This window comes from Centroberyx gerrardi, chromosome 5 (genome assembly GCF_048128805.1).
Source record: "Centroberyx gerrardi isolate f3 chromosome 5, fCenGer3.hap1.cur.20231027, whole genome shotgun sequence".
NCBI lineage: Eukaryota > Metazoa > Chordata > Actinopteri > Beryciformes > Berycidae > Centroberyx > Centroberyx gerrardi.
In genome coordinates this window covers 21,761,101-21,833,189 of record NC_136001.1, presented here as the reverse complement: position 1 = coordinate 21,833,189, position 72,089 = coordinate 21,761,101, and the positions used below count along the sequence as shown (strand labels likewise).

General features: G+C 40.5%; 4 protein-coding genes across 4 annotated transcripts in view; 3 read left to right on the top strand and 1 right to left on the bottom strand.

The window, feature by feature from the left end:
- LOC139927344 (nuclear receptor subfamily 1 group D member 1-like) overlaps positions 1 to 9,297 on the top strand; it is a 12,848-nt gene extending 3,551 nt beyond the window's left edge. Inside the window, exons 2-8 of the mRNA XM_071919454.2 lie at positions 4,075 to 4,389; positions 4,497 to 4,585; positions 4,705 to 4,849; positions 6,436 to 7,025; positions 7,276 to 7,461; positions 7,579 to 7,789; positions 7,908 to 9,297. Of these exons, the coding sequence (XP_071775555.1) occupies positions 4,075 to 4,389; positions 4,497 to 4,585; positions 4,705 to 4,849; positions 6,436 to 7,025; positions 7,276 to 7,461; positions 7,579 to 7,789; positions 7,908 to 8,104 (1,733 nt within the window). The 3' untranslated portion in view covers positions 8,105 to 9,297. The remainder of the gene's footprint in view (positions 1 to 4,074; positions 4,390 to 4,496; positions 4,586 to 4,704; positions 4,850 to 6,435; positions 7,026 to 7,275; positions 7,462 to 7,578; positions 7,790 to 7,907) is intronic.
- A 4,464-nt stretch (positions 9,298 to 13,761) lies between these two features.
- faim2b (Fas apoptotic inhibitory molecule 2b) lies at positions 13,762 to 17,877 on the top strand. The gene is made up of 11 exons (XM_071919395.1): positions 13,762 to 13,840; positions 15,313 to 15,380; positions 15,543 to 15,607; positions 15,843 to 15,896; positions 15,993 to 16,043; positions 16,229 to 16,268; positions 16,395 to 16,432; positions 16,593 to 16,680; positions 16,805 to 16,900; positions 17,186 to 17,239; positions 17,435 to 17,877. The coding sequence occupies exons 1-11, from the start codon at positions 13,762 to 13,764 to the stop codon at positions 17,582 to 17,584; spliced, it is 783 nt and encodes a 260-aa protein (XP_071775496.1). The 3' UTR covers positions 17,585 to 17,877.
- A 1,776-nt stretch (positions 17,878 to 19,653) lies between these two features.
- Positions 19,654 to 49,032, bottom strand: LOC139927331 (RNA-binding motif, single-stranded-interacting protein 2-like). Its single transcript, XM_071919428.2, has 14 exons — positions 48,913 to 49,032; positions 36,248 to 36,414; positions 31,579 to 31,637; positions 31,318 to 31,409; positions 28,040 to 28,197; positions 27,800 to 27,879; positions 27,559 to 27,668; positions 27,288 to 27,331; positions 26,978 to 27,071; positions 26,597 to 26,647; positions 26,109 to 26,219; positions 25,825 to 25,905; positions 25,375 to 25,462; positions 19,654 to 23,964 (listed from the first exon to the last, which is right to left on the bottom strand). Exons 1-13 carry the CDS (start codon positions 48,982 to 48,984, stop codon positions 25,382 to 25,384), a joined length of 1,200 nt encoding a protein of 399 aa, XP_071775529.1. The 5' UTR covers positions 48,985 to 49,032; the 3' UTR covers positions 19,654 to 23,964; positions 25,375 to 25,381.
- A 19,619-nt stretch (positions 49,033 to 68,651) lies between these two features.
- The window catches only part of LOC139927315 (low-density lipoprotein receptor-related protein 1-like), a 91,771-nt gene continuing 88,333 nt past the window's right edge, over positions 68,652 to 72,089 (top strand). Inside the window, exon 1 of the mRNA XM_071919378.2 lies at positions 68,652 to 68,748. Coding sequence (XP_071775479.2) covers positions 68,652 to 68,748 — 97 coding nt within the window. The remainder of the gene's footprint in view (positions 68,749 to 72,089) is intronic.

Genomic DNA, 72,089 nt, shown 5'->3' with positions numbered 1-72,089 from the left:
CTTCCTTAACATTTTTGTAGTAGACATATATCACTATAAGGCACATTCTTTTGCACATATTTGGTGTCTTTGTTGAGTTATTAGTAGCCATGGACAAACCTGTTTTCCTGTTTACCACACTTCACAATTCAGGTGTTGTAGTAAGTGATTTGTGGCTTTTTACTCATTTACACATTTTATTGCCTTCAGGGATATTTTACCCCCTTTTTTATAGCAGTCAAATAAAAGTAAAATCTATTAATAAATGACTAATAAATGACTAAATCACTCTATTAAAATACAATACTTAGTACATTGCAACACAGTGCAATATTATGGCATTGTAGTCCAAGTACTTACTGTATGTCAGATAGAGAGCTCTGTTCCGAGAGTCTGCTAACATAAGCTATAGCTATCTAGTTCAGGACATCTATACAGATTGAACTGTACAGCTGCTAAGGAGAATCTGGGCTTATTACACCTTGAAGAGCTAAATAATAAGTATAATACAGTGTCTGCCAAAGCGGGCTTGACTCAAAGCTTCATTGGTATAGTGACTCTAATATATGTTATATGTAACTTTGCATGGCAAGGGAAGAGAAGTGGCACAACCGTCTATGACCACCCTAATGTAACCTGTGCTGTTGTGAGAGCTGACCTTGTGACCTAAATGGATGAGTATTATCTGGCTCTTTTAGTCTTTGTTGATGCAAGAACAAATCAGCCACACCCAATGTGTGTTTTCGTTCTGAGATTCCTTAATTATCATGTGGTATCATCTGGATGAGTCATAATTGGAGGGATAATACTTTTTTATTAAGACTTGAAACACTGAATGTAATTACATTAAATTACCCGAATGTGTTACAGGTGTCACTCATGCTAGCAAGAGCCATGAGACTACTTTTGAACAACAGAACTCCTTAAACACTGGTCCTAAATAAAAAGGTAGTATGTGGAACAAATAATGGTTCTATCTTCAAATGGCAATGAAGGAACATTTGTGAGTTCAAGTTCAAGTGTTGCCCACACAGAAGACAAACCATCCTCCTTAAAGTGTTTCATTAACAGCCTCATGACACGGGGCCAACTGTTTCACGTGGAGCGAGGCTACTGCCCATGCACAGTTGTAAATGCTCACATGAAAGAGGACAGACTAGGTGAAGCTAAAAAGGGGCGTCTCCCCCAAGACATGATAGGAGCATGAGTTTTATGCATCACTTGTCTGCCATGCATGCCCTGGGAGTGGGACACATGAGGCTAGGCGAGGGAGGGGCCTGCGAGTGTTTTGTTTATTCTGCAGCTCTTATGGCCCTATGTGTCTCCACAGGTCACATGTTGTAACCTGTGCCTGAGTGCACCAGGGATGAGCTTTTCCAAGAGCTCGGCCTGGCACCTGGTCAACTGACATTCCAGGAAACGGTTATGGAGAGACAGAGAGAGGATATGGAAGTTTTACGTCAGGGGGGTGGGAACGTGATGGTGAACATGGAGAAGGGGTGTGGAGTTTGTTTGACACTGCCATGCGATCCTGCCCTCCTCAGGCGGTGCACACGCCTACAGACCTTTAGCTCCCCACACACAAACACACACACACGTAATATTTATGTATGCATGTGTGTTTGTGCACTGGATTAGAGTCATACCTGTCAGAAAGTGCAACTGCCACCACACACAAGCCGTCAAGCCTTGCAGTCAGTGCTGACACGTGTAAACTGTGGAATTAAGGAGGCACTTAAAGCTAAACAGAAATGCAGCACGTGTTTTCTCAAGGAGAGAAAGCGTAGGAGCAGAGGGAGGCTTTCTCACAGATGATTCAAGGCCCTGGAGAGAAAATGTGCACAGAATGACTTTATAAATAATTCAAGGATATCGAGTCTGATAAGAGTTGTTTTACAGGTTGCACAATGAATAACATTTGATCTTTGCTATGATAAATAACAGCTACCTACGATAATCCTGATGACACAGATCTTAAGAGCAAGAGGCATGCAATTCCCACACAGGCTTTTTTATTGGCAAGATTTTAGGATATGGAAATTAGACACCAATTTATAGTGGTAAATAAAAAGGAGGGAAAGCTGTGACCTCAAACTGGGGATCATCAAAAGGGGGCCCAACAATATAAAGCAAAAAATATATTTATTTCCAGAAAAGCATTAATTTATGTGCTTCTTTTAAAGATCATATCTTCATATCACTATCCTCAGATGATACCACTTATACTGTGATATTATAGATTTACATTGTAAAGAATTGTCAGCTTAAAAAAAGTGGATACACTGGGTTTCGGTGGGTTTAGGCTACCCTCCACCACTCCAACCGAGTAAAACCCCAAGCAAGTAACTTTTAATGTGTCAAAAACGTGGTCAGTAACAACGTGACTGTTCACGTTACACGGCCCTCTCCCCGGTTTCCGGTGACTGCGTGGAATGCAACTGTATACTCACGGTAGCCGAGCCCTGCTTGGCTTTCTCTACCTCTTTACTCACGGCATTAAAGCCCTCTCTATTCCAAACGTGATCTCCCCCAGCGGTTGTTATTGTACTGCTGCTGTTGTCTACACGGGACTGCGCAAACAGCCTTGTGAGCCGGGCGGGAACTGTGTCAAGAGTCCATGTGAGCTCCCGGTCAGGTGGCTGGCGGATAGATGGGGCTGCGGGCCCGGAGCCAACAGTGGGGGAGGGAGGGGAGCAAGACTCAGTGCTGAAAGCGAGCAGGCAGCTGGCTGGCTCAGCCTACACGTGAGGGGCAGTCTCTCATCTCTCGCGGGGAGAGCGAGCGCAAGCTGCAAAACAAGGGGATTGGCCGGGTGTGTTGTGTTGAGGGGTAATGGGACATTTCCGTCTTCACATCCTAAACTAGAACGAAATTCTGTGGAACATTGTGTACAATGGGCGTGTCGTTTTCTTTTTTCTTTTTTTCTTTTCTTTTTTATAAGACTGTTTCAGTCCCTAACAAAAGTCACGACAATATTACTATAATAGACTACTCCTGTAGGTATTTATGGCCTGTCTGTGGTACTCGCTGTGAGTAGCCTATAGTGACTGTACTTTTATATCTGGTATCACTCTAATAAAGGATCCTATATTGCCATAATATTCCCATAGGGACATATAACCTATATAAAAAGGACATATATCCTTTTTAAAATTGTTTTAATTTTTTGATAGGATGTCTTTTTTTGTAAGGCATTATGACAGAGTTAGTTCCTGTGATAAACTAATTTAAACTAACAGCCATCACATTGCATAATCTGACCTCATTTTGCAGACTTGTAATAATGATCTTTTGTCAGCTAGAGGTTTTGGATGGCTAGGTGATGCAATATGCCCTCTGCATTATTGGCTAATGTTAATAGTTCCATGTTAGCATTAGTTAGATTAGCTTGCTGGCTAGTTAGCTAAAGCCAAAGGCAAACACCAAATGTTTATTTAGGCTAACTGAGCTGATCTTCTCAAGCTACAATACAGGGTGTAGAGACTAGGGCTAAAGACAAGACAGTTTCCTGTGTCACAGTAACCCAACTTGGAAACAAATCTACCTTATCGGACCATTTACTTGTACTTGTAATGTTACTAAACGGAACAACACCCACACTATGACTATATCTCTTTTCCTAGCCTGGTTGTTACACATTTAGCCTTTATTTGTGCACAGCAAATTCTCCAGTGGACCTCCAAGATGGCAAGGCATCGCTAACTGGCAAATGCAACACATTGGCAGCTTGTTTTCAAAGAGATGGCATGCCAAAGACTTTTTAGACACGAATGTCTAACAGACTAGAACCAGAAAGACTCTGTCCAGTTAGTCATGATTCTGATTTTGTCGAAGTCTGAAGTTCAGTAGAATATACTCAAAGACCTGTAATCTCGTTTTAACATGATAAGGGTTGTGCATGTGTGTGCATGTGTGTGTGTGTGTGTGTGTGTGCGTGTGTGCAGAAAAAGAAAATTCGGAAGGTCAGCCAAATAAACTCATTGTATCAAAGTAGAGCATTGCTCAACTCTCGTATTCCGACCTACATTGTGAATTTCAATACAGACCTAGATATAGATCACTGAACTGAACATTCGCTCCTCTTTGTCCCACCAGGTGGTGTTATCTTGTATGCCGGCTCATCTGGCAGTGCCAGCCCGAGTCCTGGCAGTCCCTCAAGTGGATACCAGACCCAGTCACCCTCCTCCCACTCCCAGCCCTCGTCCCCAGAGGGTATCTCCTTTCAGGAGATTGGGCCCCTGAAGCAGAGAGGAGAGCAAAGAGGAGGAACTCCCCCTTCACCCAAAATGGTCTTCCAGTTTCCTGAAGTCAACAATGCACCAGTTGCCCAAATTTCAACGGTGTCATCAGCCACCTACAGCCATCCCATAGTGGCCAAAAGACCTTGTGGTTTTACCGGCACATTCACCAGTAAGTACAGCTTTCACTGCACTCCTTCCTATTCTCCTCTGTATTTACTTGCCTGTAGTTTGTATTGTATACCTTTCTCTGACAATGGATGTGTGTTTCTTGTATAGAGACGGGAGGCATGGTGCTCCTGTGTAAGGTGTGTGGCGACATCGCATCTGGTTTCCATTATGGTGTGCACGCCTGTGAGGGCTGCAAGGTGAGACCTGCCAAAGACAATATTATATCATTCCTTTTACTACATACACGACTCGCACACGCACACACACACACACTCTTTCACACACTTCAAAGTATTTCTTCTTCTCCCTTCCCCAGGGTTTCTTCAGACGCAGTATTCAGCAGAATATCCATTACAAGATGTGTGTAAAGAATGAAAACTGTCTGATCATGCGCATGAACCGAAACCGCTGCCAGCACTGCCGCTTCAAGAAGTGTCTCTCCGTGGGAATGTCCAGAGATGGTGAGAGACAATGTCTTTGTCATAATATTTGATGAATGCCAACTAAAACTGCAGTAGCTTTTGACCAAAGGATTATTTCATGGTTGTAATTCTTCCAAGCCAAGAAACGTCTAGATAGCTTTTTGATAGGGCCAGAGGTTTATATTACTCCTTATCACTAGTAATCCATTATGTCTCTCCATGTTCTTGTCTCCTTACTCTCCCCATACCCTTTGTCTGCTGTTCCCCTTTGTCTTCCTCTCTCCTTGCCCTGGTATCTGATTTATGACAAGAGGAGCTTGAGAGTCCCAGTAGTCATCAGTCATGGAGAAACTATGACAAATATAGTTTATTTTGGGAAATTGGGGCATGAGGCTGTTGATTACCCCATGTGTTCAACTTGATGTTCTTTCACACCTATTATTTTTTCAACGCTGACATTTACAAACAGTCATTTGCTGTATAATGCAATTCTGTCCTGTTAATCATAAGAACCTAGTTGACAATGCAATTAGACACAAAATCAGTGCCGTTCGTCTGCTCCACTGCATTGTTTCCCTGCAGGACTCTTATCTCTGGGGATAGGACTAAACTGGGTGATAATAAATCATGTGCTTTTCTGGAGCAAACATTTTTAGATGACCCAAAAAAGACAAAATGCAGGAGTGAAAAATCACCTGCTAATTCATCAGATCACAACTTCTCAACATTTGAAAATGAAATTTCCCCACATTTGACATGTTTTAATTTTCTGAATATATTCACAAATAAAATAAAAATAAAAATGCAATGTGGATATGATTACAGGTTTTACCCGGACCCCGACAACCACAATGTCATAGATCCATAAAGGGCTCTTTTCCCTTCACACATTTTCTCATCCTTTCATTTTCATTTTATGTATATGACTTGATATCTCTATTCATGAATTGATATTTTGTTATCATTCCCTTTACTTTACCTTGACCCCTTTGTTTTGTATCCATCCACATCTTTTACCTCTTCCTCTTGTCTGTCTTCTCTTTTTGACCTTTTCACTACTCACTCACTCTGTCACTTGACTAATGACATCATGTTCAATGCTGCTGACCCAGTGACCTACTTCCGCAGAGAAGAGAGAGCGAGTGCTCAACAGAAAGACAGAGGAGAGCGAAAGGGAGAGAGATTGGGGGAGGTGGTGCGGCATACAGTGGCAGGGTGCTATAAATAGGGTTGTCAGAGGAGGTGCAGTGTTGAAAGGGGGAAGGGAGGATTGTAAAGATGTAGAAAAGGATGAAGGAGTCAAATGAGGAGAGGGCATTAGCGACCATGTTGTGATAGTTCCAGAACAGTCAGAGAGAGTAGAGAGGTCTTTGGATTAGTAATCCACATAGCAATTATATGGGCAGTCAGAGCGTCAGATGTAGAGGTCGTATTATACCGAGCCCTGGCAGATCACTTTCTTCCTCTGCTGTCCATCTGCAGCTTTTGAATGTGTAAATCATATCCAGTGCCTTACTATTTTTACTGCTCCATGTATTAATGAAAGTGTCACCAGTGCGGAATTGGAAGTGAAACTGATGCTTAATGTCAATGATTGCTAACAGAGCCTATTCTCTCTCTTCCAGCTGTGCGTTTTGGGCGTATTCCCAAACGGGAGAAACAGAGACTACTGGATGAGATGCAGAGCTACATGAACAGTCTCAACGAATCAGCTTCCATGGAAATTGAGGCTTCACCCCCCCCTGAGGCCCCCTGCAGTCCAGAGAACCAGTCAAATGAAGGAGTGGGCTCCATATCGCAGTCTTACTGCAACAACTTCGTCAGTGAAGAGAAACCACTCAAGATGGCTGCCAGCAACAACAACCATGGCCATTCGTCTTTCCAAAACAACGTAGTACAGGAATCTGCCTTCTCGCACTCTACGACCCAGTCACAGTCCCATTCTAGTCCCTCTCAAGGGGGGCAATCAAACCTGACATCTAGCTACCACGTACCCACACACTGCCCTGTTGCCTCCAACAACAACAACAACCCCACTAGCACCAACGTTGACAATGCCAAGTACACCTACTCCTCCAACCAATCAAGTCAATGCCCCATCACTGGCAGCCTATCATCTCAGTCCTACCCCAACAACCAGAACAGTTTTTCAGCCTGTGATTCCCAGAACCAAAGTCCCTGTCCTTGGAAGTTGAATGGAGGAGCCAAAGTCCTGGTGAGTCTATTTTGGGGATTTTTATGTGAATGTCTGTTGTTGTGCCAATTGTCAGTGCCAATACACAGTATGAATACATGTACAGGTCTATACTGAAGTGTTGTGGTCATGGAGGTAGTAGCTGAAACATCCTAAATCCTAAACTTACAGTCCCAATCCTTGGGGCTTAGGAACATGTACAACTATGACTTCAATATAAGAACTCCCTAAAGCCTCCTTTTCTCTCTTCCTTCTTCTCTCCGTCTCCCAGGCTTGTCCCCTGAATGCCTGTCCTGTGGCTCCAGCCAGTCGCTCCAGTCAAGAGGTGTGGGAGTCTTTCTCCCAGTGCTTCACCCCTGCCGTCAAAGAAGTGGTGGAGTTTGCCAAGAGCATCCCAGGGTTCCAGAGTCTTAGCCAGCATGATCAGGTCATGCTGCTCAAGTCCGGCACTTTCCAGGTACGTCCAGTCAAACGTAGAATTTGTGGGTCTAACTCAAGATGTGCTTTTTCTCTGTTTCTTCTCTGTTCCCCCGTGGACTTGTCCGATACTCACCTGGTCTGATTTTGTCCATAGGTCCTGATGGTGAGGTTCTGCTCACTGTTTGACCCCAAGGAGAGGACTGTGACCTTCCTCAACGGGCAGACGTACTCACTGGCATCACTAAGGGCTCTTGGCATGGGCTCCTTACTGGACGCCATGTTCGACTTCAGTGAGAAGCTAGGATCTTTGTGTCTGGAGCCAGATGAGATGGCCCTTTTCATGGCTGTTGTGCTGGTGTCTGCTGGTAAGACATGCACACATACACATACACATACACATACAAATACAAATACACACGCACATGCATATGTACACAATCCATCATGTCTAACCCCTATCTCTCCTCCCTCTCTCTTCCTCAGACCGCTCTGGTATAGTGGAGGTCGGAGCAGTGGAGCAATTGCAGGACAATCTGATAAAAGCTTTGCGCTCTCTCGTCACCCGTCGCCATCCTGACGACAGCGCCCTCTTCCCCAAGTTGCTGCTGCGTCTGCCTGACCTGCGCACCCTGAACAACCAGCACTCCGACAAGCTGTTGGCCTTCCGCATAGATCCATGAGTGACTACGAGGGCCAGCCTGGAGAGCCACAGCTTACTGAGGCGTCTGCTTTGGGCAACCTCCCTGCTCCTCACGCAAGCCCAGCCTGCCACAGTCACTGGCCTCTGCATGATGGGACAGTTGTTGTGGGATCTGTGCCAAGTCTGATGCCCTGATTGAGTGGACTGAGAAAAACAGCAGTGGAGGGCGCAGGCACAGCAGGGGGGTGGAGGCTCCTGAACTAGTTGGAACTTGTGAACAGTTCCCTCCAATTGCTTCCAGGGTTGCTGAAAACTGTTACAAAAAAAAAAGCAAAAGACTGTGTTCTCCCTTGTGTTCTATGAATCGACATCAAACCACTTTCAATACGAAGTCATCACCTCTCCCCCCAGTGATTGTCAGTGACAGTGACCGTTCTGAAGACCAAAAAAGAGAGAAAGCCTGTTGCTCCTCTCTCATTCCTCACCCAACTTTGTCCTTCTGTCCCAGCACACACAGTCACACAACTAACAAGAAGGAAGCACATTCTCTTGCCCAGAGAAAAGGGAATACACACTCATTCACCAACAATGATATCTTATTATACATTCATGCTAGAAAAATAAAAAGCACTTTCCATGCATTAAGAAACCTCTGAAATCAATATATAATATAGCAATAGAAATGTCTAACACAGTTAAGAGGACAGTTTGTGTATGCACTGTTGAAATGATCTAAGCTATTTTCAAAATATGTCATCGTGTTGGAAATCTTTATGAAATCACCCATTTGGGATTATTGAGAAATGTATACATTTTTAAGAACTGAGAGTAAGATGCATTGTATTTCTATGCATTAATCAGGGAGAAATTATTGGTCATTTTAGACCATGTTTGATGGGTTATGTATTAAGGTGTTCTGTTGTAAATTTTGTATATAACCTTTATGCTTGGTTCTGTTAGTTTGCAGATTCTTGGATGTGTAAATGAAGTTAGCATTGGATTACTGTATGAAGTCAACATCATTGACAACACATAGTAGAATGCTCTACTGACTGCGAAAAGAAAGCAGCATTTGAACCATTGCTCCAAGTATAAACTTTTTATTTGAAACTATATAATTGAAATAAATGTATTGTCAATTGATTGCATCACCTTGTAAATATTTTGTAAATGTTTTATGGCATACCATAGAGTACCATAGAGTATACCATTATTAAACAACATTATATACCATTTCTTGTGTTTTATCTTGTTTCATTTCCTTGCTTAAAGTGACTCTATCAGCATTGCAAAGGCATACCATGGAGCCATAGCCTAGCAACAGAAGCAATCAGCCAATCATGCTCCAGGTCTTTGAGAGCCATTAGACTTGATCACTAATAATAAAAAAATCACTTGATTTTGGAGTGTGTAGTAACAAGTACATGTAATTTTAAAGATAAAGTACTTCAAGAAATACTAAATGGTGCTCTTCAACACAAATCCACAGTGACGTTTTGCAGAGCAGAGACAACGAGACAAAGAGAGATTGTAAACTGAGACGGATTGTGTTTGGAGATACAGTATATGCGAATACGACTTGATGACAAGATAATTGTACTGTAGGTGAATGAACTGAGTGAGTGAGCCTGCTCTGGAGGTGGATAGTTAGGGCACAAAACAGCATGAGAAGAACATAGGGAGTGTTAACAAGCCCTAAGAGGTAATTATCAAAGGTGACTTGTGAAGGGCCGATACATTTATGATATTGAGATGATTAGGCATTAGTCTTTAAATCCATCCTAGAACATATCCACGTCTTTGGATCTGTATATTATTATGGCTCAACATTGCTATCTCTCAGACAGTAGTCACTTGAAAGCTTGGGAGAGACAGATTGTTTGTTTGGGAACATTTCTCATAAACAAAGACTGTCACCTTCAGACTTTTCCATGTAGTGAGACTAGGATTCAGCCGTATTTGTTTCAAGCCGGACTGAAAGAAGATACACTGTGATACAAGATACAACCTGAAAATATTGTTCATGTTTATCAATCATCTGTACATATCTGTGATTCATTTGTGGATAATTGATATAACTCAATAACTGTTGTTAGTGTTACTGCTAATATCAGACACACTTTTTCTAAGTAGAGCAGAGCAGCAGGCACGAAAATAATTTCTCCATCTTGAAATCGAAATAGAAATTGAATAAAAACATTCTAGAGGACTTTTAATATCAGGAACCACTTCTCTAACCCTGAGATATTGTTTTAATTCTGGAGTTGGACAACATCCGGTGGTTATGTCTGGCAGTAGATAATATAGTCTGTCCCGAAGCACTGGCATGTAGTTTCCCTTAATGAAACACCAAAGGAGCCAAAAGTCCAGATTTTCCCCTTGTACACCAATTATGATATCATAGCATCGTCCCAAAGCTGCCCTTTGCCCTTGACTTGTTTACAGAGTCAAACTTTATTCTTAAGGCTGGATAAGAAATGACCCGTTGATAGTGTCTATTCTAATAATCTACTCCGTAGTGCAGCATGGACGTTATGAAGAGTGAGTCATTTCTGTGGACGCTGTGAAGGTCTTCTCATACCACCTACTGGACAGGACGATAATAGCAGACCAGGCAGGAGCAGCTTTTGAGCATGACACTATTTTCTGATTTGACACAGGGAACAGCACGCTATGTTTAAAACAAATGGTCAAACTAAACGACAGTTCTGTTAAATTTAGCAAATCCTGCTCAATATCCATACAGCTGACTGGACAGCATAGATGAGTGTTATCAAAAAATGTCCTTTCCCTCATGGAAAAAAAGGGCAGGGGACATTTGCATTTTGTTGAAAGTGCGGGGGAATTATCCCCCGCGTCCCCCATGTCTGCTACTCCCCTGGGTGAAGAAGCACTCTAAATTATTTGAATAACAATATTACAATCCACGATGCCAAATTCCCTTGGGCCAGTGGTCTGGCACAGTTCTCCTGCCGCTGCAGTAGTGTTCTTTTCTTGTATCCTGGTACCATCTAGTGGTCACAAGGAGGTAGAGACAGATTATACTTCTTCAGTACAAAATTACACAAAAGTTATTTGAACATCTAACTTAGGCCTAGTATTGGAGGACGACACAAAGATATTATGTACTATTATTGAGATTTCTGACTGTACTATTATTGAGATTTTTACAGTGGAGCAAAATAGTCTTCTTTGGGGTCACATTGGCTCTTAAATGTCACGCGGTAAGACTTGCTGTTTATAGGTCAATCCATTTGTTCCATCCCAAACATCCTTTTGGCTTTCAATTTGTTGCCTTTTAAATGGTTATATGACTCAGTTTCAGAATTAGTTTATTCTTATGGCCTAGGACAATTCAACATAAACAACTCTCACAAAGATAGAAAACTGAAACCGTATGATGCCATGCTGATGTACAGCCTGCAGCTGTTCCACACACAATGAATGAATGAATGGGACACTGACTTTGTGGATCCAAACAATGTTTGCCAGAATGCAGGTTTAATATTCAGGTGAACTTCATATTATGGCAGTGTTATCAGATTCAAACCAGGATCCCTGATTAATGTAACAGACTTTTCAAATTCATTTTCAGTGGTTATTAATTACTGTGATGACATCACAGATTAAGGAAGGGGAAAACCAATAACTATTTCTGAGAAATAGGAGAAAAGCTGATGCTCATTAAAAAAAGACTGAAATGTGTTCAGTGGTTTCCTTTTGTGTTTCCTTACTTTTGGGACGAAATTTTCAGAAAATACACAAGAGTAACGGGTCTCTTGGGTCAAGGGTAAAGATTATTTTTGTAGCATGTTACAAAAAGATACCCAAGACCGTAATGGACATGATAAGAGATCAAATTTAAAAGTTTTCACATTTCTTTACTGCACCATATCATTTTAGTGGGGCTTTTTTTTATTGTGCGCTGCTTAAAACTATGTAACATTAAAAGGAATATGAGCAGAAGTAGATCAAAGGTGGGTGCTTGCTGGTAAATCTCATTATGACCGTAAAGATGACCTCTGGCCCATAATGTTCTTAACCTCCAGCTCATTAGTCTGTTGTGCCTGTTACTAAACCAGTCTCTTACACAAAAACATGATGTCATCATTACATCAGATCTGTTCTGTTACTAAAGTTGTTGTCAGTGAACATGCTGTTGTATATAAACAAATTCACATATATAGTCAGGGTTGTTGTTGGTTTTGCTGTATTGTCAAACTGCTGTATAAGAATGTGTGATGATTATCAAACATCCTTAAGAAGTCTATGGCCCCTCTTCCCACTCCCACTTCCTCCTTCTTCTAAAGTGGGGCACAATCGTTGTGCAATGCATATGTAATTCAGATATGTAAGTCCTCTGGATCCAGCGGGTAAGCACTAGGATGATTAACTGTCCTGGAACACTCTTGGACAGGCTTGTGCTAACACAGATACATAAACAACACCCCCGTTTAGAGACAGCAGTGGTACGGCCCTGCCTCATCTCAGTGCTTGGGCCTACCTGGACATTGCTAGAATGACCTCAATAGGCAGAGGATAGGGGTGGGGTGGGATCAGGGTTAGAGAGAGATTAACCACATGAAGCCCTATAAAGCTTTAGTGTAATCCGCACAGTGGAGACAAATTCAGCACAACCACTGTAAACAGCGCTTCACTGTAACTAACTGCTTTGGACTACACAAAACCCGTCAGAAAAAGAGAATCGGCAAAGGAAGAGGAGCTGGGAATTTTTAGATTTTGTGCTTAAGACATCTACCGACCACTGAGCCAGACAAACTTCTTACCAGTGACTTCAGAGTAATCTTAACTCCATCCAGCAGCAACACTAAGGAGCACAAAGGGCAAAAACATGACAAAGGGAAAGGTATGAGCCTAACTTTCCTACCTGATAACTACATTACAGCTGTACAATGAACTGAGCAATGATTGGCTTCTAGTTTTTTGTGATTTTTGCAGTTTGTCATGTGTTTGGTAGAAGCAGAGCAGCTGACAGAGTTTGACCATATTGTGCTCTGGGCACCATGTTGCTGTCTCTTCTCTGGAACTAGGTGTTACCTGTAGATTTGTAACAACATCCTCCATTGCATTGATATGGTTATATACCCAATGTTCTTGCTATGCTACTAAACCATGACTGTGAAACAGGATTGTGGAGCTAACATGGCTGCCTCTTAGGTTTGTGATGGCCCAGCTGTTTTATTTAATTACTCTCAGGACAGTCAGCCTCAAAATCAAACTTCATCAATCAAATGAATGAAATAAAAAGAAATAGTTTTATGTTTGTTGGTGCTTGTGGAAGAGCTCATTTAATGCTCATTGCTCTATTCTGTACATCAACCATAGTCTTCATTTGTGCTGGTTACCTAAAGATGGAGGCCCATCAATGGCATCCTAATCCTTTGAACTAATGAAACATGGAGGCTGATGTATGTTACACTAGCTGCACTGTTCTGAAAAAAGTGTCATACATACAGCTTTGACAATAGAGTCTAATGTGTCATAGAAATTGATTTATTTTGTGATGCTGTACAGCCAAATAAGGACAAGGATAAGGAAAGTTAACATAGGCCTACCAGATAAGGAAAGTTGACCTAGCTCTGGTTTATCTCTATGCCAGTGATAAGAATACTTTTATTACTGTGTAAAGTGACTCTAAAGAAAGCTACTTATTTCTACAACTTATTAACAATTGTCATGACATCGTGCTATCAGGTGAACACTGCAAGCAAGACTGACAATGAATACCCACCCAGCTACCAGGAGGCGACTGCAGGTAAAAAAAAATAATTCTTTGTGGTTTGACAAATCCGCGATAGATGTGCAGATACAAGCTGTCATGCCTGTTTTGTCTGTCTTCTATTTCTACCCACACTTCCAAACTATAAGCTTCTATGAGTCAGTGTACCAGGGGAAAAACATTAAAACTCAACACTCAATATAGGCAGATCGAAACAAACAACAAAGGCATAAATATAAAAAGTAAACCAAAAGTCATTTTTGCAATTTTGAGTGAAACATCTTAATATCATTACATTTTGAAGTTGTTTAAACTCAAACGTTGTGATTTAGCATCACATACTCGATTATGAGGTATCCCACCTTTAATTTGCTTTGACAGTGTTGTAATGGTAAGTGAAAAGGTGAGTAAGCTACAACCTCCAGTCATTGATCATCATAAGGCAAACAACCACCAATATGAAGAAAAATATATTATATTTTCAGAAAAGCATTAATTTGTGTGTTTTTCTTCATATAACTTACATTAGTGATACTACTTAGTATGATGTTTATGTCATAAAGGTTCATGTCAGCCTTAAAAGGAGGGTCAACTCTATTAAGCAAATACAAAGGTGTGTAGTTGGTTTACACTACATCTCTGCATATTACCGACTGTGAGCTAATGATTAATATCAAAAAGATTATTTGCACAAAATTATTTCTCTAATTCCATTATGCAAACATTATATGTTTTACCTCATCTTAAAAATTGCAAGTAACATGTAATTAACTAGTAATTAACATCATAGGCTGTGCCTTCTCTCCTACTGCCTCATTGAGGACTAGTATTTTCCATCATAGGTTTCTTGCTTATGTTGTAGTTTTTTTTTAGCTTCTGGTGAAGGTATTTATGTGTTATCTTCTGTATAGTATGCCATTTATGTTGGTATGTCACATTGTAAGTGAGTTTATATGTTTGTGTTTGTCACCCTTGTGGTGAAGAGTGCCTGGAGTGTTGTGGTTCCCTGCTAAAATTGTAATCTGCATCTGATCAAAGCTTACCTTGCACAGCAAAACATAAAGCAATAGCTGGAGTTCAAAAACAGGCAAAAATACAAATACACTCAATAACTTAACACAAAACATTCAAAGATTTTAGTGCTAAACCTGTGCAGTTCATTACTACATGTCAGTAAAATAAATAAATATTAAGTTGTGAAATACCTACTCTTTATGTAAAAAACAAAATAGTTACATTTGTGCATAGTACTATATTAAATATTGGATCAACGAATAGTTACTTGGGATTTGGGAAGTATGAAATTCAAAGTACTAAACAGTGTAAAGTCCTACTCAAAAATCTGAAGTTAGCACAAGTCAAACCTGACGCCCCACGTGGTCATAGAGACTTCAATATACAGTATCTGAGTAATGATGCAGCATCACTAGTAAGTAACCATGTACAATTTATCCTCAGTCTCTACAAAGACAAACCCTCAAATATCTCCTACCTGCCTCTGTCCTCAGGCATCGAGGAGATGCAGGCCCAGTTCGCCTGGGACGACATGGCCATCAGGCGGATCTTCATCAGGAAGGTACTGAACAGGATGTAGATGGAAACAGATTCGGTGAAACAAGTGACACCAGCAGGAGAAATATTATAACATTAATTTTTAGAGCAGTGAAATACATCTTGGGAAAACTCACCCAGATTGCATACATTTTAAAGTCAGACTGTGCTGTATGTCCCACTCCAGGTCTACGCCATCCTCATGACCCAGCTGTTTGTGACTGTGGCAATTGTTGCTCTCTTCACATTTTGGTAACTGCTCTTATACTAGTACTACTTTTTAATGTATTTATACCACTATTTATTAGTAAATTTCCAATAGTGAATAAGAACAGTTTTAGCGAGGTACTAAAAATAAAAGTGCTAATGGCAGTTTTTAACCACCAGTACAAATAGAAAAAATATTAAAATGTAGTTTTTTTTTCTTTTTTTTCTTTTTCTTTTCTTAATCCTATATGAAAGTAACATTCATTTACTGTCCTTCCAGTGGACCTGTGAGGTTTTTCATACAGACTCACCCTGGCTTGTATATGGCCTCTTAGTAAGTGAAACCACATCATAACTCATATTACGCCATCAGCTTCTTCACCGATGTTATTGTTAAGGTCATTTATTCTTCTTCTCCCCTTTCTGACAGTCTCATGTTCTTTGCCACCTACATTGCATTGTCCTGCTGTGGAGATCTGAGGTAATGTTTCCTTGCAATATAAATAATAAACCACAATACTCATAAATGCATAGTAAAAATGTTCCGTTGTCATTTTGTGGATTTAGATTGTGGCCATATTGGTGGGTAGGCATGCAGTAATTTCAGATAAATTACAGTGTTCAGGGTGAATTTCTAAACTCTGGATTTTCTTCCCCCCTAAACAGGAGGCAGTTTCCCTGGAACCTCATTCTGTTAACTCTCTTTGTGAGTATTTTCAACAAGAAAAACAGTGCATCTTAATAGAATACAATGCGTTTTTTTCTATACACGGCTCTCTTTTTCCTTGTTCACCTGGCCTAAGTGTGGTATTCTCTCTTCTCTGCCTCTCAGACTTTGAGCATGGCCTGCATGATGGGTTTTATATCAAGGTACATACATATTGTGATCTATGTGTGTGTGTGTGTGTGTGTGTGTGTGTGTGTAACATTTATTAACCATCCAAATCTTTCCAGAGTGATAGAGAGAGAGAGAGAGAGAGAGAGAGAGAGAGCATATGTTAATAGCTGTGTTTGCTCTCTCTTCCTCCAGCTTTTACAACACCACATCAGTGGTGCTGTGCCTGGGAATCACAGCTCTGGTGTGTCTGTCTGTCACTATCTTCAGCTTCCAGACCAAGGTGAGAAGAATGTGCTTTCAACGCTCACTCTTCTTTTCAGGCTACATCTCACAGCCCAACAACACATAACAACACAATCTTTCTTATGATGAAATGAATCCATTCTCCCTCTCGCCCGTTGCAGATTGACTTCACCTCCTGTCAGGGCGTCCTGTTTGTTTTGTGTATGGTCATGCTTCTCTGTGCCATCACTCTCTCCATCGTCGTCCCCTTCGGATATGTAAGTTCACCTCCTTCAGCTGTTTTGGCGCGATTGCAATCACGCCAAAACACCTTTCTAGAACAAGTCAAAAATAGCTGTGATCAACAGTGAGTTTAAAAATAGATTTCCAGTAATGCCTTTGGCCTTGTTCACCGTATTTGGCTGTGTGTGAAGCAGAAGAGATTAGCCTTCACTGCTGTCTTTCATCATCCTGGAGATAATCTAGCAAAGCCACTGTCTTTCCCAAATTAGTATCCTATCCTTCTTAACGGTGTCTGGTAATGCTTTTACCTCGCACCGCAGGTACCCTGGTTACACGCCATATATGCTGTGATGGGAGCCATCCTCTTCACTCTGGTGAGAACCCAATACGTCACCAAAACCTCAGTATCATCAGGTTGCAGTACCATATAATTTACTCTGTTCTCTCTCTCTGACTCTCTCTCTCTCTCTCTCTCTCTCTCTCTCTCTCTCTCTCTCTCTCCCTTTCTCTCTGTCTCTCTCTCTCTCTCTTTCTCCCTTTCTCTCTCGGTCTCTCTCTCTCTGCAACAGTTCCTGGCATTTGACACTCAGCTGCTGATAGGGAACAAGCGCTATACCATGAGTCCAGAGGAATATGTCTTTGCCACCCTCAACATCTACCTGGACATTATCTACCTATTCAGCTTCCTGCTACAGATCATGGGAGGTGGTCGGGAGTGAGGCCTCTGTCATCCACTCTTTTCTTCTGTGTCTGTCTCTCTGTTTAACTATTTGATAGCATTAACTCCACAAACTCAACAGGGTCAAAATATCCAGGATTCACGACCTGAATCAACTTATTTTTCCTATTAAAACAGTTTGTATCCGACCGACAGTCAGGATAAAGACTCACCTTCCTACACTATGGGTCTCACTTCTGAAAATAGTCTTTGACCTTATCCAATCCATCACAGCATCATAAAATCACTTCAAAGAATATTATGGAGATGAAAATGACATCTATGAGTTTACATTCACTTTTAATAGTAGAAAGGGTTTGGGTTAGTTTTCATCATGGATATATTGCAGAAAAAGGTAGACAGTCCTTAAAATGCTCATTTGGCAAACATCATTTTTTTCACAAATCTCAATTTTGACTTTTTTTTTGATTTTTGTTGTAAGTGCAAATGCGAGCACAAGAACCTTTTACAAATGAGGCCTCAAGTGAGTTGGGCATCTTTGTGTGAGCAAAGTGAAAGCAATCTGTTCGTTCTTTGCTATTGGTTATGTAATACCGTTCATACAAACAATAATCTTAAGCTTTTTTCTGCCTACTGGTTTTAACACTATGCCCTGATATAACCTTTACCTGCCTGATACTTCGCTGTAGTAGTTCACTGTACTTGAACCATTCCTGTAGTATTGTTGTGGGAGGAGGGGTGCACTGTGACCCCCCCATCCTACAGTATTATTTAAATGGTAATTAGGCTCATAAGTGGATAAAACTAAACGGCCAAAGACAGAGACGAGCCAAAAAGAAGGAAGATGACTCCTATCAGTTTCATCCAATATTTTCTGGAATGTGGATTCAGGAAATCTGCACTTTCAAGCTCAGCAGGGTTGAGTTTGTTATTATAGCTTACTAGTTGTCAAAGCTACAGTCAAAGCTATGTTTGCTAGAAACAGTATAGGCTATTTCATTTTTATATTTGTTTTTTATGCATATAATTACAGATGAGAAATAGGTTAAATAATATTTCTATTTTAATGTTTTATGTGTGTAGGATGTTTTCACACTAACAGCTCTATTTGAGCCTGTGGGTTGTGTTGGGAAACGCGTGTGCACCCTGAACCAGTGGGTTTCAACTGGTTTCAAGACCTTTGAAGCTAAGATACAGCACCAGTTACATCATGAATAGAGACTGTCTGTGGAGCAGCACATCTTTGGTTATCAGAAATCAGTTGCAAGTTCTATTGTGACTTTAATGTGGCCTTTGGGATATGACTGCATCACAGTGTCTGAATTACAATAAAATTGTTTCATTTTAAAATGCAGATAGAAATGTTAGAAATGTTTACGGGCAGGCCTATATACATGTATAATGAAATGAAAAGAAGCTTGGATAAAGCATTGATAGTAATGCGTTTTCTATGTGTTTTAAGTACATGCGATGCTCTCAACATGAAAATAAACTTGATTCATGAATAATAATGTGTGTGAATGGTGGTGTACGGCTTCGAGCCCAGAGAGGGACGAAAATATGAAACAGAATTTCTAAAAAAATCCAAGGTGAATCCCAGAGACGCTTTGAAGAATTACTTTAAAATACTAACTTATGGTGACCTTTGTGGGAAGTATCATAGATATTCAGCCATGACTTTACAGCTCTCTCCATATATCCTCATAGTTCAACTTTAAAACACTTTTGTACAAATGAGTCCCTTTTGGTTATGCTATTGATATTGAATGAACAATGAAATGACTGTAGTGAGCAGCAAGACTAGATACCAGTCATATTTTTTAAAAGGGCATCCAGTCTCAGTTATGAGGACACCTGCCTGCACTCAGGCCTGCAGGTGGGTCAGCCAGCTGGACGTGTCCCTCTAGGCCACAGTCACGGCCTTCACACTGACTTTAATACTGCTTGGCCCTCTTAGCTTAGACAACCTTTAGTAAATGTCTTCTCAATATGAAAGAGGCACCTAAAGCAAAAGGAGCATGGGGCAATTACCCCCATCTGCCCCTCATCCAGCTCCCCAGTCTCATAGTTAAGAGTAAGATCATTAAAAACACAGGTCACCCAATAATCAAAACAAGGCTTTTATTAAAAAAGAAAATTGACATATTCAAATTCAAAGAGAAAACCAAGAAAGAAGGAAAATCTTATCTCAATCAATAAAAAACACAAGTTACAGACAATTTAGCAACTCTGGCACAGGAAGACAAAAGTAGCCAAGTGGCTTTGCAAAATAACCAAATATCAAAACCTCTTTCCTCTAACAAAACTGTACAAAATGAGTTCTTGTATAAATAAGAAAACTGTTTACAAGCAGTAAGTGAGATGAGCCCATCGTATATCCAAAATGTCTAATGATTCACGCAAACTTGGTTCATACAAAGTTTCCTCTCAAGCAACCACATGAAATATTTTAATCATTCCTGTTCAAAATGTTACCATTAGAATGTATTTTCAATTTTGCTTTATTTAGTATGTAATATATAACTATTTAAACTGCCAATTAAACAAACAGTAAACTATTTATATCAGTGTCACTAAGGTATTGACAGTTAAACACATGAGGGGGCGGGGATACTCTGTATCAACCAAATTATAAGGAGACATTTTGAAGATTCAGAGGGGCCGGCATCTAACAAACTGTTTGGAAATCCTATTTTAGCAGCAAAACATTTTGAAGCTATGAAATAAGCCATCAAATTTACATGAGCTGGTCACCAAGGATGGACAACAAGAGCATTTTTTTAATTGGTGTGGACTAAAAATAAGTGCAAAGAGATTTTCTTTTTCAAATATTGTGTATATAGTACACACCATGGATCATAGAATTACAACATTGTATGTAACCTAACTTTCTATAGTTTTCATGATGCAAATTTATTTTAGAACATCATGATTTCCTGTAATATATCATTATTTCTACTGTCAAGTTTGTAAAACTAAAATAAATAAACACTGCAGTGTAACAAGTGGTCATTTCATAGTTCCAAAATCCTTTTTGTATTAAAAGTGATGGCTAATACATGGAATATCATTTTTATGAACAAATAAACAATATCCATGACATTTTCCTTCATGAAGTTGGTGCACTGAATCTGAAAACTTGCTAGCCGTTGTGTAATCTGGACAGATTATTAATCGTGAAGTATCAACAAAACACACAAGTGGAAACAAACAAAATGGTAAAAGTGTATTCTATCCTCAAGCAGAACAGAAGGGAAAAATAGACTGTATTTACAAAATGGGTGAAACTCTCATGTTTGACACCATCATAAAAATCAGGCAACATCCTCTGCATTCCTCTTAGTGCTAATGTAAATTTACAGATATACAACCATATTGGGTATCTGTTGGAGTCAATTAAAGTTCATGAGTGTGTTTACATGCACTCCAATATTCCACTATTATGCAGGATACTGAGTTACCGCATGTAAACATCGTATCCCAGTACAGATGCACAGTTCTTATCCTGATTATGACAAACCCAAACAGGATGCTTGGGATATAAAAAAGAAAATTATCTGGGATACTTTCTGCCTGTATTTATCTTCTGTGTATTATTGGTATTCAGGGTTTGCTTAAGCTCATTTTCCATGGTAATAATCTGAATATTTTATTTATTATGTATACAGGGATATTCACCACTAGGGTATGAGGATACAATTAAACAGATTATCCCAAATAAGACCGTAACAAACCTTAACATTCGTTATAATGCAGAATACTAAGTGCATGTAAACACACTCACTGATACATTCTACATGTTTCAGAACCTAAAAGAGAGATTTTATCCAGCTACACACAGTCAATGTGTGTCTATGGATGAGAGCAGTATTTATCTTTGACAGACAGCTTGGCTAACAGATGGATGGCTACATCGTCTTTGGTTGCACAGATGAACAATAGAAACAAAGCGAGTGTGAGATGTGAAGACAAAACAGAGGAGGAAACAGAATCATTAGACGGCGCCTGATATAAGCCTCCACAAAGAACTTATCAAACTGTGTTTTCACTGGATTAAAACTCGTTGAAGAGTGGGAAGAAAAACTCTTCGAAATCTTATGGCTACCTCGACCGACGCGATGACCGCTTGATGCCATTCAAACAAGCCTGCTGCCATTTCTGAGTGTCAGCTGAGTGTCAACCCTCTGAGACATCAGGCCGTTCATCCAGAGAAAAGTGTTAAGGCTTAGCTAAAAATAGTTTTTGCAGAATTTTGGATCACTAACAAATTCATTCAGACTTGCTGTCTCACTAAAGGCTGTAAGAATCATCTTTAATGGCACTTCCATGGTCTAGTGAGCAGTCCTTTGTAAAACCATTACTTTTATTATCTACATATCTACAGGTTTGATGTCTGTATAGATTAAGGATCAACATATTTGGACGTATGTGGTGGCATGACTTCCACTGAATATGCTGACTGAAAGAGTTTGAAACAGACCAGGGCTTGCATGTAGAAAGCCTCTTTGAGCAACAATGCCGATACAGAATCAGTATGATGCTTTCGGATCAGGAATAATGACTCACTTGAAGAGACCGAGGTCACTGCTCTTAGTTCAGCTCCCAGCTCTGAAAGGTTTTCTACACACAGGCCCTGACACAATATCAGGACAGACGACACAACGTTCTGGAACGGAAAATTCATGTGAGGACAAAACAAGGAAAAACGTCTCTATCTCTATGGACCATGTGCAAAAGCACAAGAAAACAGCATAGCCTAATCTTTAAAAATCCCACAAATCCCTAAACACAGAAAAGCTAACATCTCTCTAGGAAAGCTATCCTCCTACAGCTAAAATCTAATCTACTTTAAAAATAAATTCATCAAAAATAAGGCAAAACAGCTCAAAGGTTTTCAAGTGAAAGACAAAAAAAAAACAGAACACAATTTTCTTTCTACAAACAAAAAACTAAAAATCACTGACAGTCGGAGAATCAAACTCAGGCGACAACAGCAGCATTGAAAAAAAGACTTACAGCTCCCTTTCCCCTAAAACAAATTCTTCTCAGGGACTTTGTTAGTCCATTTGATTTCCCTCATTGCTTTGCTAATCTATCTCTTAATTTAGTAACTGTATTGTTCTTTTGTACACACATCTTTTAGTAATCTAACCGCTCAGATCTAAAGCATGTTCACTTATCACCTCATGCTTAGTACAAAGGATGAATTTATTTATACCTGAAGATCTACCACAACAAAACCGCTTAAAACCACTTCTCATGGACACTGATGTGACATGGGACAGTTGTTCTGTAATAACAAATCAGGACAACTATTACAACTATTACACTGGCCATGCTCGGTTTCATTAGGAAACCTGAGCTTTCAAACCTTGGATATAAATGTGGATTCTTTTTTGGATGGTTTACTATAGGACACATGAAGATAAAAATGATCTAACCATCACTAATGGCATGAGATCACGATCTTCAAAAGAAATATTGGCGATTTTCATGAGCCTTTACTAATAATTTTTCAGTTCAGCTCTGATATGTGGGCCTACGATCTAAATGTCCATTTCACAACCTTTTTAAACTATATTACTACAGCATTAAATAACTTCTTCACTATAAATGGTATGTTTCAATGATCTCAAAACTCTAAAAATAGAACTATGATGAAAATATAAATAGAAATAATTATGATTGTCTTTTGTTCATAAGTTCCGCACATTTATGAAAAAATGGTTTAAAGTTTCAAAAATGAATTGATTTTTGACTAAACTATTAACAGTCAATGTTATTATCATCTGTGCATGAATAGAAATCTCTGCAGCAGTTACAGGAAGAAGTAGCTTTAAACGGTTTGTCTCCCATGGTTTAAATGACACCGAACATCAGACCAACAAAAGTGTTTTGAGTTTTTAAATCTGTACAAATTATTACCCTACTGCTGCAAATAGAATGTCAAAAAACAGACATCAGGAAATAAAAATAAAAGTTTGCATATTTTACAAAAAATAAAAGACACATTGTGTTATAACTCTTCCTTGAATCACTCTGAAACTTCCAGAATGCTTTTTAAAAATAAGAATTTGTTATATTACGTGCACAAAAATAATGCTCTGTGTCTTTTCCTCCTTTCTTAATTTTTTCTTTGTTTTTTTTTTCTTATTATTTTCTTTTTTCAGTTATCAAAATAGATCAAAGCTTCTCTGAAGAAGGTTCCCACCTTTGGTTGATCAACTCTTGAAGAAGAGAGCAGAAAAGTCCGATGAAGTAAGTGTCCTGTTTTTTGTTTTTTTTTCCATTACACACGTGTTCCTTTTGTCATCCATGTTCAAGTTGGGGTGCGTGGTGATGGTACGGAGCACAGTTGTCTTCCAGCAGAACCTGGTTGGTTCAATTCATCATGTGCCCACAGCCCCGCCCTGCTGGGAGCTGCAAAACACACACCTCCAGTATTGGCACACTGTCACCTGGTCAAAACACACCGCTAATCTTTTACTAAACTATATCAGTGGAGGTATTCTGCTGGGGGCTTACAGCAAAATGTACAGGCTATATGTATATATGAAGACCTTGCTATGACAAAGTTCGATAAGCCCTGGACTAAATCATTTATAAAGTGTGAATAGCATTTAAAGATATGCAGGTCAGATGAATTGAAGACTCTAATATGATGTATATGATGTATATGATATAGTACATAATGTAGTATATGATGTGTAGTATGTATATGATGTAGTAAACAATGTGTATATGACCTAGTATAGGATGTGTATGATGTATACAGTATGCAGTATGTATATGTATGATGTAGTATGGTATATGATGGTATGTAAAGCCCTTTGAGACTTGACTGTGATAAAAAGCTATATACATAAACAAGACTAGACTAGATTTTAAATATACTTTTGAGCATCTTGGCATGTATAATTTCTTGTTTGAAAGAGAATCCCTCACTGGCTACTGATGGTATTCTTCCATGGAATCTGCTGCTGACTCTTTTACACTAAAGTAGCCGTGGGAGGCTTGACTCATAAGCTCACTCAAGTAAACATGTTGTTTCCCGACAATGATGCGGGCATCCCTTGGGCCAATCAACAAAAAGATGAATCACCCCTCCAAGTTTTTGAAGTGTTGACCTTTAATCACAGTGTCTCAATCAGGCCAATCAGTGTACGTTTTTTTAAGCACCAGAACGCAGTGCCAAAATACATCATCCCTCCAAGTTTCGTCAGTCGTGCCTGAGATATCACATTTTAGTTAAAAAAAATTGACCTTTAATTATAACGGCCCCATTAGGCCAATCAGTGTCATTTGTAAGGTTAGATGGATTTGTGTTATAAGTCTCATGTCAATCAGACTTAGGACGAGGAGTCTGGGCCTTTCAAAGATAGAAATTTTGACCTTTAGTTACAACACGCCCATTAGGCCAATCAGTGTAATGTTTCAACGCTGGAACACAGTGCAAAGATGCACCATCGCCCCAAGTTAGGTCAAAATCCCCCCGATTTTATTGCATGGGGACAATGTTTTTGAAAGCACTAATAAGCCTGCAGCTAAATCAGGAAACACAAGAAGCAAGAATTGTTAAACCTCTTCCACTACAAGATAATCTTTGGCAAACATTCATTCAGACTCATCCCTGATCTTGCAAATTGGTGTAGTTTGAGGGGTAGCTACATAAAACCTGCTTTGTCCATAGCATGACCTACAAAACATGCTTCTATATCAGGGATATGCACTGTGTGCTATGCTGTGGCAGAAATGACAGTGTATCAAAACTCAAGAAAACATGCTATATCTGTGTAACATACAGGACAGGACAAACTTTCACTATCCTACCTTAGCTTCACTTGGTGTGTTGGTACGAGTAGTTTGTGTGTTCTGCAGGAGTCTCCATGGCAACCTGTTGCTGCTGACCTCCATTCTCCTGAAAAACATGACTGATTACGCAAAGGACACTCTCTTTGATAATTCATGACAAGGTGTCAGTTTTTTAATTAAATATGCAGCGAAAAAGACCCCCCCCCCCTCCTCCCCATCAAATCAAAAACATTACACGCCTGTGTGTGAATGATATGATACGCTCCAACCTTGGTAGAGCATTCATTTAGAACAGTGGTCAGCTGGAGGAATCTGTTAACTAAAAATAATGCCGATGCAAATTGCACATTCATCTAGGCCACACTACAAGAGTTATTTTCCTTTAACTATAAAGGAACTAATTACTGGTCGTCTACTTCACTGGAATAAGACAGTTGTAAGGTGTTGTAGCCTTGGCTAGCTTCGTACCTCTACTGGGACACTGGAGGGAGGCACTGGGGTGTACTGGGGGATGTAGGTCCCCTGCATAGTTGTGTTGGCCGGCATATACTGTAGAAAAGGCAGAGCAGAAAATGCAAACTGTGCATTATATTTGACATGGCTATTGATCTTGACAATATAGGGACACATTTCTATCTTAGCAGGGTGGACCTATGCAACCTATGTGTGTAACATTTCATAATCCTGTTGGGGGTGACTTATGTATGGTGTGTGTGTGTGTGTGTGTGTGTGTGTGTGTGATTGGTACTGACTGTGCCCGTGCTGCCCAGTGACAGGTGGCTGAGCTGCTGGGCGAGAGGTCCCATCATGGACGTGGGCTGGATGGACATGGCATGATCCATTGTTGGGGTCAGGACTGTGCCCTGTGGGTGCATAAAAACACACACACACACCACACACGCACAAATTACAGAATCTGAATCAGAATCACTTTAATCACAAATTCAAATGTAAACAAATGTACTTGAATACGTCAAATGTAAGCCAAATGCACATGAATGTGTCTTAGTCACACTGGTATAGAGACATATTTTCTTAAAGAGACTTAAGACTTTAAGATTCTCAAAAGTATAGTAAAAGTAAAAGGGCAACAGGACTTCATATACGGTGGATGGAAACAGTCCAACACCTACACTGTAGACAGTGAACTATACATATCACTCACAAGAGGGGAATGAAATTAACAGAGGGTGATACACAGGAAAAAATGTGAAGTATCAGAAGAGGAGAAGGTACTCACAGCTGGCTGCATGAGGTACGACTGATGGTGCATCCAGGACGGGCTGTGTACCTGGAGACCGGGGGAACACACCATGAAATTCACTCTTTTATTTGATTTGATCTCTTTGATTTGATCTACTGCCTTCATAATCCTCTCAGAGTGCTTATTATGTAAGTTTGCAGACGGAGATCAGAGGAGGAAGCAGAACCTGGGGAAATACCTTCGGCACGGCTCGGGGCCGTTCTGACTGTCTGCTAACTTACATAATGAGGACTCTGCACTATGAAAGCAACATTAAATCCTTGAAATTCAGGCAGATTAAAAAAAAAACTGTCTGGCTTAATAATGAAATCGTACCCTGACTACTGAAGCATTTCACTATTTGAATGATTTCCCCACCTGGTAGGATGAGACAGGAGAATGCATGTAGGGTGAGAGGGAAGTCTGGGCGATCATTCGATTTGGAGCCAGACTGTAGGGTGAGGAGTAGAAACTGCAGAACAGACAGAACAAAAAGTCAAGACAATATGGTGATGGATGGTCAGAGCATGTCATCAGCAATCTCCTGTTGTGTCCAAGTGCATAAATAGCATTTCTCTGTCCCTTCAATGCCCACCAGAGGGCAGCGCTTCACCACTGTTTGAGTACTATGCTCATTTTGCAGGAGGGTTGGGACTCTGTTTTCTGTCAGTCGATGCATACCACTCACCCATTCTGTAAGGCTGTGGGGTCATACGCAAGCGTCATTCCTCCCTGGGAAAACAATACACAGGATTCAGAACCAGTGAGGTAATGCAATCACCGGTGGAGTCTGTACTAAAGCAGCTGGCTAGCCTAGACTGAGACTGAACAAATTCAAAATCAGGAAGTTTTCTTCTTTTAGTGCATTCTCACTTTAGTTTTCCCGCAAACTCAAGAAATGTAAGCTAGGAAAACAGCAAATACAGTTTAAGATTCATGAGTTTAGTCACCCATCTTACCGTCTCTCCGTCTCTGGCCCAAGGCCTGCCATTCTGGAGGTACTTCCCCTGGTTCTGCCTCTTCTTCTGACCTCCGTCTGCAAACTTACATAATAAGGGCTCTGTGGGCACTATGAAAGCAACAGATCAAATAAGAGAGTGAATTCCATGGTCACAGAGGATAAGAAAAACCTTGAGCTCTGGCACCAATAAAAACAATATCAGATTCCCATAATACAAAAAAAAAATCCCTTCTACGCACCAGGCACTCCGGGTGGAGTCTTGATGAATTTGCCATTGAAATGCTGAATAATGGCCTCGCACTTTTCTGTGGACTCCATTCTGAAATGCAGTCAAAGTCAAATTTACTCCCACATGTGGAATGCTGTTTACATTTCAAGGTTTGAATCTGCCAGAACTGTACTCAAAACTAGTTTTTAACTATGGCACACACTATATTCATCATGGCGTGCTATAATGTGTCAGTACGCTATAGTCTGACCTGGCAAATCCCACACCGCGGCTGGTCCCATTGGCATCACGGAGGATGCGTGTGGAGATGACCTGGCCAAAGGACTTGAGCATGCTCTCCAGCTCTTGCTCATCCATGGACACTGGCAGGTTGGAGATATAGAGGTTGGTGGGGTCCTGCTCCTGTTGCTGTGCAGGGAGTGGACATGAATGTCAGTTCACACACTGACCGTATTCAAGCATGGATGAAGAGCTGTGGGACTCACTGTTTTGGAAGATTGTCACTAAATATAATTTCTCAACCATTTTGTACATTTTGACAGCGTCAAGACTTTACTTGAGGCTGTCTGGGTTTTTTTAAATGCACACAAATATGCATTTGTCCAAAAAGATTAAGTTAAACATTCTATAGAAATGTAGATCAATTAAGGGAAATAGAGTTGCAAGCACATAAAAGAGGATTGTGAGACTATTCTGATCACTGACTTGAAAGTGAAACCTTGTGTGACTGTGCAGAAACAGACAGGAAGCCAGGCATGAAGTTAAGAGTTCACACAGCAACAGGAGCCTGGCAACCAGGAGAATAGAGGCTGGGCCAAAAGAGGGGAAGGGAAAACAGAGAGGGAGGGATGAGGAGACAGCAGAGGGAGGAATGGAGGTTGGGAGAATCGAGAAGGCAAAATACGCGTGTATTTTGTGCAGAAGGAGGGGAATGACAGGATAGGAAGTAGTGGGAGTCTTGAGTAATGAAGGAGGATCACAGAAAAGAATTTGAAAAAAAGGCTCTCCTAACAAAGCTCTTCTTTCATCAGAATTGCTGTTCTATCTCTATCATTTTCCATTTCGTCCCCTCTTCCTTAATCTCACTAATATTAGATAACTATGCAAACCCCACGCAAAGTTTTTCTACCATGCATGGTGGAAACTGTCCAGCAAAAGTGAAACAAATCAACCAGTAATTCCTTTGAACCAGAGTCAGCCTGATGCCGGCATCGAACAGCAGAGGACACAAGTAGTCGGATGCCTACTGAAACTTCAGTTTGGACAGAGTTCAGTCAGACCTGACATGTGTGGCATAGACCTCCTGTGACATTGCTGATCTGACAATGAGGAATTCATGAATGTATTTATGGTATTCAAGTGTGTCAACACCTATCCTGAATGAGGATTTACTGTCTACATGATTGGCCTCCCCTCTTAACAAAGAGCCACCTGGCTAGGAGATAACCTATTTTCTGGGATTGGGTGAGGCAACACTTCCCCATTATGTAGCGCAGTGGCACACTGAGAGAGGTCATAGGCCAGATAATGGTGCTCAAGGCGCTATGATAAAAGAACAAACAAAAAAAAACTCCCTCCCTTTTCATTCTCGCTTTTATTTACCTCAGCTAATACAAATTGTCCTACTCCACATTCAGTCCAACATTCAACCTGTGTGGATATGCAAATAGCTGCTGGACCCAACCCAAGCACACATGAATGGAAGCTCTGCTCACCCCTCCCTACTTTCCCCTCTATCAGTGACACACACAATCCTGGAGTCACGCTCAATGTATCTGAGGCGACGCAGCGGTGTTTGTACCAGGCCCCAGATGAGCCAGTCTGTCGAGGTGTGTCTGTGTGTGTGTTTGACGTATTTGCCTGCTTGTGTGTCAAGCAGTGCATGTGAGCCTGACGTCTGAGTTTGAACAGGGAGGTGCTGGGAAGTAAGGAGGGCTCTATTTTTAACCCTGCCATTGTTCCCCTGCCCCTCCACACACAGCTCCTCTGGGCCTGTTGTGGTGCAGCCTGGAGGCTGTTGTGGCCCATTTGGGACCTGAGCTTACACTGAGGACAGTCTGCAGCAGGTGTGGCCCGTTCTCGTGGAGAACAACACTCTAAACCAGCCACAGTGAAGCTGCAAATGTGATTATTTTATCGTTCAAGAAGAACACTGGTGAAACTGTGCTGTCATATTTGATATCAAACACTGATTTCAGACTGATGTTCAATTGCATGTTGGTTCTGACCCGAAGTAACCCAGTGACTCAGAACCAACTGTGTATATTTAGGTTTTTATAGTGGCTATCAACACCTCTGACTGAGCACATGCTGTCTGGGTGAGTCAAGTTTTGGTGTTCAGTTGCACTTGTAGGGTGTTGGGATACACAGGGTTGGGTGGCACTGTACGCAGGAGGTGCAGTGAACTTCGACCCAGTGTTTAGTTGCACTGGACTGGTGAAGGTCAGCTGGCACAGTGGATCTGTTACAGTTTTCTAGGGTTGGGCTGAGGGAGACCCTGGTGTTACATTGCAGTGGGTCTGTTTGGGTGCAGAACAGAGGGAGGGGGCAGGGACACTGGGGTGGAGTGTATTAAGTGCTGGTGTCAGCCCCAGGCCTAGGCCCAGACGATGGACAATGCCAGCCCATTGTGCCTGTCCCATTGACGGTGGGTGTAGTGGCACCCTCCCCTGGGTTCCCTCAATGGGGAGCCTGAGAGCCACAGAGGGATCAGCTTAATGGGCCGACAAGAGTGGCTTTGACTGCAGACACTCGGACAAAGAGCTCACTACAAGCGCCACAACAGGAGCAGGTTAGCAACATACACAAGCACAGAGAACAGCGCGGGAGGGAAAAGGAGAGTAAAGGAGGTGAAGAGGACAATGAGGAAATAGAAGAAAAAAATGGGTAAATGGAGTAAAGGGAAGGCGGTAAAGGATAAATGGGGCAGAGGGAATTGTTAAAAACAAAATGAGAAGTCAGTTTTTCTGAAAAGCAATATTCAGACTAGAGTTTATCCTTCACAGCTGCCCGTCATTAGAACAGACTCTAGTGAAGACATCCTCTATCACAACTAATAGGAAGTTTCGGTCTCCAACTTATTTAGCCAGCCTCTATGCCAGCAAGCTGACAGCCAAACGACAGTAAACACACCTCCCCATAAACCAGAGTTTGTCTTGCACTCTTGCCAACAGGACACTTACTGCCAATCAGGCCACAGAATATAACAGTTTACCTTTAACATGATACAGAATGTGAGAGTGTGTGTCTGTGTATGAGTGGGAATGAGCAGCAGTAGCAGATGGCTCTTTGGAAATTTCAGGGAAAGTCAAGACATGTTAGACTGGGTTATAAGGCAAGTCACAGGTGAACTGGACAGGTTTAATTTACAATCCTGATGACGGACAATCAGATGAAGAGACAAGATGAAACTTTAATGACCCCTGGGAGATTGGGTAATAAAAGAAGAGGTAATAACAAATGGGCTTAATAAGGCCAGTGACTGCGCTGCATTGTATAATAGTGTTGAGAAGGAGTTGGTTAACTCACTTTGGCCATCTGAGCCTGGACCCCACTGGACTTCAGGGCTGTAACTGCCTTCTGTGCTGCTGCTGGACTGTCAAAGTCCACAAAGCCATACCCTACAATACAATTGGGTGAAGAGACAAATATTAAAATGACTGTCCGTAAATTTTCATCAGAAATCATGTCAACTCTGTTTTAAAAAATGGATGCAAAACATGCTCACAGCAAAGATAGATAAGTGTGAAATGATGAAAATGCATGAACAAAGAAACCCACGCAACTCACCTTTGCACTTGTTGGTGGTTTTATCCAAGATGGCCTTGGTAGACACAATCTTGCCATACCTTCAAGGATAAACAAGAATATAAACCAAAAAAAACAACAAGACATGTGTTCAGTGATAGACGAGGTGACTACAGGGCACAGAGAGGAATCTGCTCCTACCACATACATACCACTCCTACCAACACTTCCTCAGGCTGCGTGGCTGCAGGTGTAAACATGAACATGCACTCCTTCTCACAATCAATTGGGTCTTTTCAATGTGATCTGTAGTGTCACAGAAAACTTTGTCTGCCTCCACCCTCCTGTCATTGTCTGCTAGTGGAGATTGTTGTACAGTAATGCTGTTCGCCGGCGTTGTTTTCAACAGACAGCAGACAGCGCCCCAGGGCCAAAAACAATTTGTTCCAGGCTTGTCTTTACCACACACACACACACACACACACACACGCACACGCACAAATGCACACACAAACACTTCTCTTCTAAATACAGCTCTTCTCTTGGGTATTTTTGTCTTAACATCTCAGTTTACTTCAGGAAATGAAGCTGTAAAGCGTTGTCACTGGCAATGTCTGACTAGCAAATAGGAGAAATAATGACTTTCCAGGCACTTCGCACATACGCTCAATCTATTTCATCATATACAAAAGAAGTTCATATGGTGTATGAAATGGAAACTAGTGTCCTCCTGACCTGTTATTTCAGTCTCATCAATGGAGAAACAGGACAAAGGCCAATCAATAGCATTACACACAGTCAATTAATGAATTGATGCAATATAGTAAAACATTCGTGGTATGAAAATCCCCTCAAATCCAATAAATGAAAGTCTGGGAAAAGTGTTATATAAGATGTGGAGCGTAATGGAATGCAGTGTTATAAGACAGTGCATCAGCACTACAGTATAATAGACCTGCCCTTGTCTGCTGAATGTAGTCAGTGAGGGAGGCTGGTGTTCCTCTGTTTGGGCGACATGGCGTCTGGGCGGAGTGTACACTGTAACCTGATCCTTCACCCCTCCGGTTCTCTTCCCTTCCCACCCCGTCCCTCTCCTCTCTTTTTCCACCCTAACATCACAGCTCATTGTGCACCACTGGGTCCTACAGTCCTTCCTTGTTCCAATGGAGATTTGCCCTAGATTTGACTAGATGGCCATGGCAGAGATCTGTTCCACTGACACCAAGGCCTAATGGATTCACCATAAAAAGTTAAGCACATAAAAAATAGCATATTTACTCTTAGATTCATATACGCTCAGTACAGTTTCTGTGTATAAATCAGAAACAGCAGCAGGTTGATGCGCATGCGAACAAGCTTAATATCACCACACCAGCTCCCACAATGAGCAATAAATGGAAGGAGACAGTAATCATATTTGACAGTTTTACATTGATTTCTCGTGATTCAACTTATTCGGTGTTGCCAAGAAAATAAAAAAGGAATCTTTGATGTTGATCATTGTGGATTAGGTTGACTCCAGAATAAAGAGGATATTATTTGGAAGCATTTCACATGATGAATAGAGAAAGTTTGTCAAATGATGGTGAGAGTAATAAATGAAACTTGCACACATTATTCATCCATCATCCGTTGCCAGAAAATCAGCTGACCTCTAAAAACACTTTGTTTGTTGGTGCAAATGGGCTTAATTCATTATGGTAAAGTAGCTTAGTTGTAACTTCTTACAGTTCTTGAGAATGAGGCATTTTTAACGCTGACATAAACTGCGGTAAACATTCTTACATCAAGTTGTTTTTGTATATCCCTAACTTGGCATGGAAAAATGTGTATGCATCTTTTTTTGTGCATACACACCCATGGTTTATACATGAGGCCCCAGGTGTATTAAATATTCAATAGCTGTGACATTGCTGTTTCCCACAATAATTTAGAGTGTAGCTCAGCTGTTTGTTGGATTGGCACATTGGATGTTGATGAAACAGATTACCAGGGGGAGATAAGCAGCCACTCACTGCCAAGTAAACAGGTCAGAGGCAGAGCCGCTGCCGTGGGCCGATCTGCTTCAATTCAATGAATTTGATCATTTTTAAAATAACACGTGTAGTAAATCATTAGAGATAACTTTCTAAAGTTATGGACTTGTTTTCCAATATGGTCACTGATGTTAAACGAAAGAAGACGCCAGCCTTCAATAATCAATATAACATTATTAAACAATCAGGATTCAATTCAATATTATTCTGATTTAGTGTAATTTTAGCTGTGGATTTAGAATTCTGTTAAATTCCTTCCTTCTTTTGAATGTTTATTTTTAGGCACATTTTTAAACCAATTCTGTTTTCTTTATTCACTGCAAACTACAATTGAGTTAAGGGGGGTTCAAGTGTGCCTACTGCGTGTGAGAGCTGAGGGGTCGGATGATGCAGTGAGGATGAATCATATGATATGCTGTGTGTTTTTTTTTTTAGCTCTCTATAGGCTAAAAAAACACTAATATAATTTACTATTCAAAATCAATGGCCTTTAGTCACTTAATATGTTTTCATGCTTTTGTTGATTAAAATGACAAATGTCAAATAACTGTATGCGTTCCATCTCTGGTCTAATCCACTTCAATGGGTTTTCCTGGTCTCAAGCTGATCCCTCCGGACGGAGTACTACTGAAGCACTATTGATCAGTTTGAGTTTTCATGGGGAGCATTACTAAGAAAAACAAAAGCCGTGCTTCATGTTTTCCCTGACAGAGCAGCCAGCAGAGTTCAAAGGTCTGGAGGCGTTGACTGTGTGACCCTCTGCTTACCTCAGCCCCTCTACAGTAGACCATGAGGGTGTGGAGGCTACAGGGACTTAAAAGACAACTCTGACCCACATACAGCCGACTGGCATTCTTCCCCAGCAGGCCATGCGACTCTTTTCCCAGTCATTTAAGTTTTCCCTTCAAGGGTAGCCCCCCCCCCCCCCCCCCCAACATGCCCCCGTCCTCTCTTCACTTCTCCACCACTCTACAATGGCTTCTCTGTCAGTCTCCTGCCTTTACCCTCGAGTCCCTGCGTTTCCCAGATTTCAGATTTTCTCCGGTCCATCAGTCCACTTCAACTTTGATTGTTCCGGGTTTTACTATGTATATGTATGCACCCAAACTCCAATATTAACATGATTATCAGATATGAGTCGTGAAAAGCTCTTTTGTTAATTTGTCATGATCTGAGTGTCAATGAGGGTTTTAAAGAGGGAAGTGCTGTGGTAAGTTTGTCCAACAACACGGGTTTTATTAGTTATGACCAATGCATGTTCAGGGAGGTGAGTTGCTCATGCGTGTCCACCCTGTGGAAATGACGGATGACTGGTATGGGTGTTTTCTCTCCAGCTCAGCAGCAGCTTAAGCATTTGTTTGCAAATCATTCCTGCAACATAAAGCTTAGGCCTGACATGCAGCAGCCAAAACCAGTTTGGGTGTTTTAATACTGGCTTATATTTGTGTGTGTGTGTGTGTGTGTAAGGCCTACATACTGTAGAGACTGGGTTGTTTGTCAAGGGGTGTGTAAGTCTTAGTTTACTGCAGCTGAGCCAGTCCAGCCTCACACGAGTGGGAGGTTAGATCAGGACACGAGGAGGCTACTTACCCCGCTCTGGCCCCTTCCCTCCTTCTTTACCACCCTCTTTTCTTTTTCCTTACTCTCTACATTACTTCCCTCTTTCCTCTATTTCCAGCCGAGGCTCTACCATTTTCATGACGAGTTCTTGAATTCCTTTGAATTTCATGAGAGATATAATCAAACTGACCCTAGTCGTGTTGAGTCAGTGTCTCTATTCACAAACAGCTTCCCATGCAAAACAACCCTTCTTTCTGAGCATCAAATATGACCTTAAATAATTCAATTTCATGTGTCCAACAGATGAAGCGCATGGCTCCAGATAGTACAGCTGTTATCTGTTCGCGAGAAGTTAGTTTCTACACAACCCTTCCTCCATCTCGGCATCATAAATAACTATCTAAAGAGTCCTTGATCCACTTAACTTGGACTGAAATGAACTACCAGCTAATAGTCTGATTCTAAATAGAGGTATAAATAGCTAACAGTGAGGCTGATACCCATGACCTTCCAATTCAATCAAAACTATACAACCAAACTGTGACAATGCTGACACAAACTAATGACTTTTAATTGTCAACCCTAGTGCAACTACACCAAAAGCCTTGTAGGAGCATGTATGATTTGAAACAGTTTTTAATACTACAGTAAAACTAAAAACAAACTCTCATTTGAAGGTCAAACAGTTTAAAAACTCTAATGTCTTGGATAATGTTCCTTTCTATACTTCTGAGTAATACTTCACCTTAGGCTTTATATAACTGCATAGCATCCATCATAGTAGAGCGTTGTTTCATCATTTGCTCTGTGATTAAATATATAGCGGTCCAGCAGCTGTTATTTGACTTCAACCAGAACATAGAGTATCTCCATAAGACGCTGTCATTGTCATTGAAAGTGAGAGTCATGATGTGAAATCCTGGTGGCTCAATCAGCTAACGAACATCATCAACATGGAACTACATGGGTTTGAGTCCTGGCTGGCGTGATGCAGTCACATCCTTCTTAACCCACTTTCCAATCTCACCTCACTGTATTACATGCAAACAAATTAATACAAAATCAAGGATTGTCTGTCCACTCCCCTTCAAAAGAAATGGCTGGAAGTCACTCACGGTTGGCAGAGCTTGACCAGGTCTTGGTCGGTGGTCCCAGGATGGAGGCCACGGATATACAGGTTGGTTTTACTCAGCTGTTCCCCTCCCCCGCCGCTGCTGTTGCTGCTACTGTTGGTGTTGGGACTGGGGGGTGCCATCTGGTGGCCGGAGGACACATAGGCCTGCTGCGATAAACAAAGAAACATTAGAATGAGTGTACTGAGGGCCACTGCCCGTGCCTTCCTTGCCACAGGTTAAACCATGGGAATCATTGACAAAACAAGTAATTTATGCTCCAGTACTTCATGTTCTCGAAAAAGGAATTGGCAGTAAACTTTGCATAGGTACAGCTGTGTATTTAAAGTGACAAAAACTCAAAGTAGGGTTCTAGTGATGAGAGATGGAAAATAGTCCTGCATGAGACAGACGATTATGTGGGAGCAGCGTAAAATGATATCACACAGCCCTCATGTCAACACTCACCAATACTGCTTTCTGAGGGGAATGTGGAGCCTCCTGCCTGCCTACTCCATATAGGGAAAATGGGCCTCTTATGCTTTCTCCATATTGGGTAACTTCTTTTTTTAACTTTTGAGCCACAAAAAATCCTTTGCGGTGCATATCAAAACCGAACACTCGAAGAACACAGACCGACATTTACTTAGTCTGATGGTGCAGAATGTAATAATAGCTTTGATGTCAACAGTGTGTCTCTGTTTTTCTGCAACTCCTTCTCTCATACCACCCCTATTGTTGAAAGCAGGTACTTCTAAACAAATCACTGCCATCTGTTCAAGCACATACTTCTTTCTGTCCTCAACTTGGCTTAAGCCCCAGGTTCAACACTGTCCGTCAGACATTTTCCTCTCGGTTGCCTGTCTGAGCTTCACATTCAACAAAATCCTGAGTGGCAACTGTAAGCATTCACATCGACCCCAAAAAGCAGATGCAAAAACATGGGTTCAGCTCAGTCCACATTAGGTCCAAGGTCCATACATCAAAGCAAAGGAGGAACCAGGGGAAGTCAAAGAGATGAAAAACAACAGCACACAGGGAATTCATTACCGGGATGACACTAAATAGCAACATCCTCTGACATGTTGCAACCACCTGTAATGACCTGATGTATACATAGTGCATAGTACACAACAATGTTTCACAACAAAAGAACCCGCCTCCCGCCGCCCTCTCTGTCTGGATTGTGTTCCATCGCTCTATGAGGACTAAGAGCCAATGAATACCAGTAGTAAACGATGGCAGTCAACTAGTCAGTGACTCACCACTAGGATCATGAAAAGCTGTTGCGCAACAAGCAGTGCATCATTTCATCTCATCTTACTATGGGATTGTGATTCTCTTTGGATAAGAACTTTTTTTTTTCTGTAACTGTTGCCAGGAATATATTTTATTGGGGTGAGTGTGATTTCATTATCACTTTGCTTGTCAAGAATTCATAAAAAGATTTATTAAAGTCTCTTTCCAGGAATAGGCCTATTGGCTGGTCTCCAAACAAGACTGAGACAATAAATAACAGCACTTAAGTGCAGAATAGTCTCGCCAGCAACAGAAAATTTTCGCAAATCTTGTGTGTTTGTGTTGCCAAATGTTAGAATCTAGCCTACACGATCTGTTGTCGTACAAATGGAAATGAACAGGCAGGTTTTCTGATAGAGCCCCACCTCCCAGTAGGATGCCGTGAAGCTGGAGTGTCTCATTTGAGAGACCCGGCGGATGGAGGCGGCAGCAGGACAATGGGTTAATTTCTGGAGGGGAGAACGGGTCACCGATCAGACTGGTGGTGTTTAGGAGCGGCCCGGCGGGGAGACAGAGTCACACCAGGACCACCAGGAACACCAACCAATCCCCCTAATTAGACACAATCCATACGGCAGAGTGTCCCGCATTGTGTCCACTCAAACAGCCCCCCTGACCTCCATTTTGCCAGCAGCATGCCCCCCTCCAGCCCCTTGAACAACAGACTCATTTCTCCAAGCATAATCCCCGCGTCCTCTACTGTTAAACTGACCTGAAAAGATTGTATGTGCTTGCTCATGTTAGATGACATGAAAAGACAAAGAAAAGAGGTGTTTACTCTGCCTCTTCTGCACTTTCTTTCCACAGATATTCACACACATACACACCAGGGTTCCCACACTCACTTGGACATCGAATTCAAGGAATTGTTTGGTGAAATTCAAGAACTCAAATTTTTTGGGGGGAAGACATGACATTGGTCAAAATTAGACGCCATAGAGGCCTAATTTTTACATTTTAAAACTGAACACTGCAGCAATATCAATGCAAATATCCCTCACAGGGTTTTCCTCAGGATGGGAAGTGTTCATGCTAGAATGGAGAAAAGTCCAGAGGGCTGAGGCATATTGATGGATTTGGGAGCTATATTTTAATCTAGTACTTCTCAAATCCACAAACGTTCAACGTTTTCAACTCCACTTTCTCTAGAGCAGTGGGTTAAATTTCACTATAATTTAATTCACTAGAAATTCTCCTAGTCAGAGAATGTATAAGAATGGCTATTGTAATTTCATGGTGGTTTCATTCTCACCAATATTATCATGTGACAATTCAATACTTAATAAACAACAAAAACCTTCCTATGGGGTGGCTGGGACAAATCGATCAAATACGAATCACTGGCCTAATTTATTTCTATTTGGCGGTCTATCACAACGTTTGAGATCCCCTGCTCCAGAGCTAACACACCAATACCCTGCCTGCAGTGGTTTCAAATGTTAGAGATAGTGGTTTTCTTTTATTTGTTTTGTTGCACTATATGTGATGAATACGTTTTGGAGGCAGCGAAATCTGTGGATGAAAGAAAAGGACAGCAGAGACCTGTAAGCACATTCACACACTCTTTACAAGAGTGCCAAGTCCCAGTCAAGTGTCAGACTGTACGAGGAACACATCATTGCAACGACACCCTCTACATCATCGGTCTACAACCATACTCATGTATTCACACACACCACTCACACACACACGCACACGCACACGCGCACGCACACGCGCACACACACACACACACACACACACACACACACACACACACACACACACACACACACACACACGCCTTTGTGCTACTATCGTACAATTGAGTCTTATCCATAAGACCTGCACAAGATCTTGGATAATGCTCAGCAAAACACTGAGATGAAAGATATGATTTGTGACCATTATTACTTGGAAACTGAAATGAAATCTGAAACCTTTTGTATTTTCTTTGAAATGGTAGGTTCGAGTTTTGTGTTGATCTCAGTAAGTATTTAAAGATGTATTACAGATTGCCTGTCAATGAAAAGTAATCAGTTACTGATTACTGCAATAAACAATACAGCAACCATTTGCTGATTATCAGTGGAGGAAAAGGCACATTGGAAATTGCTTAAGTACAGTGGAAATGCTCAGATAAAATAGTAGGCCAGCTCTCATAATAGAAGTCCATTCATAATGCTACTTATGTAAAAATATAAAAGCACTCAAAATACATGATGAATATAACGTCCTTGTATTTCACTGCTAATAAGCCCTCGATTGCCTGTGTATTGATTTCTGTAGGTTAAGCTCATGGAGTAGATGGTCCAGTTCGCTCTAATTCCTTTCTCTCAAAGTTAGCTGCTCTAAAACTGAGAAGTCTTCTGAGGTAAATATGACTCCATATGTATGATACATGGAGTGGAGTCACAATAGAATATGTGCTTTAAAAAGTGTAAACCTCCCTAAAATTGAACTAATTAAGTCAAGTACAAATGCTTGAAACTGTCCTTAAATGCTCCCAGTAGTTACAGTTTGCTGCTCTGCTGGTTAGTAATTATTTCTTAGATAACTTCAGGGTCCTTATGAACGTGAAGTTAAATGTTTTCTGGTGAAGGCCTATCCAACAATACAATTTCCTCCATTCTTTTTAGATGATTATTGATGATTTTTTTAAATTTAAGATGCTTAGTAGTTGCAATATAAATAAGTTGCACTATATAAATAGTAATAGGGTCAGAGAAACTAATGGAGGTGAATCCAAACCATTGTTTCCATTTTTCAGGTGATTACATAATGTTCCCAATTATCCAATCCCCTCAAAATGTAAGAGATGCCCAGTAGACCTTTTGATGCTGCAGGAAATGGAACAGATGGGGTGATCACATGTGGTTGTCAGTTGCTTTGCCCTCAATAAACACACCTCAACTAATCCAGTTTAGTCAATTTAACTTCCAGATTATACTGCCAATTCATTCAAATATCCTAAATGTAAATGTATTCATTGACATATAAAATCAAATCAATTTTCTAATCTGATTACATAATACGTAAGTATTACAATTATAGTTATTACACATAAAAGGATGTAGTTTATCCAAAATGAATTGCCTTTAAATTAAAATATATATATATATATATATATATATATATATATTTTTTTTTTTAAAGTGTACAATTTTAAAACAAAAAATGTGAGATCCATCTGACACTTTTGGAGCTCACTGCAGATAGATGATGCATGCACAGTATTGCACAATACTGAATTCAGATTAATTGTTCAGATTTAATAACTCACGTCAGATGTTTACAGTTAACTGGAGTGTGTACTGTTGCTGCCCAGTCTGCAGCCTGATTCTGATCAAAAATACACGCTTTCAATGTTCCATTTCTCTCCCTCTGCTCGCTTGCACCAAATTCACAACAAATGCTCAAAATTATCACTGGATATTTTTAGGATCAAACTGAAGATGAAACCAAGCGCATTTCTATAAATAAGACCATTTCCTTTATCCTCAAACTCATTTCAGACACTGGAGCCGCCAGCAAATATTTGTCTCAAATACGGCATATTATGTATACAAGAATGTTCTCACAGCTCTGTGTGTCATTCATTGCCACTTAAATAACCCGTCAGGAACGATTCACTTCCATACATCCTCCTCTAAAACCATCCTGTTCTTAATCCCAACACTCGCCGTTGTACCTCTTTGCACAAGTCCACTCTGTTTAGATTTCCTACCGTCTTATTGGTTTCCTATCTCCTGGCCTGTCCGTCTCTCTCCATCTCTGTTTTTATCTCTCTCTTCCTGTTGGGCTTCTCAAGTTGACCCCAGTTTGACCCGTAGAATTCCATGGATTTCCTGGCTGTTGGGGGTATGCCTGCCTTCCTGCATCCTGGCTGCCTGCTGCCTGCCTGACTGCTTGTCTTCTCCGGCAGGAAAGAGCCACGACTGTCTGACCAGCTGACCGACTTCCATGTTAGCATACAGATTTATAGCCTGGCTGAATGACAGGCGGCCCCCCCGGCTTGTGTAGAATTACTCTGCTGAGGGGAGCTATCACTTTGCACCAGCTATGCTCCAAGATCAACAAGGAAAATGAGTCTTATGAAACAAAATGCATCATCTGAATCTTCCCTCCTTTTGAATCACAAATACATTTTTCGGTAGAGTCATTTGATTTTGAAACCAAATCAATGTATTTTCCATTTGACATGCTGATAGAAAAGCATGTGGACAAGAAACTACTGTGTCATACCACACTTCACCAAATAAGTGCTCATTTTGCCAAAGATTTAAATTAGTATTTGCTTTTTATCATTAAGTTAGAATTCTGAATTACTACCTATAGCCCTAGTTGAAGCATGAGCATCAGTCTCTAGTGGAGTTAATTAATTTCAAGCTGTCTGAGAATCAGTTTTGAGACCAATTGATCTTACAGTATTTGATAAGAATCTCTTCATGTTAGCGGAGGGTTACAGGTGTGGCTTGTGTGGTTGGTGCAGCGGTTGGTTGGAGTATGGCGGCAGACAGGAAATCCTCTTTGTGTTTGCTCCTGATCTTATCACACCATGCCATTTGAATGAGGAGCTCTGCATTCCTACCAGGTGACAGGGACACCGAGCTCGCGTCCAGACTCGTCCACAACCTCCCCCCTCCCCCCTCTCGCTATCTCTCTCCTTCCCTTTGTCGCACCTTTTGTCTTTCTGTCCTTTCACGGGCGACGCAGCCGAATAATCTTCCCTCTCTTGAATACATTTTCTGTCTCTCTACGTCTCGCACAGGGGAATTCAAGGATATAGAGTACAAGTTGACGCACACGCACTGTGCAAATGCAAACAAATGCGTGTCCTTTAAGTAGGGTCGGGTGGCAGGAGCTCAGGAGCTTGGAAACAGATACCTGTAAACACTGGCCCACAGCAGAGCTAGAGATCTGACAAAATGTGAGGCACACAGTGTCTGGCATCACTGCGGTACTTGGCATCGTATTTCAGACAGCTGTGCTTTCTCCAAGGACTCTGCCCCTCTCCCTCTCCCTCTCTCTCTCTCTCTCTCTCTACCTATTCACCTTGGATGGTTCATGCGGTTGGCAGTGAAGTTAGGGACCACTCTAAAACATCTGACACATTAAACAATGACAGGAGACAGATAAACATGCGCCTGGAGGAGGGCCAGCGGGACAAAGGTGACAGCACAGGCCAAGTTCAGCCAGGATCAAGTCACCGAGGCACTGCAGCTTATTTAATGCACCAATGCAAGAGCAGCCCAGTAGACAGCAATTATCTGTGGCATGTAATGTATTTCCTGTAGCCGAGCTGTTACTTAATATGCGTGCATGGGTAAGCATATTTGATATGTCTCCAGGTTACAAAAGGTGTATTGACATTTTTTCTTTTACGACTTGAAAGACTAGACATTCAGTGTTTTGGCTGTCTCTTATACAGCCGACCATTATCTGCGCCATACAAAAGAGACAATGTCACAAAAGGCTGGATATCAAGTCTTTACATCATGGTCTGGGAGAATATGTCATTCAGATTGGCTGGAGAGTGTCTATTAATTTTGTATGCCTCGACATTTCACCTGATTGCAACTGTTTGGTCACTGTTCTAAATGAATGCACTCGCAAAATAGTAAGTAGACATCAGCTGGCAGTCAGTGACACTGTAGCTCCTATAGCTTAAAAATCCGTAACTGCGGTAGCTAAATCTATGTTTGGAAAAAGTCATTTTACCCAATTAATATCTTAGCTACAAGCATCAATCGTAGTATTTTTGCGTTTATATGTGCAGTATTTATTCCATTTGGGAATGATTGCATAAGAATCTCACAATGGAATAGGAGTAGTTGGGTAATTGAGTTCCAGGTATTAGTCAAACCCTAAATTGCTGGTAAAAAAAAAAAGTTTCAATTTTGAAAACAACCATCAACATGAATAAACACTCATTACTTTAATCTTTGGCAATTGCACATTATTGGAATTAGCCTTTGAGGTGTGATGTTAAATGTTTTGAATGCTTTGCTCTGAATGTTTTGTTTGCTTCAGCGTCATCCATTCTGATAGTTTAACACACACCTCAACTGGTATTATCACCTACATAACAAACAGAAGATACAGCGAATTTCTAAATATAGACCGAAAGAGAACTCGATAGGGAAAACAGAGCAGTGAAGATGGTCACTTGTGAAAATAGTAATGTGTTGTCACTCTAAAAAAAACTCAACATCAATCTGCAGTTCTGACAGTATATCAGTTCTGCCTATACTGTCCATACTCCATGCAGTTATTGGAGAAAAACATTGGTTCTCCAAAGAGTTTTCAGGAAACAGCAGCCTCATTATCAGACACCTAGGACAGGCAACCACCGTCTTGAGATATAAAATAGATTTACAGCAGTGATATCATGATGGTACTCTGTGCAACATTTTGCAACAAACTAGGTATGTAGGCACACTTTGGCTGTGGCGGCCACTGGTCCAGCTTCAAGCTTGGCCACGCAAAAAGTGTCACAAGCATTTGCATCGCTATGAATTATCAAACCACTTATTATCAACACTTCTCCCTGTCACTTGCACACTTTCACACTTTCTACTCTGTTAATCTATCTTGAATGATGTAGGTGTCGATAAATCAGATCAACAAATTCACTACAGTGCTACAAATCTGCCACTGCGTTCCCCATCCCCCAACCCACATGCAATTATTGTGCCTTTTTTATTTTTATAAATTATAAATTATTCCAGCTATTAAGAGAGGTTTACAGTTATTTATACACTCATTTTGAGGTGACTTTTTGCTATAGTGTAAAAACAAAAGTTGATGGACAGATTTACATGATATGCATGTATGTATTCAACTTCAAATCTCCCTGTTATCATCAAATCACTCACTTCATGGCAAAGGAAAAAAATTCCATAAAAAATGTAGCAGTAAGCTCAGCTGTATTGATCCAGTATCCCAGAAATTCCTCCTCTGTTCTGCTGAATTTGCCTAACATACCACAAAATACTGAATTTACTTTACGCTACTATGAGGCACACATTATTCATATTTAGGTTTTGAGGTCATTCGAAAAATGAAAACTTAATCATGGTACACAGGTGTTTCTTACTATGACAATTTCTTTGCCTAATTATCCAGGATTTTCTTTGGCCAGCCAACATACGATGGTGTCTGTCTAACTAAACAACTAACTAAACTAAACTAATTATGTAAATACAAACATTTAAAGCTTGAAAATACATATATAAACAAATGTTTTGTTGTCATATGCTGTACTATTTCTTTATCTAGAGCTCAGTAATTTAATTTGACATTTAAAATGTCAACATCAATCCAATGGAACTGATATGAGGGCATAAGCCATGCTATACACTACTCCAAAACAGCTATGTGAGTATTGTGTTCAGGATCTGAGCTATTACTCAACATCTATTTTCACAATTGTAAAATGTGTAAATGTTATAGCAATAACATCTGTGAGGCCGGTCTTTACTTGGCACAGCTAACTAAAATAGTCGGCATGGCAACCAATTCCTTTTTTCATGAAACATGGCTATTGGTGCTTTATGGGAATTATCATCATCACGGTTGGAATGTGTCTTCGACCAATCAGACTGCTTAGCCAAAACTACCCATTAAATGATATATGCAGAACCTATAATACACTGATTATTTAACATAACATTATCTAACATGAGGCATTGATTATCTACCATATCATTACCCCCACCACTCCAAAGACAAATACACAGGGTTTATACTGTATGTTGCAAAAGAAAACCGATCCTTTCTAGATGTTTCACTTGCCTGGTTACCATATGATGAATGACAATGTGCAGGCTTTAGAACCAGCTTCTTTTGTTCGGGAACATTGTTTTAAATTCCAAAAATTCCACTTCTGTCATCTACAGCAGTCAACCTCTGAGCATCAAAGAGAATGGCATGAAAGCAAAAATCGGCTAAAAATGAGAGCGTGGGTTTACATAAGACAAGAGTTAGCAAACACTGGTGACACCTCAAAGCTTGTGGAGTTGAAAGTGAAAGTTTGAAATTGTTCATTTAAAGGAGAAGCATGAAAGACCCCACTTCTGCTATTTCGCCATATGGTGATCTGAATGGCCTTTTAGTGCCGCACTTTTCATCCTCCGACAGCATATCTGGTGTGGTTGTTACCGTGTGCTCACTTACTGTTCTTCTTCTTTCATATTAAATAAAATGTGCTGGAGCAAACAAAAATGCACCTGTCCTAATTAGAATTTGTACACAAACAAAAACAGTTGTGTGCTGGTTGAGGGAAAAATATATTTAGCTATCTAGAGTTTAAATCACAACAGTATGTTGACATTTCATAAGATGGACACTGAAAATGGCCCCTTCCAGGATGAAAACAAAAATCTGATTGACACATGCAAAAACGAGCCATTCTATGAAGGCATGAGCGAGACATATGATACCTTTCCAAGCAAGGAGCAACAAGCCACCTCCTGCTGTTTTTCCATCCAGGAAGCTTTACACAGGACCCGACCAAATCTGATTTGAGAACATTAATTCTATTTATTTGAGGGAGGAAATGAGGTGCTGGGTCAGGGGAGGAGCAGCCGGCTTTAGGCACGACAGAAACCAAACTCCTTTAGTCATCTGGTTCAGTAATCACCTTGCACACACAAAGAGCGCTTTTCTCACCCCTCAGCATGTTTATTTTGTGTTCAGCCTTTTATTTTATGTACCCATGCAGCTCAGGTATGGCGGAAAGAGAGCGAGAGAGAGAAAGAATGAGAAAGAGGTGGAGGTGGGAGGAGGAAATGTTAGGAATCTCAACACAGGAACTTGACCTCTCTGTGAACTCTAGCGCCACAAAATAGACGAGCTTGAGACCACCAAAACAACGGGATGAGGAAAACTGCTTCCTTCCTCTTTTCTTCCTTTTTCATTCCTTACTTTTCAGTTTTACTATAGGATCCTAGAAAACACTCTGGTTCACTTTTGTCAGTATTTCTGAGTTTGATCCTGAGTAAACCCATTCAAAGTGTATTGCACAATGTCAGAAATAAATGAACATCAAGAAACGAACTGAGATACATTTGCATTCTAGGCATTTAGCTGACCCTCTCATCTGGACTGACTTATAATGGGCACATCAGTATAATAAGATTAAATTCTTGGATCACCCACATTATAAGCAACCAACAGCAAAAAGTACAAAGGTCGGTGCCATAGTGCCTTGACATGACTCCTATGACTATAGAATGATCATGTAAGAAAGACGTGTAGCTACAAAATTAAAGTGTATTAAAGGGATAGGCACAAAATGAAAATAAAAAATAAGAGATAAGAATAAAGGTAGAAAGGTTTCAAGATAACAGCAAATCAGATCAACATATACAATTTTCCAACAACACCAATGCTATATTACTTTCTGCGTAACTCACCCGTCTATAATTGAAATGTCAAAAGCCAACATAGTGACCCCTTGCTTTAAACTCATGTGGGTATCGATACTAAAGAGAGGCGTTATGTTGTGCTTGTGTTTTTGTTTTAAATGAGGTATTTGAGGATAACTCATTTAGATCTTTAGTAGGAAATGCTTGAAAAGTGGCATCTTGTTGAAACAAAAAGAACGTCAGTCAATCACGAACGTGGATTAGGCAACAGCTTGAGTCTACAGTGAACATTTACCTAGGCTTACATTATTGTCACAAAATCAAAGGGAAAAATGCAAAAGAATGAAAACGCAGTTGCTGGCATCTACTCTACATTTGATTGCTCATACAATGTACCTACTGTTAAATGGAATTTTGATCTTTTTCCTTTGATACTTGGAGGATGAAATTATATATTGAATGATCATTACAGCTGTTCATGGTGACAAAATGAGGTACAACCTAGTAATAACTCAAGTAATCGATTAATTGATTGCATAGAAATATACTGTATATTCTGTAAAAATGCAGTGAAAGTTCCCTAGTATCAAGGCCCAAATTGTATTGTGTGTGTGTGTGTGTGTGTGTGTGTGTGTGTGTGTGTGTGTGTTTGACAGAGAGAGAGAGAGAGCGAGAGAGAGAGAGAGAGAGAGAGAGAGAGAGAGAGAGAGAGAGAGAGAGAGAGAGATGCAATAGACACTCTCCTCCTCAGGCAAGCACTACTAATGACATCAGATGTGGGTACATGAAGGTAAATATGAGTCCAGGTCACGTCCATTATCTTAGAAAGGCAATATGTCAATATACATTCAAATGCCATTTATAGTTCCAAAGCTCAAAGCAACACAGCCAATGAATAGCATGCAGAGCAGAAGGAAAGGAGCAGGTATTTGTGAATGCATCTGATATGAAAACACAACATAAAATTGCTATGTAGCCTATATACATCTACATGATCAAAGTGCATTCAGCATCACTTCTAAGAGAAAGACAGGATGTGCCATTATGACCCATGGAGTAAAGATAAATGAAAAATGCTACTTCTTTCTGATCAAATGAAAATTTGCTACTGGGGGAAAAGGATTTTAAAGTAACTAATAGATACAACATACTGGAAAAATAGAATTTAAATAACCAGAATGATTTAATTGTGATCTTTTAGATATGTATACATTAAACCATTTTGTTTTTCTAGTGTTATATAACATCAGATGCTGTGTTTTGTGCAGTTCCACCCGGCAAAGAGAATACGGATACTTTCCTCACACAGTCTGCATATGTACCGTCTTCAGATTGGTTACAAAAGTGGCGATGTCAACAGTGAATGTAACCCTTAGAGTGCGATTCATAATTCTGGGAATGTAGTCATGGTCTGGTGGGATTTTTCAAGGGGTGGGGCATATTCTGCTTTCAGATGGGAAAAGAGGAAAAAAAAAAAAAAAAACTTTGCAAACTTACGCGGCAGCGTAGACAATGAAGACCTGATTTTACACCAGATATCAGTGTTCGTGGATCGCTAAGGCAGAGGCAGAAATCATTTGCCAAGAATAACATGTTCCCTCTGCCTCTCTTTTACCCTACCCCCACCTCCACAAACACATTTACGCACAGACGCGCTATCCCAACACGGTACAGTTACCCATAAAAGTTGCTCTCCACCATTGACTTTTTCAAATGAGTGAGCAGAGCCATATCGACATCCTTACTGTAGTACACATACACCGATACTACAAAATAAAACACCAGGCGTCTCGGTGACAGGACCGAGCGGTGGCTAATTTCACACATCGACATACCACGGTGCCGCTGCAGTATAGTAAGCAGTAATTTTCTCCACGAAGTCTTAAGTTAATTCAGTACGTTTCGCTTTTCAAGGACACTGCAGCTCACTGTCACAAGCCGTTTTGTCGCGACAGACACGGGCGTGTTTCCCTGCAGGGTGAACAAGCCGAAAATGGGGAAAATCCCGAAAGGTTTTACCTTTTTGCTGTTTCTGCTGTTATAGCCGTTGTATGGGTTGATTCCTGCCCTTGGCGGTACGGAGAGCAGCATTTTTCTCGGCGCTATGTCCGGAGCGGCGAGCTCAGCCCAGGCTGCCAGCTGACGTCAGCAGCTCGGGAAGTTGGGCTTGGAGTCCCGCTGCTTGTCTGCTAGTGGTGCTGCAGTAGCATATCATGAGCAGCAGGCCTGGGAGTCCCAAGGCTGGCTCATGGGCCCCCCAGGGGTCCTGCAGAGGGCTCCAGGGGGTCCCAGCGAAATGAGGATTAGTTCAAATTCAACAGTCTTTCATTCACTAGAAGAGAATGTGGAAAAATGACTGGAAAATCTTCTCAAATGGGTTTCCTTGGGATAAAACGTTTATGAAACTGGGGTATGTGGTCTAGCTGGGGGTCCTTGACTTGAAAAAGTTTTGGGAACCTCTACAGTAGGCTATGGGGGGCTGTTTACTGCATCTGAGTACATGGGCTAGAGCTAGAAAGCATCATGGAGGCGATAGACCCCTGCTGTGGAGACACATCAATGTCACTATGAACTTACCATTGACAACCACAGACACACTATGAATCCCTATAGGAATACTGAAGGAATATAATTTGAAATCTTTGGTTATTATCTTTCATTTAAGCCCACTTACAATTTCACATACACAGAGAAGTCAATAAAGCTCTTTTTCACCTATTCTTGCCTAGTACTTTTTTCTCAACTTGAAGGGATCTTAAAAAATTTCACAGCCAAGAAATTCCAAATGTGAAATACTCCCTAATAGTAAAATACTGTAATTCCCAAACAGTGCCATCTCTCATCAGATTTTAAGGGCATTTTGGGGTCTTAAACAGAAGGAGAATAGCACAGAATTAGAGCTTTAAAATTTGTTATTCCTATTCCTATGCCTGATGCCTCCTTATTGTTAACCAACCATTGTTGAACCAATGTAGTCCTACAGTGAACAAAAAAAGAACTGGAAAAAGAGGTAAAAGCTGACTATGACAGCGCCCAGGGTGATTTTCAGGGATAAGGATATACTCTCAATATATAACCTATAACCAAGGTCCGTATCCCCTCTGTTTTTGCTGCTGTCCTCTTCTTTGCGTGTGTGACCTTGTTCCTATGTTTATTATTTGTATTGATTGCTAAGCACTTTCTAAAGTTTGTCTTAGAAACGTGCTATACAAAGAATGTTATCATTATAAAGTTATTATGCTTTCTGGTTGGGATCTGATAGCACTGCTGTAATAAACATCTCATTTGAATGTTAAAGTTCAGACAGTTTGTCTTCTATTTATTGCATATGGATCAGCTCCAGATTGTACATGGGGAATGACATCACATATTAGAGTTATGGTTCTCTGGTTTCTAGCTTTTGGAGAGACGTTCATGTTCAGAGACACAGTTTGAACTGCTCTGTGCCATAAAAATAAGATATGTGAATTATTGAACTGAATGGAATCCCCCTTTAAATCAACTTTGCCAATGAGCTATATGTTCCATATGTTCTAACTCTGTTTGGATCACATATCATCCAGGCTCTCTTGAGCTTTGAGATCACTATAAGATTTTAAACAAAATTTACATACATGTCTTCTTTAACAGACAGAAATCAGTGTAACTGCATTGTATTAGAATCCGCTCACCAATGTAGTTTGTCGAACATTTCAATATTTCAAAAATTACTATTCAAAAGAAGGAAAAGGCACCACTAACAGAAGATTGGCTTAGTCTCCCAGATCTAGTGAATCTTCAAAATTTATTTACACTGGGACAAGGGCAGGGGGGAGAGTCTTAAAGGATCATAACGACTTTATTAAGGTTTTTCCTAATTTCCGACAACTTCTGTTCCATTCATTACCTCATCAGAAACTTTAAAATTAAATGATCTTGCAGCTCCAAAATACCCTAAAAGGGAAGCTACCAGTATCTTTGCAGAACATTTTTATCTGTACAGGTTTGCTGTCAGTGTGTCAATAATGCTGTTTCTCTTAAGCAGAATAATACTGTGGCTTGGGCATGGTCTTTACACTGATGTAATGCATGGGAGCAGCTGAAAATCAAAAGTCAGCCATATGGTTTGTGCTGCCTTATATCTTAACTGCTGATGATCCCGCTCCCTTCCCATGCATTTTCACAGAAGACACATCCATTCAGACCTCAAGTGAAGACCCTTGAGGATGTATTAGATGTAGGACTGAATGGGAGCCATGTACGCACAACCCACTACCAAGATACTGTCTCGTAAATGGTCTGAAACAAACATCTGAGCTGAGAAAACAACTCAGTATCATCAGCATCAGCCGGATCCTTTAATCCCAGTCAGTGGCGTGGACTTGTCACGGTGTAATACAGCGGGTCGAGCGCATCTGCTGCCCATATTGAGACTGTCCTGTAGTTTTCCTCTCAAGGTCACAGATGAGGAGCATTAAACACTAGCCATCCACACAGCGTGCTAAACCTAAACATTTACTATTACAGTATGAACCCGCGGTGACCTGAGGGTTACAGTTCACATTACATCCACGGCCTCTTTGTCAGTGATTCTGGCTTCTTATCGACTTCTGCTATATTTAAATGCCTTTTCACTTTCAGCTGTTGCCAGAGATTAGCTGGAAGATGCATCCCAACACTTGAAACCTGGTGCCTAAAATGTGCTGGTATTCAGAACAATGGGTTTTAATTACACTATGAAGCACTTCTGCTTTCTCATAGTCATAGACAAGTCACTAAATACAGCACATTTGATTATTATTAAGATGAATTGATGCAAAAAAAAAGTAATATTATGAATGTGGCAGTGATGTGCAAGGAGAGAAATGTCTTTCATCAAAAATTATGAATCAGTTTTTCTAGCATGCACACAAGGACGCACGTGCATGCTGCAAGCACAGAGGTGACACCAAACACAACTGTAGCTGCCTGTCATTCAAATGAGGAGGCTGTTACAACCTTGCCAAGCCAAAGTTTCCAACATGTGCATGTAGTTTGCTTGTAATGTGTTATGGTGGAAAACAGATGCAACCAAACACTTTATAATGTAAAAAAATTATTCAGTCTGTAAAAAAATTTGTAAAAAATCCTCAAGGGGAAAGCAACATCTCTGTCTGAATGTTCTTCGTCTGTGTTTTTTAAAATGAATTTTAACAAGTTAAAAAAATGCCTGGAGTAGTATCATTTTCTTGATTTTGGTGCTAACGTCTATAAACTGATGAGCTTTCAAAAACGTCCCAAACCAATTGCAGACTTAGCAGAATTAGCATGTCCCTGCCCCCTCTGCTGGGGAGCAGATCCTGCTCCTTAGTTCACAGATAGCCCACATTGCTAAGTGTGAGCGTTGCATATCCTACTTCTATATGCTTCACACACTGTAGTAATGTGCAGCATAATGCAAAATACAGCAGTGTCAACACTATTACTATGAATCAGGGCTGCAGTATTTTATGTTGGTCTGTTTCATTGAGTCTAGCCTGTCTGTGGGCTGTTCCTCTGTCTGCAGTCAGAAACACACAAGTGACATTGTTGCACTGAGCGGAACCTTGGTCTGGCACAACTAGTCGCTTTGACGACACGAACATTGTTTGGACATCAACAGGCTCGTTGCTAAGTAACCCAGCCCCCTCCATCCCAAGTGTTCTGGCCTGTGAATCCATACTTATTACCTCTAGGGTAGCTAAGCGCTGTGTTGGGGTGTGTGTGTGTGTGTGTGCGTGTAAGTCAGTAAATTGCTTATTGGTGTGTGTATTACATTACACTGGCTAATGCTTTCAGTTTTATTTATTACAGCCTCAGCATAGCAGCGAACCCTGGCACTCAGTTGTTTTGGAAAAGGGGTCAAAGGTTCTTCAATGTAATGCTGATGTCTCAACTTCTCCAGCTCTGCATTGAATGTTGCTTTTGTTTTTGTTGTAATCTAACATTGTATATAAAAGTTAGCTTTGCGCTGACGAGAACCAATCTTAATTTACAACTTTGGCATGAAGCACTGCAACACTGGCAGGAAAACAGCTCCAACTATCACCCATATACAACCTGTATAACAACAGCACATTTTGAGGAAATACCACCCCTAGCCCACACATAAATACCCCCCACACACACATGCACACACACACACACAACATCAACATCACTGTGGGGCTGAACAGTCCTCTATCATCAAAGAGGGCTATTGGTGGGAGGAAGGGGAGACTGTGTGTGGAGGAAAGTGGATATGAATGGAAGTGGAGGGTTCAGGGAGTTCATGTGTGTGAGGGGGAGGAACAGAGTTAGGGGTTGGGTCATTGAGACTGTCGGTTTGGGGTTCAAGGTCAGAATGGCTAACAGAGGGAGAAAGACAGCATTAGCAAACTGTGGTTGAACATAAAGAAATGGGCAAATAGAGGGAAATGGAAGGGAATAGGACTTGTATGGGAAAGACAGCATATATTAATCAAGAGTGGAAGTAGTGTATTTTTTAAGTCAATAATTTTACTTTTACTTTGACTGAAGTAGGATACTTTGCTACATTTTACTTTCCGCTACAGTGTACAATTTCCATAAGAATTGCATCAGAAACTGGCTAATGGTAAACTGTATCTAAAACTAACTGTGACATTAAGTGCTCAGATTTATCCATGATAGTTCACATTAGCCAAAATCCATCCATTCAACTACAGTATTACTGGTTTGCGTTTGCCTGATTGTTGTCTGGTTAGTTTGCTGGCTTTGCTAGCTAATAGCAAAAGAAATATCAATTTAATAGTAGTACTGAATAATGGAGATGGACATTTTCATTTTCTTTAGTCACAGATCAAATAATGACTTGAATTTCAAAATGTATTTTATTTTATTTATTTATTTACCAGGGACAGTGCACATTAATCAACATTTCAGTTTCCACATCAATGTAAATGTGCCAGAGTTAGCTAATGAGCTAATTTTCATCTGTAGTCCCTGGGCAGGTTATTACAAATTAGTGGCCTAATGTTATCAATACAATGCTTCAGCAAGCACTAAAGTATGACACAATACAATACAATACAATACATAAATACATTACAAAAGTAACAGATATATGTAAAAAGATAATGTTTTTAGAACACTCAACAGAGTCTATGCAAATGTGCAATCTGTCCTCCCGTTCTTTTTGTGTTGTATTGCATAACAATGTCTGTTTTTTAAGTAATGCAGGAACGTTTGCTCTGGGTAAATTTTAAATGAGACACTTTTTAATTGTTGTTGTACACCTAGAATTTCACTTCTGCTCGAGTAAAATTTATAGCATTTCTACTTGAGAAGGATATTTTGGTGCCTTTTCCATCCATGTTATTAGTAAATAAGGAACAGTATAGATTATGTGCTTTAGACAGCACAGACAGACAGATGGATGTGCTTGCCTAAAGTGAGAGTGTCGGTTACCCTACCCAGATCAAAGTGAATCTCTGCTGAACAGACCACACACACACACTCACACACTCACACACACTATCAGTCACTGGCATTCCCCGGGGTTGGAATGTGTTTGAGGGAGAGTGTGAAAGGGGAGGCTTGGGATTGGATGGGGTGAGGAAGACATGAGGGGGATGGTTGGCATAAAAAAACAAATAAATGTCAGTATTCACATCGCCTAACCCCCTTTTGTATTTCAATCAGTAGATGTGTGTGTGTGTGCGTGGGGAGATCCCGTGAAATGTTTCTCTCAACCTCCCTTGGGAAAACACCCTGTGTTTGAGGTTACAGATACAAGTGTTAACATTTTGTGAAGCAGCACACACTCAGCAACAAGTGTGCTTATTCCAAGTGGTTGTGTTCAGCAAAGCAGGTAAATTTGTGTATGCAAACATCCCATGTACATCCCATGTCTCCTGTCCCCTTTTTACTGAGGTTCCACAAGAAACTGAACAATAATGTTTCAAAAGAGTTTTTAATGAGGTGGTCTGGCATTGTTTAGACAATCTTTGACTGGAGTGATTTTATTTTTGTAACAGAGAGAAGGTTCTTATGCATAAAAAAGTATGAATGTTCCCCCTTTCTTTTTTCTGAGGTGTTTGCAGTCAGAAGGATTGGAAAGAGGTGAAAATCTGTCTATTTGAATACAAATTCAATAATTATGAGTCCACCTTAACTTGGAGGCCAGAGTACTAAAAACTCTGTACTAAAGTAAAAGAAACAAAAGCTTCGTACACACAGAATACATTGAGGGCAAAACAACATCTGACATTTTCCTTAGAGGTCAAAATAACTAAAATAACTTCAGGCTATTTTCAAAACTATTACTGATTATTTAAACATTTTAAACTGTGGGTAAAGAAGCAATAGTCTTTGCAGGTTTTTTAGCAGAATGAACTTGAGTAAGAGTGCAAGCTGCACAGTCGGCTACAGTTACTCATCAATTTATCAAACAATTACTATAATTAACTGTAATACCATAGTTTTGTTTTTCTTCCTGTCTCTGGTAGAGGGTCGTACACTCACGGCTTAGATGGTTTTATTTTTAACCATTGTTAATGGGATCTACATGGAAAATGGTTCGACATTGCAACTATAACTTTTAACAGTCCTTAGAAACTTTTATAATTTGGAGTGCACTTTCCAGTGTGGTTGGTGATTCTAAAAATATCAAGCTTTTCTTGAGGTAATCAGGGTTTGTCTCTTCTAACCACTGTTGCTTGATTAGTAGAGGTTAGTACAAGTATCAAACATACTAATGGGTCCGCTATTCTCAGGCATTTTGAGAACACAGTGTGAGTTAAGGGTTCTCACAGAGAAAGTGTGTTTGTTGATAAGAGAGAGGCGTAATGATTTTGGCCCTAATATCTTTCTGCTACATGCTTTCTGCACAACTTCACATCAGTGCAGGGGTTCTCTGAAAGAACCTGATAAGAAAAAAAATCCCTGTTTTTCAATGCTAGTGTTCTTAAATTTTGTGAGTCTGTTTTTTTTTTATCCTCTTTTAAATTAGACGCCAGAATCTCATGAGCCGGCTATTTACTCTACTCTCCAGCTGGAAGTAATTTGAGTAACAGATTTGAGTGTAAAGAGGCAGAAAGAAAGGGTGGTGATGGAGTGGGAGGAAAGGAGAGAAGGGGACGAGGGCAGGGGGATGGGGATGGAGTTAAGCGGATGGGGGAAGGGCTGTTTGTGCATGCCTCAAATTCCTTAGGTGTTATCAGCATTGCCCGCTCCATAATTGTTCCCTCAGAAAAGAAGAAAACATACAGAGACTGTACAACATTGTAAAGCTTACTTACCGGGGTCAGAAGGCCCAAACGGGTCAACATCTTTGAACTGGAACAGCACCATTTTTGACATGTGGCAAAAAATGGCATGTACGCCATTCTTCCATTGATGAAAGTTAAAACGTTAGACCATCGCTTGCTATCTTTTTCCACTTATGAAAATGCACCCCAAACACAGCGATGATAAATCACCACATTATGGCAACACATTATTTTAACATCTTAATTTCTCTTAGCTGACGTAGGTCCTGTATATAGTTTCTACATCATAATAAATTGGCAGGTTTTTAAAGTTTCTAAAATTCTACATGATCTGCATATTAAACTTGCTTTCTTCTGCTCTGTGGCTGGATGGACCATTAGGGCAAATTGGGCGAGACTTGGGACCTTCATCACTGTCATAACAGCATATATGTAACATTATTTGAAAATTTTCAGATTCTTGTCCTTCATGGAAACCTACTTGCATTTGTCAAATGAACAACTTTCTAAGAACATGGGCCTATGCCAAAGACCTGCCAAACATTTTGAAAACGTATTTCTCTTAAGCAATGTTAAAAAAAAAGCTTCCGTGCCTAGGTAAGATTAGCAGTTTCTGATTTGACTCATTCAGAATGATTAGATAAAAAGAGAGGCTTGATGAAGTAATTACTTGAATTAGCTTTTTTTTCTTTTTTCTTTTTTTTACAAAATGGCTGCAGTCATGGCCTCAGACTGTTTTCCTGGTGAATGGAGATACAGCATTGGTGGGACACACACGCAGGAGGGGTTTCTGGGAACTTTGATTGATGAGGTAATCCATCTGGCTCTGGAGCAAGGGAAGGGAGGGAGAGAGGCAACAGAAAAGGGAGGGAAAAGGGGAGGGAAGGAGACGAGGGCTGATATAGGTCCAAATCATGACGCAATTAAGAGATTCTGTGACACACACTCATGTGTGTGTCACACACATACACACACACACACACACACACACACACACACAAGAGTAAGATAGAGAGAAAGGGAAAGAGAGAGTGGGATATTCAGTTTGAGTTTAAGTTTAAGACAAGCCACCTCTTAAGCTGTGGACACCAAACACTAAATTAAGATGCTAAAATTATATATAAAAAAATAAAAAATACAGCAGTCTATGACATATTAAACATTTTTCTGTGGGAAATAGAAACTACCAGATATAATTTGAAAGATTGTTTCCATAAACTGTCCATAGTTGATTATTTAGTTTGCTAGAGACATCGTGTGTCTTACAGTAATGACAATGAACTAGTGTGAGAGCAGATGGCGTTCTGTTCCTTGTCATCTGTATCTCTACTGTGGACTCCAAGCTGTCTTCCATCATAGCTGGAGTGCGCTGGGTGGAGGTGCATCATGGGCCTTAGTTATGGATGAAGGAATGACGCATGAAATACTTGCTCCAGTCATGACACAAACCAGATGAATGGTGTTTTCACTTACTAGAACAAGAAACTCACCCTGGAAGACTCCCTAGCAGAAGAGGCTGCATTGTCAATTCAGACAGAAGAGGTCTGGGGGGAGGCAAACAACCAGCGGATCTCTGATTTCTTTGATCAGATGAAACCAACTTGACATTATTGTATTATTCTTTTTATTGGTCTTCCTCCCTACGATGTGAAAATCAATCTCACTATGAGATCACCGGCTCAGTCAGGGCTATTTTAAAATGTAGAGAAAGATTTGTGAGAAGAAGAAGAAAGAGATGCTCTGCTGCTGCACAATGTTGTTGCCTTCACACTTTTGTTCTTTGAAATCTTACTAGAATACTTACTGCTAAGTATTCCAGTCTTTTGGAGTAGTAATAGGGACTAGTAAGGCTCATGAATTAGTTACTGTGTGAAATGTAGATTTTTAGATGAAAATTTTGAAATGTATTCTGAAATGCATTTTGAGTTTTACTAATAACACTAAAATTTTGCCTATCCTGACTACTTTCACTTTGTCTCTGCGATCGTCAGTGTGTTCATTTACCATTGTGGCACAAAATAAAGGTTCTGTCAAGAGTAAAAAAATAAATAAATAAAGCCATTTTACATTCACAATTGCACTGACAGCAACATGAAAAGGCTATTCAGGTTATAATGACTAGACTGACAGTAGAGAATATAAGAGCAATCCTGACAACACCTTGAGGAGCAACTTGTCGTTTGTACAATCTACTTGTTACTGTAAAGATAATTAATGTTGTCTAATGGATTGTGTCTGAATCCTTTCAGTGTACAGAGGAATATATTCATCTTTTAATGGAAAGAATATAATGTTTAAACATGATGATACAGATCAATACATCAGTGCTAGAGCTGAAAGAGAAAATTGCTTCAACACGTTCTATGAGACAAGGCAGGATGCTGTGCAAAATGTCAGAATAATTAAAGATGCATACAGTATCAGTGACAGTCACTGGTGCCTATATGAAACAAAATTTCTCCTTCTACTGACTGCAGTGAAATCAGTCAGATCAATCAGATATTAATATGGGCCATTTTAGCTGATCTTTCTCTCTCTCTCTCTCTCTCTCTCTCTCTCAAAAACACACACACACACACACACACACAGACACACACAGAGATCTTCTTGCACACACACACCTGAGGAGAAACGATCTGAGTAAAGAGGAAGCATGCTTCTGGCAGGTGGATCCAAGAGTGATGACCACAAACGATGGACTACAACAACCTTTTAAGATTCAAAGCTTTCTGGCGATATAGAATACTACCTGAATGAGAATTGTGATAAGAAATGAATGAAAATATGATTTTCAGTGATTTTGCACATCTGGGTAACGTTAAGCTTACGTAATGTTGCCTTAATGGGAGGAATTCCATCAAGGCCATGGTATAGTATATAAAAAAAGATTCATACAGGTCCTGATAACGGTTCACTGGTTTGACTTCTGAAAGCGAAATTCAATTTGTGTCACTTTTAGAATTTTTATATTGTTAGAAATCAGTATTCACTCTGAGCGACCCTGGACTCTTCTCCATGCAGGAGCTGTCTGTCATCTGTGCTATGCTTCCATCTGCTGGTGGATCACGATAAACCTGACTGATGAAGCCTTGGCCCGGTGCCACTCCATGCCTGGCTGCACTCACACAGAGCAACTTGTTTGTCATTTCCCCCATGATGAGAAAACAGTGTCTGGAAAAACAGTAATATTGATGAAAATACCTGTGTAGCTCGGTTTAATCTTTGTGACAACTCAACAGAACCAAGGCAGGAACAACTGTATGTCATGTCCATGGCTCCAGGTGATGACTAACCCTTCACTCAATCAGTCCCAGTAGATCGATTGACTTGTAAAGCCTTCTAAATGCGAAATGTAGACAGATTATGGTGGTAGACAAATCTGACAGTAACAACCCCCACTACTGGTGGTAAAAACCCAAGCATATAGCCTGAAACAGGAACATGAAGGGGCTTTTCACCTGGTTCATGGCCGTCAGTTTAGCAAAAGTGATCTATGGTAAAGAGATGAAAAGTAATTTAACAGAAAGACACCAGCTTCTAAACTCCTTTCCCAGTTAGAAAACTCTTTTCCAGGCAATAGTGGCCTATTGTGAATTGAGTTTATAACCCAGTTATCCATTATTTGACCTAATATAGGCTATTCCTTCATGGAGGGCTGCTGCAAGCCTATCAGTTCATTCTGAAAATACCAGACACTACATTATCTCTCTTGCTCTCTCTCTCTCTCTCTCTCTCTCTCTCTCTCTCTCTCTCTCTCTCTCTTTCTCTCTCTCTTGCTCTCTCTCTCTCTCTCTATCATTTTAGAGTTCATTTAAATCCAACTCTACAGTAAAATAATGTTTTAAGTAGTTAATAGTCTCATGCAGCAATTCTTGTCAATAATCTAGTTTTCTTTGTGTTTTGAATTAATTTTGACAGCTCACATTGAGAAATAATGCAGTGTACTGAAGCTAGAAAATGAAGAAATACACCCATATACAGACCAAACTGCTGATGAGATAGGTGAAAGACCGTCACCATGGAAGAAAGCCTGGAAAAAACAACACCCAGGATCATGCCAGGTCCCCAGGTCCCAGAAACAGACTCCAGCTCAGCATCCAATAATAACCACTTAAATTGTATGGCAGCTTATTGTTGGCATGTTCATTTATTTATCTGAATGGATTTTTATTGATCTTTTCTTCAACCTTTGCAAGATCTGCCAAAGCTATGAAGAAAACCACAGTCATCTTCTCTAAGGTAAGATATTCAGATATACTTACTGAGTGATAGAAACAGACAGAGAGAGAAACAGAAAGAGAGAGAACTGTGCAGTAAGTGGGCATCACATTCATGCTTTAACAGGAGGCTACTACTTCCTATGATATGACTCTCTCTCTCTCTCTCTCTCTCTCTCTCTCTCACACACACACACACACACACACACACACACACACACACAATATCCTTCCCACTTTCCAGTGTTTATGATTTTGAAGTAGAGCGGTAGGTAACGGAATGTGCCTTTGGCTGCTTCCTCTTCACTTTCTAAGAACTGGACACAGTGAGAGAGGAAGGCAGCAGAATTATAAGGAAGTGATACTTTTGTTTGAGAAAGTGATTTACTAGCTGTGGTTTGGCTGGATAGATAGATAGATAGATAGATAGATAGATAGATAGATAGATAGATAGATAGATAGATATTCTGATGATAGTGCCATCTTGAGGCAAACTGTGTGAAATGCCTCTGTGCGTGCAATGGTGTGTGTACTATGTGCATGCCTGTGGTCTGTCTCTCTCTCTCTCTCTCTCTCTCTCTCTCTCTCTGTTTGTGTGTGTGTGTGTGTGTGTGTGTGTGAGAGCATGCACGTACATGTATGTGTGACTGTGATTGATGACTAAGATGGATACAATTTCTCTTTTGTGTCTATTTTTAAAGTCTTTGTAACTGTTTCTCTCCCTTTCTCTTTGAATGCGCGTCTGCTTTTAGTTAAGATAGGATTGCGCAAAAGCATTTGGTATGAGGGCATTTTTGGACTGGGACTCACCATTTGATAGGTTAAGAATTGGTGGTGCGTTACTGTTGCCATGTAAGCTGTGCTGTAAGCACTAAATTAAGCACCTCAACTCATGCCAAAGCACCTCAGAGCATATCAAAACATTAAAGGCCGGGGGAAATAACTATCTGATATGCTTGATGGAACTGACACTGACGAAAGCCTGTTTAATGTGGCTACTTTTAGAAAGCTCATCCACCTCTCAATGCACAACAGCCTCCTTTCAGAAAAGATTCACTGACGCATTTTCATCATAGGGGCAGTTTATCTTTCAGCTGCCAGCAAACTGCGAGCTAGATCAATATGATGGTGGTGAGGCCCTGAAATAGAGAGAGGACGGCTGAGATTATATTGACAAGTCCTGTGACGCTCTGTTCCTCAAAGCGACTCCTAGAACAAAGTACTGGCGGTTATTGATGACAAAGATGCTTTCATTCCAAACGTGTTTGGCTGTTTTTTCTTCATGGACACTCTCTGTCAACTTGTTTTCTAGCTTCTTTTATTTTGTCATTGTAAAGAGTGTCTTTGAAAGAAACATACTGGAGGCTAATGAGAGAAAAAACAACACTAAAGACCACACAATCATTTTGGTAATCAGTATGTCTATATGCATATAAAGACATACTTACAGGCTCATACATGCATACACATACATACATTCATACATACATCCTATCCTTTCTGTAGGCTATGAGTTGAAATATTTTTTTTATTTGTAACAAAGGGCCCATTGTTCTTTGGATGTTAATGCTGCGAGTGTAGATCCACTGGGTGTCAGCCTTGTGCAGCGTTTCACAGACAGACACAGATGGCTTTGTGAAGTGTGGTGATACTCTGATGTCCTCTACTCTGACGTTCTCCCACTCTGCTTCACAATCTAAACTGATATATACATAATGACAATGCAAAATAACACAAAACTCTATGTCAAATCAGTATGATAGCATGCCTCTGTATGTGTGCATCTGTGTGTCTGTGTGTCTGTCTGTGCAGTCTGTCTGTCTGTCTGTAGCTGGTATATAATTATGTACTAGTGAATTTTATTGGTGCTTTCTTGAACTCACTAAAGATGAAACAATTCTGACTTGACTCCAATCCCCATTCATTAACAACCACTTACAAGACCCCAGTCCCTATTTGCAAACAACCGTTTTCATTGCAGTTCTGAGGGTTTGTGCCAGATGTTTCCAGAGATGTGTTAAAAGAGAATTGCAAAGTGTGGGAAATGGGAAGTCTAAAGTTGTGTGTGGACGTGAAAACCAAACATGAAGAACTGAGATGGGCAGACTCAAAGATCAAAATAAAAAGGAAAAATAAAAAAAACTATCCAGGGTAATTTCAAATAGCCTTCTTTCAAATGACTTGTTTTAGTCAAAATGAGTTTGAAGTACATGGATAAGCGTCTGCTGGGAGTTGTGATAAGTATTACGAAAGTGGCCTTGGCCTTGGTTTCACAGACTTTTCACAGAAATGTTCTAGAGTAAACTGCAATGGCAGCCATTGTGTCTCCTTTTTTCATAGAGCAATGCAACATCTGTCAGACAACGGTCCCACTTTGGCTTTAAGCCTAAACAAAACTAAAGAACCAAATAAAGCTAATTAGGACAAACTTTGGTTTCCACTGATCTAATACTGTTGACTGTGGAAGATCTAGTATTTTGTCTTTATCTCCCTATCCCACTGATATGGGACTTCACTTTAAGATTCTTTGTAAGATAAATAAAATCCATCAAAGCAATCTAAGATCCCCCCATTACAAGATATTACAATAGGTATAAGATATTATTGTGTTCTAAATAATACCAGTGTCTTTAACCATTCACTGTCCTTAAGTCCCTATCTGCTTCAAAATGATTCAAGAAAGACACGGTGTCGTGCCTACATGACTGCAGGCAGGTGACACTGACTTCAGTCAAAATGAAGCCCTTTCATCGCCTGGCGCCGTTCAATCTCAAATGTGTCACAGACTCTTTGGCCCCCTGAAGTTTGTCTACAGGGCGTCTCAGTCAATAGATGACAGTCAGCATGGACCTGCACTTTATCTGGATCCTACTCCTGTTTGTTGAGTTTAGATTTGTATTCAAGACCGTCATCTCAGAGTTCCTGAAGGGCAAACAGTTCAGCTGGAGCCAAATGAACATTTCCCCCTCATACTGTATATTGGGCTTCTTCAAAGACAGAAGGCAGTGTGTGTGTGTGTGTGTGTGTGTGTGTGTGTGTGTGTGTGTGTGTGTGTGTGTGTGTGGCTGGGAACCTACCTGTCAAATAACTGTTCAGATAATTAGCAGCAAAAGGCTGAAAATAAAAATAAATGGTGTAAAGTCCAAATGTTTTTGTCTCTTCATCTTTGTAAGGAGATGAAGCACAATTTGGAGTGGGGCCCTGTCAGATGTATCAGCATGTGCGAAAAGGGATGGATATATTTTTATGAATAGTGGTTGTTTTGTAAATAATAATATACCATTGTCTGGAGTGTCTTACTTTATAATTGCTATTGTTTTTTTTTACAAGTGCCTTTCTAATAAAAGCAACAGAACTATTTCAGTGTTTTTATTATAAACACAGCAAACATCACACAGAAATGTTAAGCTCAAACAGAAAATAAAATACAATAGAAATACCAAGCATATACATATTTAACAATGAGATCCTGAAGATCCTGAGAATTAGCTTGAGTCTCCCCTGCAGTGTAAAGTCCTCTGTATCTCCAGACTTATATTTCTCCTGACAGCTGTGGAAGAGCCAGTCCGTCCAGGGCCTCAGCACTGGAGTTGTGACAACACACATTACATAATGACAATTACAATGTAAATAGCATGATAGTTGTAAGTTTCAATGACAGTTTTTTGTAGGAACAGACAGCTGCCATTGTCACTGAAAATTAATAAATACAGTCTTTTTATGTGGCAAACATGCAATAGCCTATAGCCTTTTGCTGCTATTTTTCTGAACAGTTATCCTTCAAGCTTGGATCATTTGCGATTTGGGTAATGTTCCAGTATAATTGCAGATACCACTACTGCAGTGTCAACCTGGCAGGAGGCAATTGTTGGTGATTTGTGTATTTTACTGGGTTTACAAGGCTGCTGTTAGTGCAGAAACATCATTAGCCTAGGGAGGCAAGCTAGCTTTCCTTAGAAATGCCTTTGACAGGGACACATTCATTTTCAGTGCCAGCCATTCATTTCTAATTTTAGTTAGCTAGCTATGGCATGTGGCCACAGTATCATTATATGACCATAAATATGTGCCACACAAATGAAAACAAGTTTACCTGGCTTGAAGACATTTGCCATTGTTTCTCTGACTGTTGCTACAAATGAAAACAAGTTTACCTGACTTGAAGACATTTGCCATTGTTTCTCTGACTGTTGCTATAGATTGTCAGTGTTACTAAAGCAATAGGGAAGGATTCATGGGAACTGGAGGCAGAAACCATTCAACAGTTACCACTCAAGGCCACAGGCACTGCCAAACTGCAAAACTTAGAGTGAAGCTTTACATTTTTTTGTGAACAACATACCCTAGTGGATGTCATTACCAACAATGAGTCCATGTACAGGAAAGAGCTGAACATTATCAAGGACTCATGAGTATTTCAAGTTCCTACCATCATCCATAAACACACTGTTTTCAGCCAGTCTCTGCCTAGTACACAATTTTGAACAATCTGAGAAAGTGGGGTGGGGAGGAGTGAATAGAGGTGTGTGTCTGTGATAATGGATCTCCCATCTCTACTTGGGGGCGGTAATAATGTTCTGATAGCAAAGCATTTGACACCGCCAAAGGGGAAATACGTGCCTTGACTTCCTATATTCCTGAATTTCCCCAAGGGGATCGATAAAGTGCTATTTTATCTTATCTTATCTTATCTTATCTTATCTTATCTTGACATCACTGATTGAGGTGTGGCTAAGTGCAACACGGTTGAAAGCTTCAGCCCATAGAGAGCAGTGCCACAACGATTTTCTGCTTCTAGAACCAAATGCAGGACTTAATTAAATGTTGAAATGAAGTATAGGATTAATGCTATTCACTATAGAGAAGTCATATAACCATGTTTACAGCTCAAAAAACGTGATTTAGTGCTGATTCGCTCTTTTAAAGTACAAGAACATCTCCAGTTTAGTCTAGAAAGCCCAACACAGGATGTCTGTCTTGCAGCAACTGTAGAAGCTCATGTCTGACAACCAATCCTGGTCCAATTTTTCAAGTCATTAATCAAAGGCATCCGCACCTTCTCCATCACATTCTGTTTTGACTCTGCCTTCTCCTACTCTAAGCTCCAGAGTGTTGTCCACACTGTTGAGTGAAAGGAAGTGAATGACAGCAGGTTAAAGAAGAGGGCAAGAAGATTCACCACCAAGCCTTAACTATCTGTCCCAAAAGCTCTTTTAATGGACAAATCCATTAAACCAAGTTCTCAACATCACTGCAACAGATTCTTTCCAAGAGCTTTGCCCTCCTCAACCAGTCCTCTTGAAACTCACACACTACAAACCCCATAATCTCTGGACTGTTCCTCTAAACCCTATAGAACTGTCTGTAAACCTACAACCATTACTGCTTATTGATAGTGCAACACAGTGCAAATAATGCACTATGTTGCAGTTCTCTCTGCTACAAGAGAGTTTCTGCACAGCACACCAGGATGGTGTCAAATGAAATGTCAAAAAATAAGTTGCAGACAGTTTTTTCCCCAAATATACCACTTATTATTGAGGCATGAATTCCCCTTGGAAAATGCAGGCTAGGTCTTCTCAGTTTAGACATAATGAGTCTCCTCAGACTGATATTCTTTTAAATATTCGTGCAAGGCCAATTAATCTCAGGTCCATCTCAGGTCTCAGGTAATGAATATTAAAGAAAATACAGCATTTTTTGTTCATATTCATGATTTTTGAGCCTGCACCTACTTGTTGTGTTGTGCCTAAGCTGTGTTCAAGTAAAGTTGGAACTACGTTTTTATGACCTCCAAGAAGAAAAACAAAACAAACAAAAAAAATGCCTCTTGATTCGCTGCTGAAGTCAGAGGCTCCAATGACGGGAAAGTTGGAATTCTTGTAGAGCTAATTTATTCCTGGTTTGAAGTCAGTTGTTTTCATGTTAACAACAAAGTTGTGGTTGCATTTGTAGTCCTGATTTTAAAGCTCTTTGTTCTGAGCATGCTATATCTGTAGTACGTTTCCAGGAACTACACCAGAGGGGTAAACTATAATTGCATATTTGATGTCATCTGCTGCTTTTGCTATGCTATCACTAGCTGCTAAAGGTGCCATGTGGGGGGCAGCCACTGTGATAGCTAGTTGCTTTTTAATCAGCACACATTCTGAATGCAAAAGAGTTTACATTTCTTACACAGACAGTTTTTAATTTTGGTAAATTATTTTTGGTCAGCTTTGGTCGACACATGCAGAAACATGCCTAACATGGTTTCATTTTCAGTAGCTATATTGATGTTTGCCTGGCAAACCATTTTAAAATTATACCAGCATACTAAAATGCTGCTGAATTCTCAGGATGGCCTTCTGGCTTGTTTGCCTGACTTTCTGATGTCTCATATCATCTTTTCTGAAGAAATGGCATAACTGACAACATTTTCTGCATGAAATATCATGAAACAAGTGTCACTTCCTTTGAAGTTAACTGAACTACACTGCTTGCGTTGCAATGCCTCCCAGGGGTATCCAGCATCAAAACTTGCCTATATGCCTAATTCTTTTTGACTGATATGCAATTTGTACTAGACTTATAATTTCTAGAGAAAACCAAGTCAAACATCAAACCAGCAGGCCTGCTGGAGGCAACACAGAGTTGATGTGATATGAACCTGTTATTCCTTGATAACGATCAAGCCAAATGCATCAAGAAAAACTTGAATAACACAGCCATTAGTGCTGATTAGACTTTTCCAACCCCGAGCAACCACATGGTATGCAGCTTAGCAATTGGTCATGCTGTAATTGCATCAGGTTATGAGATTTAAGAAAAGAATATTCCCACCTCAAGCCACAGCAGGCTACACCCAACTCCTCAGTTTATGGCTATGATGTCAAATGTTAAAAATGTTTCTTCAACTGTCATGGCACAAATTGGTCTAGGCTACATGTTGTTGGGATTCAGTGGAGGATAAACTCACATACACTCAGTTTACCCACCTTTTCATTTATAGAGATTATCCACCATTTTAGGTTGACAGAAATCTTGATGTCATTAATTCATAGTATAGGCCTACATCATAGTAAGTGCTATAAACACAATGTAAGATGTTTAAAAATGGGGTAGGCTATAGGCTAATTGACTTTTGTTTAGCCTAGGCCTATATGACAGGTTGTTTGCCTTATGATGATCACCGACTGCAGGTCATATAGTTTATAAAATAATAATAATAATAATCTTTTATTTTAGCAAACCTGTCAAAACAGAGTTACAAAGTGCTTTGCAAGATAAATAGAGAGTGTGATTTTTATGATTTATTTAATTAACAGGGACAATGCATATTAATGAACATTTAAAACCAAATGTAAATATGCTAGATTTTTAGCCACCAGGCTAATTTTGGCAGGTTGATATCACAGTTTAATGAAAATGTGTAGTAGCCTATAACCTATTAAAAAGATAGGAAAGAGCGGGTAAAAAATCAACACCCACCATAATCACTCAAATTAGTTCACAGTAGCCTACAGAACAGAACATACTACCTAAAACTCAGTCTACATAAATATGTGAGTAGGCTAATAAATGAAAAAACCTGAACAATAAACCAAGAAGAAACAGAAGAGACTCCTAAAGGGCAAATGCACCGAATAATTAAAACCAGAGGAAAAACAAACTAGCCTACAGATTATTGTTGAAGAAGTAAATTTGCCCCTGTCTCTGGCTGGCGGGTGTTTGACAGGAGTGGATGGGTGTTGGATGATCCGGAGGGAGGGAGGGCCAGCCGGGCCACACTGCTGATGCGACGTCACACATCAGTCCGCTGACTGGGGTTCAGGCTGCTCCCCCGGCTCAATCTGTGGCCACCAGCGGCAGAGGTGGTGGGGAGAAGAGGAACATTTCATCCACTTTCTTAATTCCTTCCGAGGCTTCACTGGGGAAGGGGGAACAAAAAAACGGACAACTGCATGATTCAGAGGCGCCGGTTCTCCTTCATCTCTGACTGCCAGCGACTGAGCGAGGCTAGCTTGATGCTCAGTTCAGCCTGCTAGCCTTTGTGGCAGGGCTGTCCATGCATCCGAGGAGCCCCTAAGCAACCCCGGGCTGGAAAAGCCTCGGCTTTAGCCTTGACAGTACACAACAATTATTCTCCGAGTGGGCAGAAAGCAGTAAACCCTGTCAGCTTAATTGCGCACCGCGGAAAGCGCATTTCCAGTGAGGAGCATCACCGCCTGGGCACGGTAACACGTCGTAGCCTGTCTGCAACCTCCAGCTTGACAGGACCAAGAGGCGATTGATGACTAATATTCCGTGTCTTTACCTTTCAAGATAGGCTACGATGCTGCGCACCACGGCCAACATGTTGGCGACGGGATTGCTTTTCTTGGGATTTTTGCACAGTTTGGAGGTAATCGTTCCAGCAAGGGCTATTGATGGTAAGCAGTGCTGATTTAAAGATAACCTCTGTCAAAGTCTTGCACGAAATGCTTTGAGGAACTGTGGAAGCATGTGTATCTTGCTTTTATTGTGTCTTCTCCTTGTCTATCTGCATGCAGTAGACTCTAAACAGTCAAGTAGATGTGAAGGGGAATGACTGCTCGATTGAGCAAGGCAGCCAAAGGCAACGTGGAGGGGATGAAAACTAGGCGAGACAATTAAAGCAGCCTTTTGTTTCTGTCTCCCGTGCCACATGTGAACGTTGCAATGTCAAAGCAGTGATCGCACATTTCCCCTGGCCCTCCGCTGGATCCAGGGGCTCTATGGAGGGAAACAGTCGCATTCAGTGGTGAAATTGTAGCATAGGCCCCAATACCTTATTAAACCACTTGTTTTGAGGTCGTTACATCAATTTTAGAGCACAGCGGCAATTTGACTCAGCCACAGTATTTTCAATTGCGATAATCACCTCTCAAAGCCCTGTCAGGCCAACGCTAAGCTGCAGAGAGAGAGAAGCAAATCCCTGCTGATTGGTGTCATTTAAAAATGCAACATTTTGAGGAGTTGTAGTCTTTCTAATGGGCCACGGTCTCCATACGAGAGATAATTCAGTTCACGTTCAACAGTTATTTTGTGAGTGATGACACAGCAGTCATGCTCTCCCTGACGAAAATCACTATAATATTCCTATAACACCCTGACAGCGACTTTAAGTGCGTCTGTGGTACTCTATATTGGGTTTGCAGTGACCTTATCATACTTTACATAACATACGTTTTATTTGCTATGGTATTATTACCTGTTGGAGTTACTGTGCTGTATCATATTTGAAAGTAATATTTATGGTAGATCCATCCTTTTATAATTTATTATAGAATTTGGCAACTATAGGTATTTTTCGTAATGCAATCGATAATCACTGAGTTTGAGAGCCATCAACAGGCAGGTTCAGCACTGCGCCGGTGCTGGGCATCAGTACGATTATTCAGTGTATCAGCTGCACTGTAACAACTAGGACACTTCAGTGCCAACAGTCATTGTGATATGCAGGCAGATAGTAGGCAGTTCAAAACAGCTCCCCCTACGACCTTGTGAACACTCACCCTCACACACTCACAACTTCTGGGAACTATTAAGGCTTCACAGTCTACCCATGCGCACCTCTGTGCGTTTGGTAAGAAAGGAAAAGGGCGTTATCAAAGAGGCGTTAGTGCAGGCAGTTTTCTTCAGTTGTTTGCAGGTAAAAATAGAATGGGAATTTATTTTCGCAGCTAAAAATGTTGCTTATATTCTCATGTATTCTCCATAAGTGCGACGTGTGAATGTAGGCTATAATAAGCTTTTAGAATACTCTTAGATGACTTTAAAAGATGGCTGTCTCTAGTAGCCTATTGGCCACCATTTGTTGCAGAGCTAATTAAAGTTATAGGCTTGTCAAAAGGCACATTTCACTACATTCAGTAGAGTACTTATGGTATGACTGATTTAGATCATGAGCCATGTTTTGTGACATGCTTTGTCAAGCCATTAATGCTGCCTTTTGCATTTGAATCGATCTCATTCTGCTTGCAGAAATTGTCACATTCTGTCATTTTCTTACTTTTTGAACAGTGGGGACTATGTGCTTGGCAAATGTAATGCAGTGAGGTCCTGAGGGAGCAAAATCCACATAAATTATCACTGTGAAGTGCAGTGGTAGCACAGTTATTGTTTTAGTGACATTTACTCCCTCTGAGCCTCAATACCTTGATTTAATGAGTCAGCCTTGTTGTGCAGAGTATACCAGAGTAAATAATTGCCAAACTGTATCTTTACTGCAAAGCCCACAGGGATGCAGAGGCTGCTTAGTGTGATTTTCACTATTTATATTGCTCATACTTGAAGTAGTTTACTGAACGTGAGATTAAGCAAACAGCAAACTTACACACCCAAGTACCAAGTGCCTGTAATTGTGACAATCAATATTTTAGGATAAAGCCTCTTGCACTTTGAAAGTGTTTTTTTCTCCTGAACTGTTGCCTCTGAATAAAAGAACATGACAGTAAAATTTGAGGACAGAATATAGTGTATTAGTGCTATGTTATATATAAGCCTACGGCTAGTTAGCCTGCCAGCCAGCCAAGTAGATTCATTCATTCATTCATTCATTTTGGCTCAACTTAACCAATACGTCACCAGTTTTAGAGGGCAACCTAACATAGATTAATCACTGGTATTTTTAGAAACTAAGTAGATAAACTCACTTGTTTTTTGGGCTGTTACAGCTAAAGCTACTACATAGCTACCACTGAAATTTATTCAGACTTGCATATAACTTTTTTGTTCATTTTTCTAAATCTCCAGAGAGTTTCTTTCCCTGTCTTGTTACTGTAGCCAGAGCAAAGGTCTTGGGCGACCAACAGACCCTGAGTTTAATTGGGCCTAAACTGCTCTTTGTTTCCCTGAGGAGACCTCCACTAACAGTCTCAAATTGTTCAGAGAGTGCTGCTAATTGGGGGCCCACTGGAGGAAAAGGCCCCCATGAAAGAATTCACATCATTTCACCCCATGAAAGTACTGTCAGTGCAAAAAGAGATCACTAGCCCTCAGAAATGGAAAGTACTTTTCCCCAAGGCTTAGAGTGGTAAACACCTGCCACACAAAATTTAAATGGAGAAGTTTGTTTGAGACCCTATCAGCTCAGGACAGTTGACTTTCTCATTATTTATCACAGGCATCCATCTAATTGTTGTACGAAGCAAGCCTCCTCTTGGTCTAAAATACCTGTTTCCTCATTTCTTGTTTCTTTTTATTTCCTCCATTAACATCTAACATCTTCATCTAAGTCACATCCATGTTGATTCTAAAAGTAGCACGCGCCACCTTCTTAATTAACACACCATCCAGTGATTCTCTCCTCCTGGCACCTCGCCCCTCTGGAGCTCTCTGTCACAACATTTGGTACAGGCCGTAGAACTGCCCCAGCATTTGGCTCTTATTGGGGTGAGATTGCCATCACTAGCTTGTTGACATCCATGCGGCCAAAAGGTTATCACATTACTGCTGGAGGGAGGGGGAGAGGAGAAGACAACTGTCTGGAGATGCAAAAGCCAAGTGAAAGACGATGTGGAAAACAGAGGACAATTGTTTGGTCCTAGTTGCCCTTGACCTTACGTCACAACAATATGGATGTAGAAGATTAATTCATCTCAACAATATATAGAGAGTAGATTTTAACATCGCTACAATCACATAGTTGAGAACACTGCATTACTGAAACATGGTTTTGTTGCTTTAATGTCTAAATGAGAAGCTGCCTTTAACCGAGGCCGTTTTCCATCCAGCCACTACTGCATTACTC

Bases quoted from the DNA above. Each gene is read 5' to 3' on its own strand.
- faim2b (XM_071919395.1), top strand. From the start codon at position 13,762: ATGACATCGTGCTATCAGGTGAACACTGCAAGCAAGACTGACAATGAA. The intron at 15,608-15,842 runs GTAACTGCTCTT...CTGTCCTTCCAG, and splicing joins GTTGCTCTCTTCACATTTTG to TGGACCTGTGAGGTTTTTCA. The intron at 16,044-16,228 runs GTAATGTTTCCT...CCCCCTAAACAG, and splicing joins TCCTGCTGTGGAGATCTGAG to GAGGCAGTTTCCCTGGAACC.
- LOC139927331 (XM_071919428.2), bottom strand. From the start codon at position 48,984: ATGCTGCTCTCCGTACCGCCAAGGGCAGGAATCAACCCATACAACGGC. The intron at 28,198-31,317 runs GTGAGTTAACCA...CTCCCTGCACAG, and splicing joins TCCAGGCTCAGATGGCCAAA to CAACAGGAGCAGGACCCCAC. The intron at 26,648-26,977 runs GTGGGGAAATCA...CCCGGTCTCCAG, and splicing joins CTCCTGTCTCATCCTACCAG to GTACACAGCCCGTCCTGGAT.